The sequence below is a fragment of the Impatiens glandulifera genome, chromosome 3, assembly GCF_907164915.1.
Source record: "Impatiens glandulifera chromosome 3, dImpGla2.1, whole genome shotgun sequence".
NCBI classification, from domain to species: domain Eukaryota; kingdom Viridiplantae; phylum Streptophyta; class Magnoliopsida; order Ericales; family Balsaminaceae; genus Impatiens; species Impatiens glandulifera.
In genome coordinates, this window is record NC_061864.1 from 63,455,533 (window position 1) to 63,527,621 (window position 72,089).

Sequence of the window (72,089 nt, forward strand, 5' to 3'; positions counted from 1 at the left end):
AACTGTGGAAAATTTGGACACACGTCAAAATACTGTTGGGCAAAGAAAAAATTAATAATCTCGAAATCTCAGAAGACACAAAAAAATTAATTATCCAAACTCTACAAAACTCAGAATCTGAAGCATTTAATTCAGATTCAACAAGTACTAATTCTAAACTAGATGTTCTAAATAATGAAAAAATTTCTGAATCAAGCTCAGAAGAGTCTGAATGTGAGGCATGTCGATCAGGATTAAAATGTCCTAAGAAAGAAACTAATAAGCTACATCAAAATCAAAATATTGAAAAATCAGAATTATATAGAATTATATCTCAATTCTCAGATATAAAAGTTAATATTTTAACCTCTAATTATATTATTGAATTTCTAAAAGTCATTAAAGACCAAGAATTAAAAATGAAGGTCATATATCAGTTCAATACTGAAAAAAAATTTCATCCTCTAGAGGAGAAAAGTTAGAAGATAAAGAATTTAAATTATAATAAATCATATACTATGAGTGAAGTGATGAACCAACTTAGAAACAAAGTTTAGAACAAAGATGAGAATATATCTCTCAAAAATCTTTACAAAAAATTAATAATTTGAAAGAAAAAATTAAGATATTAAAAAAAGAATATTCATATTGAGGTTGATGGTCAGGTGCAGGGTGAGGTCAGGTTAAGTTCAGGCTAAGGGTCAAGTTCAAGTTTTGAGGATGGATCGTACTCGCACCCGCACCTCACTATTATATTATTGAATTACTAAAAGTCATTAAAGAACTAGAATTAAGAATGCAGATCATAGATCAGTTCAATACTGAAAAAGAAACTTCATCCTCTAGAGGAGAAAATGTAGAAAATAAAGAATTTAAATTATAATAAATCTTATACTATGAGTGAAGTGATGAACCAACTTAGAAACAAAGTTCAAACAAAGAAGATAATATATCTCTCAAAAATCTTTACAAAGAAATTAATAATCTAAACGAAAAAAATTAAGATATTAAAAAAAGAATATTCATATTGAGGTTGATGGTCAGGTGCAGGGTGAGGTCAGGTTTTGGTCAAGTTCGGGCTAAGGGTAAAGTTCAAGTTTTGGGGATGGATCGTACCCGCACCCGCACCCCCACCCACACCATGCATAGTGATGATTGATTGACCTTCAAACCATGGATAGTGCCAAAAAAAAAGAGGCCAAATCTATTGTCACAGGGCATGTCCCAATGGTTGTCCCCTTGCATCACCAAACAGAATCCGAACTATGTTGCATGCAATATGTTTTAACTTGATTATCTTCTTTAGAGACCACGTCATATCATCATTTATCTTGCACGTCCCTTTTTCATTAATCTTGAATGCACCTATTTCACTCACAATATGAATCCTGTTTTTCCCTGATTGTCCAACAGTGTTTATATGGTAATTTCTTATTTTGTTCAATGCAGTTTTTTATCCCTATGTCTCCTTCCTCATTCGGTCTGCATAGATTTGTCAATTTAACTTTGTTTCCTCCTCTACCATGGTTCCCACATATAAAGTTCTTCATAAGTTGATCAATCTTCCTAATGACCTTCATGATCACCAATTGTTGAGACCAATAGCCATTAACGCCCATAACAACAATTTTAACCAACTCAATCTGGCCAGCAAATGAAAGTTTCTTCGTTATCCATCCCGTAATGGTATTATTCACTTTCTCAATGAGCGACCTTCAATGCACAATCTAATTTTGTTTTGATGTTGGTGGTATTCCAAGATACTTAACCGGTAAGGTGCCCTCCTTGATGTCAATGACTCCAAAGATAGCCTCCTTGACTCCTCCGTAGAAAATACTAGACTTTTATCCTCATTGATTATAAGACTTGTAACACTTGAAAAGAAAGTTAGTGCATCTTTAATAGTGTTTATGGAATCAACGTCTATGAGTGCAACAATAAACAAATCGTCTACAAAACAAACGTTTATGATCCTTCCTCCTCACAGAATGGGTGAAGATGTATGGGCAACTTTTTAAAAAATCTTAAAAATGCTCTCAAAGACCTCCATAATAAGGACATAGAGATATGTAAAGAGGCGATCCCCTTTTCTCACCCCGTTTTCCTCTTTGAAAAAGCATTCGTGAATTTCATTAACACTAACAACAAAATGGGTAATAAAAACTCATTGTATAATCCAATCAATATAAATACGAGAAAAGCCAGAAACAATCATGAAAACGTGGATGGTTTTTCATCTAATGTAGTAAAAAAAAATTATAATATCAATCTTAAAAGTTACTCTAGGAGTAATATTCTTCTTCTCATAACTCTTTAAAAGATTTTGAATGAGATGAATATTATGTGAGATTGACCTATCGGGGATGAATGCAGATTCTCCTAGACTAACAAGCATAGGAATGACATTTTTAAAACGATTTAAAAGAATTTTTGAAATGATTTTGAAATAATTTTCAAAATTTCTTTCAAACCTTAAAAAAATGTTATTCCTAGTCTTGTTAGTTTTGGATAGTCTGCATTTATCCCCGGTAGATTTATTTCACACAATATCATCCTCATACAAAGTATTTTAAAGGGATATGGGAAAAAGAATCTTACTTCTAGAGTGAACTTTTAAAATTGACATTCGAAATTTTTTTGACTTTATTAGATTAAAAATCATCCATGATATCGTGATTGTTTCTAGTTTTCTTCACATTTATATTGATTAGATTATGCAATGCATTTTTTATTATTCATTTTATTGTTAGTGTTAATGGTATTCACGAACGCTTATTCAAAAGGGAAAACGGAGTGATGCAAGGAGATCATCTCTCTTCATACCTCTTTGTCCCCATCATTGAGATTTTTTAGAGCATCTTTAAGAAGTTCCGAAAAAGTCACTCATACATCTACCACCCATTCTGCGAAGAGGAGGAGATCACTAATGTTTGTTTCGCTAACAATTTGTTTACTGTTACACATGCTGATGTAGAATCCATTAAAACTATTAAGGATGCATTAATTATGTTTTCTAGTGTTATAGGTCTATATATCAGTGAGGAAAAATATCTTGCATCTATGGTGGAGTCAAAGTGGAAACAAGGCGGAGATTTTCAATATCATGGGCATATTAAGGAAGGCGCTTCAAGAACTCAATGGGATGGGCTACCAAAAAGTTATCATATGTCAGTCGAATTGAGTTGGTCAAAAAAGTTATTATGGGAATCTTTGGATATTGGTCTCAACTCTTAACAGATAGTGCTCCCGAAGAAGGTCATAAAGGAGTTGGATTAATTAATGAGAAATTTTATATTGGGAAACCAAAGTAGAGGGAAGGAAAAAAAGTAAAGTGGACAGATTTGTGCAAACTGAAGGAAGAGGGGGAATAGGGCAGAAGAATTGCGTCGAGTGGAACAAAGTTATAACATATAGGCATCTTTGGGTGATTGAGAAAAAAAAAAAGATTTGTTATGGGTGAGATGGGTGCATTCGCGGTTCATAAAGAAAGAAACAAGCATATAAACAAACAAAGTCAAAATGAAGATGGTTTGGTCACTTAAGAAGATACTCAAGCTCAAAGACAACACTATGTTGATGTTCAAGATTCGGTTGGGTGATTGCCGAGAAACCCTGTTCTGGCATGATCTTTAGTTTGAAAATCAGTCAATTAAGGAAAATTTTGGAAGAGTTCGAATAAGGAAAGACTGCCTTGTTGCTACGGTTAAAGATATAAGGGACGGGGAATGAAACACACTTCTGAGGCGTATTCTAGAAGGTATAAGAATTCTCAACTTCATTCAAACATTGCATTTTAATGATATTATTGACTCTCGTGATTGGATGGTTGAAAAAAGAGGAAAGTTTAATTCAAACTTAGCTTGGGAGTCTATACGTGAAAGAGGGAACACTGTAAACTAGTTTCATGTTGTATGGTCCTCCAAAGTTATTCAAAGGCTTTTGTTGTCTTCTAATGCTCCTCGTCATGGACTCTAGTGCCGAAGATTAACCCTCAAGAAGCTAATGTCTCCGTCAATAGAAATCTTGCGACAAACTTGAACATATATTTTTGTTACGTCTTCGATTAGTTGATTAATTAGCTTAGATTTAGTTTAAATTAGTAACGAGACTAGATTATGAGCATTTCTTAGGCGATGACTAAGAAAATGAAGATCAAAGACGAAGATCTTGACGAATAGTTCATCATAAAACCCTAATTAGTGTTAGGATAGTTCCTAACATCTATCTATTCTTAAATCTAACTAATAACAGGTCAATCCAGCATATCAAGCAATTAATCCATCTAAACACAATCAAATCAATAGAACAATATATAATAACTTACAGGCCTTACAAATGTATTAGGTTACCTAAAAATAACTAGAGAAATATGCTAAAGCAGTGACAACAAGCGAGGAAGCTTTGATCGACGACACGAACTTCGATATTGTAACATCTTCAAGTCGGGGTAGTGATAAATGGAGACGTTTACAAATTATCTCGCTCTGGATTTCACTAGTGTTAGAAGATGCGATTAGGCAAGAAGGGCTAATTTGTCATTTGAAGCATTTGGGCCATTTTTTTTTGTAAAATGTGAAATTGGGTAACATTAGCAAGCCATTTAGGATGTTCTTTGTCTTTTTGGAAAGCCCAAGATTCGGTATTTGATTTTTTCAAATGGGTGAACGTGCAACAATTTAGAAATGAATTTTTGACCAAATGTTTACGTCCTTTGGCTCGATTGAAAGGGCAACCATTTTGCTCGAGCTCTCTTGATCGACTCAGGTTGAGTCAAAGGCGAGACCAGTTCAGTATGAATCTGGCTACAACTTTATTAACAAATTTAAAGATTAAGATTAAGTGACTTGTAGTTCAATAAGTGTGGATGATTTCAAAGTGACCTTCCTTACTTAAAGGGCTACCTTACGTTATGGGTTGACCCATGTTTACCGAAAAACCACCCAATTATACTCAATTTTGACCTATTTTACTATTGTCATGGAGGTGTTAGATTTATCAAATTTTAAATATTCTTAAAAAATTGCATTTAAATTAACTCTTAATTTGTGAGTTACTTCATAATTTAAGACATTCTATCAATTCTATTAATCACGTATACGTATGATTATCATTATAGACTCTAATTTTTAAAAATTATTTAAGTGTAAAAATAAAGTTGTTACAAAATGTCATATTGAACAAAGTTTGGAAAAAAAATATATTCGTGAGTAAAATATGTGTCTAAGTATGAACAAATAAATACCAAATTTATTAAAGTATAATAATTTAAAATATAAATTATTTTAATATTTTAATTAATTAATTAATTGAGATAGGAGTAATGCAATGGGCTTAGATTATACAAATCCTGAACTTGTAAATTTCAAAATTTTGTCATCAATTACGAATCCAACATCATTCCATGTTTATCAAAAAAAATGAATAAATAATTCAAAACTTATAACATTGTATCTTTAAAATATATATTATAAATATTTCAAAGATAATAAATTTCATTGAGGCTAATCAGTTTTGAGTTTTTTTCAAAGTTATTATTCAAAATTTTCAAAATTTATTTATGTACTTTTTGGTGAAAAAAAATGAATTTTCTACACAGCCTGACATAATCATCCAAAATTTATAAAGGCAAGACCAAAAATTTATTTTGATTTCTATAGTGTATGACAAACAATTTTGAAGCCATAAGAGATTCCTAACATTGGTAATCAGATGATTGATATTACCAATCAAGTCAACAATTTAAACCGAAACAGAGTTATTCATTGTCATATTTTAACAAATATCAATCAAAGCTTCTTCTTAACATTAGGGATTCAATGGTTGTTTCTAGCTAGTGTTTGCAAATACCCAAAATGCATGATAAAGATGATTAATTGGAGTGATAGATCTCCACAAAACTGTGTTATGTCCACTTATAACCTAATTGACAGATAAATCATCATACATTATTGATTTCTTCACGAATTCTTAGCTTAGGCATGACACATTCAACACAGAAATATCCTACTAAGCAAAATACACAGATATAAAATATATATATGAATGCTAGAAGGAAGACTTATTACCTCTTTAATGGATATATCCTTCATTGTTGCTACCGAAGAATAGGAGAGCACGTCCCATGGATTCCTTGCAAACGGCTGAAATAGCTGACCATAGAACTTCCAAGAGCTCAGGAGAGAACGAGATCGGAGAGAGATCTTGAGGATTTCTAATTTGGAGGCGGTTACTGTTTGTAGAAGGGGATCGGAAGTGGAGACTATGGAGGAAGAAGGTAGGGCTTGCGACGGCGACGAGTTCCTTTTGTTTTCTATTAATGAAGATGGAGAAAAAGATAGATCTTCTCCTCTCTTTGCCGCTTACTATAACCTAATGGCGACCAATGAGTGATTTAGGGTTTGGAGAGAAGAGAAGAAATTTGATGAAATGACCATAATAATTACCTGAAAATGAGCATCGAGTGTATCGTCGCGTGACGAACGTGTCGACACCACGAGACGCAACCGTGCCGTCTCATGAGACGAGGTATTTTTGTACGAAAAATAGGAAGTCGTCATTTATGCAAAAACAAAATTGGGTGCCGGCTGCGCAATTAAGGCAATTATTATGGTCATTTCTTCAAATATTTAATTTCCCGAAGAGAAAGGAAAATTTGACGAAATGACCCTAAAAAGAAGAGTAAATGAGCTCGTGACCGGCGTATAATTTAAATACGATGGTAACCCCTTCATATTTTTTTGACGAAATTGTTCATATTTTTTTGACGAAATTGTCCATGTCGCGAAACGCAACCACATGTTGCGAGACACAACCGGATGCCATGTGAAAAGTCTACAATCGAATTGTCGGTTGCGTCTCGCGATTGGATTGCATCTCGCGACAGGAAAAATTTTGTCAAAAAAATATGAAGTGGTCACCAGCACATTTAAATTATGTGCTGGTGACCAGCTCATTTAAATTATGCGTTGATGACCAACTCATGTAATTTCGTCAAATTTCCGAAGAGAAAATATAATTACACCTCATCATTAATATATAATTAAGTTCTCTTAGTAAACTTAGGAATTTATAAATAAACCTTTCATCTTTTATACATTTACTTACAAATACACATGGTGCTAATATCTTTATTTAATAATATCAAGAACATAAAATAAAAAAATTATTTGAACTGGGCTCAAACCTAGTCAGTTTTAAAAAATGTTTCAAATGGGCTCAAACCAAAATATTAACTATTTCATTTTTATATATACAACATTATTCATCCTTTCATTATATTTCTTTTTGCCAAAATAAATAAATTAAATTAATAATAAACGCAAATAAAATAAAACCTAATAGCCAAATTTGAAATTGCGAAATAAAATAATACCCAATACAAATTTGAGTTCGGTTTCAATTTACGAGGTATTAGTTAAATATTTTTTTTAACATTTAGTTAAATAATTTTGTCACAGTATAATATCACAATTTTATTTTATTTTTAAAAACAACTAATATAAATTTTTGAAACATTCATTGCTCACATCCCAATATTTTTTTTAAAAAACAACCGTCAATTTATTAAAAATACTAAAATGAAAAAAAATAACATTATTTTTTTTAATCAAACTATTCATATCTAGACTTGAATTTAAAGAAAGAAAACACATGAATAAAAAAGAAAGCATTCAATTACAATTACATGAATATATAAATACGTCCCAATATTGGGATCATTATTTAGTTTTTATTTGATAAATAAACAATCATTAAACATAAACAATATTGTTTAGCCATAATCCAAATCAACTTAATTAATATATATTCCATGTTTCGAAGCCCTTATTGATCATAGGTTTGGGCGCATCATAGAGATCAGTCTATGATTGAGGGTTCTAGAAGCATCTAGAACTAGAGGCTGGAACTCATCATCATCAATCTCCTCAAAATGTTTATTCACAAATTCTTCCTTCACTTCCTCTAGACATGATGGATTCCACTGTTAATTATTAACTAAAATTATTAATATTAATTTAAGTAACAAGTAGTAAAATATTGAATAACAAGTAAATGATCGGCATGATAGTTATCCAAAAGAAATATACAATTTTTTCTTCTTACCCGAGGCTTGTTATCCTTTTCGATTAACATCGCTCTAGTACCCTGTTTATGTTTAAAAATATGTACATTAGTTCTTGGATAATAGTTTAAATATACTACAACCAATATTATAACCTCTATAATGTCACTTGCAATTTGAGGAAGTCACTAGATAGAGATCTTCCTATCAAATCTGAAATCTAAAAACAAAATGTGCTTCATTAATTCCTTATTATTATGATGACTAAGGAAAATTAATTAAACTTGGATAATGGCTAAGTGTTCTCTTACCAATGGCTTCTTATATGTGGCGTTTAAGTGAAGTAATGTTAATAACTTGTAGTAATATTTTGCTTAAAAACTCCAGTGTCCATAACCTGATTAATCAATTTAAAATTTATGAGAAAAGATGAAAAAAATTCTATAAATATATTTATTCAAAACAATTTCAATATTACATTTATGTTGAATTAATTTATAAAATAAAAATAGTAACTCGTTGAGAGATTAATCATAATTAAACACGTCTATTTGTTAAATTAATTTTTCAACAACAATGTATGATAATGAAGAAAATTCCAATTATGTGATTAGATGCTTAGCTATTCCTACAATTTATATACCTTTTTTAATTAAAAAATGGTTGATTTGATCAAATAGACGAATAGAAGAAGCATCACCAACAAAAATATAGCATAACATAAAATTTGGGTTCCTCCTAATAATGATTTAGCTATAAACTTTACAATAAAATTTGTGATTTCAATTTGGACTCGATCCTCAAATCACACTTGTTCGCCATGTTAAAATCAGGTAGTCATTTCTCGAATATGTGAGTTGCTTCCCATTAAAAATCATTGGCAATCAAAGTAATTTATTGAATTAGAATATACATGTACTTTAATTTTGGGTCTTGGTAGGTTGAATTTAAAAATATATATTTTTATTTATATTAATATTATTTTAAAAAAATTCGAAACACTCACCTATTCAAATTCAATCAAATGTTTTTAATTAATCCAAAGATTTATTTTAAAACTTTCTAATAAACAAGATCCTGATAATATTTATTAAGATTTTTTTTTTAATAAAAGAAAAAAGGATCTTTGACAATGAAAGTTGTTATGGGAGAATTCTTATGAACCTGCTCACTACCTTATCTGAAATTCAATTATAAAATACCATCACATTGAGTGAAATTATTGATTTGTAGGAGTTATAGTTAAGTAATTTTATATATTTTAATTAAGTATATATGTTGTTATATATTGGTTTGTTTTGGATTTTTGGTTCTTGATGCTTATGTTTCTAGCTAATTTTTTTCATTAGTTAATCCGTTTGTGGGACTTAATTATGAGCAAAGTTTATGTGAATGGTTTCATTTATTTATCATCTTTTTAATTCTTTTGAGTTTCATTCTTTTTATACTACTTAATGGCCTGGTTAAAGGTTGACATATTTTGATGGATTATTTTTTAGTGTAAGTTTATCCAAGTTTATTTTGTTTAAGTTGAATTGTATTTGATTTTTCAGGTTGTTTAGGATCTAGCTGGTTTAGGGTTTAGGGTTCATTCAATGACTTATGACAATTAACTACTTTTTTTCTACATTTTCTTTTATCATTAGTTTATTCATTTCATCTTTCAATTTCAATTATTTTAGTTCGTGAATGAATTATTTACTACACTGTAATTGGTTGAAAATGATGTTCCATTCACCTCAGTTACTTGATTTATTTGACACTTACATTTAAAATATAAAGCCTTGGTTTGATTTATGTTTCACCATTTGCTATATTAGTTAATTTAATTGCTACATTGAAAATTTGATTTAATAAATTCTGTTAAAAAAAATAATTGAGAAATTACAAACTTAAATAGAGTTTCAAATATTGATCAGCATAATTAAAGAACTTAAAAGAATACAAAATTATTTTATCAAATATTAAATTCGATCATATTGTATAGACAAATTATATCAAAAAAATATTTTAATAGCAAAATCACTAAAGCTTAAAAAACAAATTTCGTATAAAGAAAACAAAATTATTTTATTTTTTTTGTATTTTAATAATTTCTTGAAATGATGGTGATGAGTAATAGTTTTTAAATAATTTCAAAAACATGTCTATACACAAAATTAGTTTTTAGAATTTTTATCCAAAATTTAACTAACCCAATATATATATATATATATATATTCAACCATTAAATCATTCAATTAATTAACTTAGATACTACACTTCCTTTATTTTATCTTTATAACAATTTCTTATTCATCAAACAAGATATTTAATAAAACTTATTAAAAACTCTCAAATAACCGATATCAAACAAGCTTTTCCTCCATACTTTTTTTTGAAAGCGGCTTAATGCGGTCTCAATTCCTCCATACTTTATTATTAGTATTAGAAGATTTTTTTTTTTATTTTTTTGAAATTTTTTAGAATCCATGACCTCATAAAGACTAGAAATATTCCGCACTAGTTGTCGATAAACTATGAAAGAAGATTTAGTACTTCGAACTTGAGTAGTAATGAAAAAGGAAATGTTACTAATTGATGTTATACATTGACTCCCATGACACCTTTGCTTTAAGCATGATAAAAAAAAAGTTGATCCCCAAAGTCGTAAATTTTTAATTGTTTGCTTTGACTCTAAGACTTTTTTTGTGACACTTATAAAAAGTTTTAAGATCCATCAATTTCAATCTACCCTTTTTTTCAACTCATCAATGTTCAAAATCTTTTCAACATTTTTTTGTAGCATCTTTTATTAATTTTTTTTTTTATATAATAACAATAGTCAAGTAAAAGTATCTACTTACAAGAAATGAAAACTATGAAAAAAAACTCAATCTTATTAGTAGATAATGAATAATTTGAATAAATTCATCGTCATCAAATAACACATGCTCCCCAATTTCACACCCAAAATCAACACCCCATCTAATATTTTAACTAATTACTAGGTCAAATATTATACATTTTCTTTAATTAACTAATATATATTTTTAATTTTATAAGCTACAAGCCTCGACATCAATTTAAACATATATTTTATTTAAATCAAACTCATTATCTTTAAGATTTTAAACACACCCCAGAACGAATCTTTACTTAATTACTGGTATCACCTAGGGTTGCAAATCAGTCAAGCTTCAAGCTCAATTATTTATCTATAAGTTCGGCTCAAAAACTTTGACTAAAATTAAATTTTCAAGTTGTGTTCCAATTTATTATTCTCTTTAACAATTTTCGTATTAAATTATGAGACAAAAAAAATTGTGAATTCAATTCCTACCAAAATACCTTAAAAAATGATTGTAGACATAACAAATAAGAAAATATGTAGTATTTGTCAGCACCAATGAATTATAATTAGCATGGTCTTGTTAAAGTAAAGCTTCTAATCTAGTATGATCAAACTAACAAACAAATATGTAACTTATTTATTTATTTTTATGTAATTTATGTTTTTTACTTTTTTGAATGTATAAATTTAGTACGATCTAACTCAACTTAAAACATTTTATCATTATGATAAAAAAAATATATACGATGAACCAAATTATATAATATAATTAGATAACTAATTATATCATTTTTAATGCATATCTAATTAAGTTTTAAATATTTTACTATACAAAATTTTGTTTAAAATTTGTTCATTGAATTTATAATCTAAATATATAAAATCATTTAAAATATTATAAAATTGTTAATTTATGTTGAAAATATGCACAAATTTCTCTTATATGTGGTATATCAAAATTTTATTTTATTTTTCTAAGTTATACGGTAACAAAGTTTCACATTCATCTTAAAATAATTTTTTTAAAATGTCGATGCATCTACTCTGTTTCATTTTCAAACAGTGATATTACAAACTAAAACGACGACCAGGGCGCATATATATATATATATAACATTTAAATCTGCCCCGCTATCCATAAGAGGCGAAAATGACCCCTCTATTCTCTATTGTACTTTCTCTCTTTCTATCACTCTCACTTTCACTCTTTTGTAATATAATTCAAGTTTGATCAATAAAAGTGTGAACTTCGTTGTGTTTAGTCTTCGGTTCCGGATACGTTTCTATTTCTTCTACGTATTTATTTTATGTTTTCATGTTTAGCCTAATAGGTTAATCTCATTATGTGTTATCATGTCGGCTAACTACCCTACCTAAAAAAATAATTAATAAATAATTATAGTCTATCTTAGAATTTTGAATGGACATCAAGGTTGGATATGAAGTGTCAGACCCTTTTATAAAATAGTACTTTAATTTTGTGTTCCTGATAAGTCTTGTTTGGTCACCGTTTTGGCGTTTTGGACAATGTGAAACTTTAAATTAAAGTTAAGTATTATAATTGGTTGTCAGACATTCCTATATGTTGTAAAAATTCCTTGTCTCTCTTATAATTCTATTTGTGAGCTATAATATAGTCGAATGTTAAGACTTTGTTGTGAATACAAGTATTCGTGTATCCACCGTTGGTGGATTCAGCTGGAAAAGCATCAAGGTTTTGACTTTCGTCTATTCATATTATGTAAAGATCATAAAAATAATGGTATGAGAGCAAGGGGTAGTCATGTTAAGTGATCAACAACACATCATGCTAATCATGAATGTCATGAACATGATCTCAAGAAAAAAATAACATAAAAAATATTAAAAAAGAGGAATATGATATTCCAAAAGACTTGGATCTACTAAATAAGTGGACAATTCCAAAAGTCGAACCTAAATTAATATATCAACTAGGAACATTTGAACAAATGGGTTTAAAACAAGTAATAAAAACTACTGAAGAATCAGTTTCACTAGACAATAGTGATATTATAATTCAATTACTGTCGGATATGGATATAGCATATTATAAACAAACATATAAATTCCTACATATAGGACTAGTACCGATCGCATTTAAACCATTAACATTAGAAGGATTACCAGAAAGCTTTATGGTAACTTTAAGAGATGGTAGAAACCTAAATTGAAACAATCTTTAATGGGAATAATACAATCTAGTTTAGCACAGGGACCAGTTTATTTTAACGTTTTCCCAAACTTACATTTACCTATTTTTAATACTCATATAACTGACTCTCTAACATTAAATGTTAAAACACACAGATATAATTATGCTTCCGGATTGGAAGTAATGTGTTTGTTATAGAATATACTATAAACCCTTATTTACTTTAAATACACTATGTATGAGAGTTGATAAACCCAACAATGGTACAATCTTAATACAGACAACTTTTAATAAATCAAACATTACAAAAATGAGACCTAGCTATTAAATGGGAAGAAATATCATATCCAGACAACTGGAAGATTGAACAAGTTGTACATGTGCAACCACAGGTCCATAATTATAATAATATATTAGATATTTGTTAAAATGATGAGGGAAGTGTCGAAGTAAGATTTGACACAAGCCTAAAATTATCACAACGACATAACTCTTTTAGATCATATATCTCACCATTAGAGTACAAAGTTGAATACCCTTCAAGGGCATCCACCTCTCAAATAAGGGAAACAACGTTTTCGAAAGATTCAACTCCAATTACAGAAAAATTATATATTAATAGGCAAAATATTGTTAGGGAAAATAACACATAAACCCTAAACGAAATAGAACCAACAATGTCAGAAATTGACTTTTCTGTTTAAATGAATAGTATACCCATAATAGATTTCAGTACTGGTTCTCCATCTAGAAAAATAATTTCTAATGAATTCAAAAATCCGGGTTATACCCAATTCAGAAAATGGTTTTTTGAAAGTTTTCGAATTTCAGAAAAACAATAATTTGAGAAAAAAAATTATGAATTGTGCAAACAAAAAAATACTTTAATTCCTTTCACCACATGGTTCATAAGTATTTATGTCAAAAATTATATAGCTGTTATTGAAAGAAATTTTAAGTTAGAAACAAGAAAAACCTAGTTAGGTACATATCCGCCTCAACAATCTTTTTATATTGAAAAAGGAGGGAAAATAATGAATTTCAAACCATACAGAACATTAATTGAAACCGATACACTCTCAATAACTTGTAGACATATTAATCATATGTTTGAAAAACAAAATTACACAAATTTGTTCCTAAATATTCTAGGAGAACAATTACAATCTATCGAAAACAAGATTAAAAAATTAATAAAATCAATAAATGAAATTAAATCAAGAGCGTTAAAAATAACTCCAAAAGAAAGAAAAAAAGCTTCCCCAAGCTTCCAAAAGAAAAAGAAACTTCCCCAAGTTGCTTCCAACCTCCCCCAATAATATCTGATTTCAAACTAAGGCCAATGCAAGAATTTGAAAAAATTCTTGAAGAAAAAAAATAGCAAACTAAGCATCAAAACCCTAGACAAAGAATTACAATGGGATGATAACAAAGACCAGATTAATAAAATTAATAGATGGGCTGACAAACCTATACAAAGTAAATTTGACTATAACAGACCAACACCAATGGATGTTTTACATGAAGAATACACAAATACAATAGATATCAATTATTCAGGTAACAAGATATATGAATGAAATATTGTTGGATATTCAAACAAACAAATTTATTATACAGTACATAGAATGTTAATGTACTCAATTGTTTGTAAAAATAGTAAAAATACTAATAAAACAATAGCAACAATGATTGTTGTTGGGTTTACTAGTCAATTAAAGGGTTGGGTTCAGTGATAATAGTGATACAATTAGAACATTATTACAAAATTTAAGGTGTAAAACACTTTTAGATTTTAGACGGTATAAATATACTTTTTAAAGTAGAGTTATGAAACTTCCAGAATGTAATAATGTAAATTGGAAATTAAAATTTATTGATGGCCTCCCAAGCCTGTTCGCTGAAAGAGTTAGAAAAAATCTAAAAAGGAGTCATACAATAATACAATATGAAACCTACACATATGGTGTATTAATAGGTACATGTATTCAAGAAGGGTTAGCTTTATGTAATGAAATAATGCTAAACCAACAAATTAAAAGACAAGTCTAAACGAAAGACAACTATTAGGCCAATTCTGGCAACAATTTGGTATAGATAACCCAACATCTAACAAAGATAAAAAGGTAAATATAATAAATTCCATAAATATAGGAAACCATTCCAAAAATACTTAGAGATGAAAAAGGAAAGGAGAGAAGAAAAATCTAGAATAAAGTCAAAAACTTTCAAAAATAATAGGAAGTGCCACAACTGTGGAAAATTTGGACACACGTCAAAATACTGTTGGGCAAAGAAAAAATTAATAATCTCGAAATCCCAGAAGACAAAAAAAAATTAATTATCCAAACTCTACAAAACTCAGAATCTGAAGCATTTAATTCAGATTCAACATGTAGTAATTCTAAACTAGATGTTCTAAATAATGAAAAAATTTCTGAATCAAGCTCAGAAGAGTCTGAATGTGAGGCATGTCGATCAGGATTAAAATGTCCTAAGAAAGAAACTAATAAGCTAGATCAAAATCAAAATATTGAAAAATTAGAATTATATAGAATCATATCTCAATTCTCAGATATAAAAGTTAATATTTTAACCTCTAATCATATTATTGAATTACTAAAAGTCATTAAAGACCTAGAATTAAGAATGCAGATCATAGATCAGTTCAATACTGAAAAAGAAACTTCATCCTCTAGAGGAGAAAAGGTAGAAGATAAAGAATTTAAATTATAATAAATCTTATACTATGAGTGAAGTGATGAACCAACTTAGAAACAAAGTTCAGAACAAAGAAGAGAATATATCTCTCAAAAAAAAATCTTTACAAAGAAATTAATAATCTAAACGAAAAAAATTAAGATATTAAAAAAAGAATATTCATATTGAGGTTGATGGTCAGGTGCAGGGTGAGGTCAGGTTTTGGTCAAGTTCAGGCTAAGGGTCAAGTTCAAGTTTTGGGGATGGATCGTACCCGCACCCGCACCCCCACCCACACCATGCATAGTGATGATTGATTGACCTTCAAACCATGGATAGTGCCAAAAAAAGAGAGGCCAGATCTATTGTCACAGGGCATGTCCCAATGGTTGTCTCCTTGCATCACCAAACAGAATCCGAACTATGTTGCCCGCAATATGTTTTAACTTGATTATCTTCTTTAGAGACCACGTCATATCATCATTTATCTTGCACGTCCCTTTTTCATTAATCTTGAATGCACCTATTTCACTCACAATGAATCCTGTTTTTCCGTGATTGTCCAACAGTGTTTATATGGTAATTCCTTATTTTGTTCAATGCAGTTTTTCAGCCCTATGTCTCCTTACTCATTCGGTCTGCATAGATTTGTCAATTTAACTTTGTTTCCTCCTCTACCATGCTTCCCCCATATAAAGTTCCTCATAAGTTGATCAATCTTCCTAATGACCTTCATGATCACCAATTGTTGAGACCAATAGCCAATAACGCCCATAACAACACTTTTAACCAACTCAATCTGGCCAGCAAATGAAAGTTTCTTCGTTATCCATCCCGTAATGGTATTATTCACTTTCTCAATCAGCGGCCTTCAATGCACAATCTAATTTTGTTTTGATGTTGGTGGTATTCCAAGATACTTGACCGGTAAGGTGCCCTCCTTGATGTCAATGACTCCAAAGATAGCCTCCTTGACTCCTCCGTAGAAAAGACTAGACTTTTATCCTCATTGATCATAAGACTTGTAACATTTGAAAAGAAAGTTAGTGCATCTTTAATAGTGTTTATGGAATCAACGTCTATGAGTGCAACAATAAACAGATCGTCTACAAAACAAACGTTTATGATCCTTCCTCCTCACAGAATGGGTGAAGATGTATGGGCAACTTTTTAAAAAATCTTAAAAATGCTCTCAAAGACCTCCATAATAAGGACATAGAGATATGTAAAGAGGCGATCACCTTTTCTCACCCTGTTTTCCTCTTTGAAAAAGCATTCGTGAATTTCATTAACACTAACAACAAAATGGGTAATAGAAACTCATTGTACAATCCAATCAATATAAATACGAGAAAAGCTAGAAACAATCATGAAAACGTGGATGGTTTTTCATCTAATGTAGTAAAAAAAATTATAATATCAATCTTAAAAGTTACTCTAGGAGTAATATTCTTCTTCCCATAACTCTTTAAAAGATTTTGAATGAGATGAATATTATGTGAGATTGACTTATCGGGGATGAATGCAGATTGTCCTAGACTAACAAGCATAGGAATGACATTTTTAAAACTAATTAAAAGAATTTTTGAAATGATTTTGAAATAATTTTCAAAATTTCTTTCAAACCTTAAAAAAATGTTATTCCTAGTCTTGTTAGTTTTGGATAGTCTGCATTTATCCCCGGTAGATTTATTTCAAACAATATCATCCTCATACAAAGTATTTTAAAGGGATATGGGAAAAAGAATCTTACTTCTAGAGTGAACTTTTAAAATTGACATTCGAAAAACTTTTGACTTTATTAGATGAGAAATCATCCATGATATCGTGATTGTTTCTAGTTTCTTCACATTTATATTGATTAGATTATGCAATGCATTTTTATTATTCATTTTATTGTTAGTGTTAATGGTATTCACGAACGCTTATTCAAAAGGGAAAACGGAGTGATGCAAGGAGATCATCTCTCTTCATACCTCTTTGTCCCCATCATTGAGATTTTTGAGAGCATCTTTAAGAAGTTCCGAAAAAGTCACTCATACATCTACCACCCATTCTGCGAAGAGGAGGAGATCAATAATATTTGTTTCGCTAACAATTTATTTACTATTACACATGCTGATGTAGAATCCATTAAAACTATTAAGGATGCATTAATTATGTTTTCTAGTGTTATAGGTCTATATATCAGTGAGGAGAAATATCTTGCATCTATGGTGGAGTCAAAGTGGAAACAAGGCGGAGATTTTCAATATCATGGGCATATTAAGGAAGGCGCTTCAAGAACTCAATGGGATGGGCTACCAAAAAGTTATCATATGTTAGTCGAATTGAGTTGGTCAAAAAAGTTATTATGGGAATCTTTGGATATTGGTCTCAACTCTTAACAGATAGTGCTCCCGAAGAAGGTTATAAAGGAGTTGGATTAATTAATGAGAAATTTTATATTGGGAAACCAAAGTAGCGGAAAGGAAAAAAAGTAAAGTGGACAGATTTGTGCAAACTGAAGGAAGAGGGGGAATAGGGCAGAAGAATTGCGTCGAGTGGAACAAAGTTATAACATATAGGCATCTTTGGGTGATAGAGAAAAAAAAAGATTCGTTATGGGTGAAATGGGTGCATTCGCGGTTCATAAAGAAAGAAACAAGCATATAAACAAACAAAGTCAAAATGAAAATGGTTTGGTCACTTAAGAAGATACTCAAGCTCAAAGACAACACTATGTTGATGTTCAAGATTCGGTTGGGTGATTGTCGAGAAACCCTGTTCTGGCATGATCTTTGGTTTGAAAATCAGTCAATTAAGGAAAATTTTGGAAGAGTTCGAATAAGGAAAGACTGCCTTGTTGCTACGGCTAAAGATATAAGGGACGGGGAATGGAACACACTTCTAAGGCGTATTCTAGAAGGTATAAGAATTCTCAACTTCATTCAAACATTGCATTTTAATGATATTATTGACTATCGTGATTGGATGGTTGAAAAAAGAGGAAAGTTTAATTCAAACTTAGCTTGGGAGTCTATACGTGAAAGAGGGAACACTGTAAACTAGTTTCATGTTGTATGGTCCTCCAAAGTTATTCAAAGACTTTTGTTGTCTTCTAATGCTCCTCGTCATGGACTCTAGTGCCGAAGATTAACCCTCAAGAAGCTAATGTCTCCGTCAATAGAAATCTTGCGACAAACTTGAACATATATTTTTGTTACGTCTTCGATTAGTTGATTAATTAGCTTAGATTTAGTTTAAATTAGTAACGAGACTAGATTATGAGCATTTCTTAGGCGATGACTAAGAAAATGAAGATCAAAGACGAAGATCTTGACGAATAGTTCATCATAAAACCCTAATTAGTGTTAGGATAGTTCCTAACATCTATCTATTCTTAAATCTAACTAATAACAGGTCAATCCAGCATATCAAGCAATTAATCCATCTAAACACAATCAAATCAATAGAACAATATATAATAACTTACAGGCCTTACAAATGTATTAGGTTACCTAAAAATAACTAGAGAAATATGCTAAAGCAGTGACAACAAGCGAGCAAGCTTTGATCGACGACACGAACTTCGATATTGTAACATCTTCAAGTCGGGGTAGTGATAAATGGAGACGTTTACAAATTATCTCGCTCTGGATTTCACTAGTGTTAGAAGATGCGATTAGGCAAGAAGGGCTAATTTGTCATTTGAAGCATTTGGGCCATTTTTTTTTGTAAAATGTGAAATTGGGTAACATTAGCAAGCCATTTAGGATGTTCTTTGTCTTTTTGGAAAGCCCAAGATTCGGTATTTGATTTTTTCAAATGGGTGAACGTGCAACAATTTAGAAATGAATTTTTGACCAAATGTTTACGTCCTTTGGCTCGATTGAAAGGGCAACCATTTTGCTCGAGCTCTCTTGATCGACTCAGGTTGAGTCAAAGGCGAGACCAGTTCAGTATGAATCTGGCTACAACTTTATTAACAAATTTAAAGATTAAGATTAAGTGACTTGTAGTTCAATAAGTGTGGATGATTTCAAAGTGACCTTCCTTACTTAAAGGGCTACCTTACGTTATGGGTTGACCCATGTTTACCGAAAAACCACCCAATAATACTCAATTTTGACCTATTTTACTATTGTCATGGAGGTGTTAGATTTATCAAATTTTAAATATTCTTAAAAAATTGCATTTAAATTAACTCTTAACTTGTGAGTTACTTCTTAATTTAAGACATTCTATCAATTCTATTAATCACGTATACGTATGATTATCATTCTAGACTCTAATTTTTAAAATTATTTAAGTGTAAAAATAAAGTTGTTACAAAATGTCATATTGAACAAAGTTTGGGAAAAAAAATATTCGTGAGTAAAATATGTGTCTAAGTATGAACAAATAAATCCAAAATTTATTAAAGTATAATAATTTAAAATATAAATTATTTTAATATTTTAATTAATTAATTGAGATAGGAGTAATGCAATGGGCTTAGATTATACAAATCCTGAACTTGTAAATTTCAAAATTTTGTCATCAATTACGAATCAAGTCAACAATTTAAACCGAAACAGAGTTATTCATTGTCATATTTTAACAAATATCAATCAAAGCTTCTTCTTAACATTAGGGATTCAATGGTTGTTTCTAGCTAGTGTTTGCAAATACCCAAAATGCATGATAAAGATGATTAATTGGAGTGATAGATCTCCACAAAACTGTGTTATTATATCCACTTATAACCTAATTGACAGATAAATCATCATACATTATTGATTTCTTCACGAATTCTTAGCTTAGGCATGACACATTCAACACAGAAATATCCTACTAAGCAAAATACACAGATATAAAATATATATATATATATGAATGCTAGAAGGAAGACTTACCTCTTTAATGGATATATCATCCTTCATTGTTGCTACCGAAGAATAGGAGAGCACGTCCCATGGATTCCTTGCAAACGGCTGAAATAGCTGACCATAGAACTTCCAAGAGCTCAGGAGAGAACGAGATCGGAGAGAGATCTTGAGGATTTCTAATTTGTAGAAGGGGATCGGAAGTGGAGACTATGGAGGAAGAAGAAGGTAGGGCTTGCGACGGCGACGAGTTCCTTTTGTTTTCGCTTAATGAAGATGGAGAAAAAGATAGATCTTCATCTTTTCTCCTCTCTTTGCCGCTTACTATAACCTAATGGCGACCAATGAGTGATTTAGGGTTTGGAGAGAAGAGAAGAAATTTGATGAAATGACCCTAATAATTACCTGAAAATGAGCATCGAGTGTATCGTCGCGTGACGAACGTGTCGACACGAGACGCAAACGCAACCGTGCGTCATGAGACGAGGTATTTTTGTACGAAAAATATGAAGTCGTCATTTATGCAAAAACAAAATTAGGTGTCGGCTGCGCAAATAAGGCAATTATTATGGTCATTTCTTCAAATATTTAATTTCCCGAAGAGAAAGGAAAATTTGACGAAATGACCCTAAAAAGAGGAGTAAATGAGCTCGTGACCCGCGTATAATTTAAATACGATGGTAACCCCTTCATATTTCTTTTGACGAAATTGTCCATATTTTTTTGACGAAATTGTCCATGTCGCGAAACGCAATCACATGTTGCGAGACACAACCGGATGCCATGTGAAAAGTCTACAATCGAATTGTCGGTTGCGTCTCGCGATTGGATTGCATCTCGCGACAGGGACAATTTTGTCAAAAAAATATGAAGTGGTCACCAACACATTTAAATTATGCGCTGGTCACCAGCTCATTTAAATTATGCGTTGATGACCAACTCATGTAATTTCGTCAAATTTCCGAAGAGAAAATATAATTACACCTCATCATTAATATATAATTAAGTTCTCTTAGTAAACTTAGGAATTTATAAATAAACCTTTCATCTTTTTTACATTTACTTACAAATACACATGGTGCTAATATCTTTATTTAATAATATCAAGAACATAAAATAAAAAAATTATTTGAACTGGGCTCAAACCTAGTCAGTCTTAAAAAATGTTTCAAATGGGCTCAAACCCAAATATTAACTATTTCATTTTTAACATTATTCATACTTTCATTATATTTCTTTTTGCCAAAATAAATAAATTAAATTAATAATAAACGCAAATAAAATAAAACCTAATAGCCAAATTTGAAATTGCGAAATAAAATAATACCCAATACAAATTTGAGTTCGGTTTCAATTTACGAGGTATTAGTTAAATATTTTTTTTAACATTTAGTTAAATAATTTTGTCACAGTATAATATCACAATTTTATTTTATTTTTAAAAAACAACTAATATAAATTTTTGAAACATTCATTGCTCACATCCCAATATTTTTTTTTAAAAACAACCGTCATTTTATTAAAAATACTAAAATGAAAAAAAAATAACATAATTTTTTTTAATCAAACTATTCATATCTAGACTTGAATTTAAAGAAAGAAAACACATGAATAAAAAAGAAAGCATTCAATTACAATTACATGAATATATAAATACGTCCCAATATTGGGATCATTATTTAGTTTTTATTTGATAAATAAACAATCATTAAACATAAACAATATTGTTTAGCCATAATCCAAATCAACTTAATTAATATATATTCCATGTTTCGAAGCCCTTATTGATCATAGGTTTGGGCGCATCATAGAGATCAGTCTATGATTGAGGGTTCTAGAAGCATCTAGAACCAGAGGCTGGAACTCATCATCATCAATTTCCTCAAAATGTTTATTCACAAATTCTTCCTTCACTTCCTCTAGACATGATGGATTCCACTGTTAATTTATTGACTAAAATTATTAATATTAATTTAAGTAACTAGTAGTAAAATATTGAATAACAAGTAAATGGTCGGCATGATAGTTATCCAAAAGAAATATACAATTTTTTCTTCTTACCCGAGGCTTGTTATCCTTTTCGATTAACATCGCTCTAGTACCCTGTTTATATATGTTTAAAAATATGTACATTAGTTCTTGGATAATAGTTTAAATATACTAAAACCAATATTATAACCTCTATAATGTCACTAGAAAATTTTGCTGAGAATATATTGACATTGATATTATAGTCACGAACAAAACATTTTTCGAGTTTTTGCATTCGCCCTTCTCTAATCTGCCACAAATATCAAATGAAATTAATTAATTACTGAATAAAAAATACATTAAATATTTCCAAGATTATGTGATTTGTTGATGACACTAGTAAAAACACATTTAACTTTTACCAATTTGAGGAAGATTTTTAGGTTAGATGGGGAACCATCTTTCATTGATCTTATAGAATGAATAATCAACTTATCTTCATTCTTTATAGAGAGATCCACCTATAACCGAGCATAAATAGTTATATGATAGATTTATTTAACGATATATTAGTGTTAACAAAATATCAAGAGTAAAAATTACCAAAGATGATAATATATTTTCAACCGTTGCCTTGGAAAAGCATTCATTGATCATCTTCAATCTATAGAACAAATAATTATTAACTAATTTCATAACATGTCCAACTAATTATTTACTAATGACATAAATATGAAGTATTAATAATATTTGTATTTATAATAATGGAAAACATGATTAACATTTCTAATTTAGTCATATTGTTTATTCAAGGATTTTAGAAATCGCGTATAACTCGGGATAACATGTCATTTCGGAGAGATTTTGAGACAGTATGAAATGAGAGAAGATGAAGTGCATCAAACCACTAATCAAAACCCAAGATTAAAGATTATTAATGAAAGTATTTATAATCTATTAGCATCACTTTGTAAAGAGTCTATATCGCATGCAATCTCCCAAACTTAGTTAGGCGTCGTGTTCTCATTCATAATCTTAGTCTCCTTCGACTAATACTCTAGAAATAACTAATGTTACACTTGTTAGAATATCAAAAAAAATCAATGATCACTCTATTTTGTTCGAAACTAAAATAGTACAATAGTTTCTTGTGCATAAGATATCGTTGTTAATTGATTACTATTTCAAATAATTATGTTTACAACTATTTAATAAGTAATTAAGAGGAAAGGATTCTCACTTCTTTAGTGAACTATCTTGCTTTAAGGAAGGTGTAATAGCATATTTGTTAATGGTATCATTAACTTTAGAGATGTCCATTATCATTGATAAACCTGCTATCTCCTCCAAATCACTTTTCAAAAGAACAAGATCCTAATAAAATAGAGCATTTCCATTAAAGAAATTTGGTGTAAAACAATATCTTAAAATACAATCAATTAATCAGCTAAATAAATAGTAATACCTTGGAAGGAACAAAATGAGTTGCAAGACCGCATGCAATCATTTCAGCCCCATCTATTCTAGCACCTGTCAATCCCATGTATTCTCCTATGGACAAATTAATACTTTCAAATTTCCCTTTTTAAATTAATAATCTTCAAAACATGGAAATCTAGGTTATTTGGGGTGTTCTAGAATATTATCATTTTTATATAGAACCCTACAAAACCAGGTGAATGATCCAACATTCAATCACTCAAAAAGATATCAACATTGCTATATCAACAAAATACAAAAAAGAGTAAAATAATATTATATGAAAAAACTTATGTACTGGAATATTTTATAATCTTTTACAATTCTTAGACCCATTAATCTTAACACAAATTTAAATAATAATAAACCAAATAAGAATATTGTTTAGACTAATGTTTATAATATTGTGGACCTGAGATGACAACGGGTATATATCCTACTTACTAGGTAATGAAATACCCACTCCTAAACCCCATTTCATTTCACTACTTGATCGCGATAGGTATTTTTATTCAATCATCTTTCTTGATTCGTCGGGTAATCGATCCCCGATGGATATTTATTACCCTATTAAAGTGTGAATTTATATATTTTATTATTTTTTAAATATATTAAATATTAAAAAATTAATATATTTTAAATAAAACATAATATAAAATTATTGTTGAGGAAGAAGTTGCAGAGTAAAATTTAATAACTATGTATAATTTTGTAAAGGTTGAAGAAAAAGTTTAATTTTATAAAAATAATAAATAATTTAAAAATTAGTAATATTAAAATTTAGAAAAACATATGAAAAACATTATTTATTTAAATGTATATGTTTAAGGATGACAATTTGACCACTCAGATAGTCAAGTTTTAAGTTACCTTAAACTGATCTGTGAGTTTCTTTAAACTTTATAATTTTATATAATTATTTTTTGTTGTTCTATTTTTACAAAGTCTTGAAAACTAATAATATTACTTGAAATAATTGATTTTTTTCATAGTTAATTCAATTTCCGCACTGTTTATCAATGCTAATACTCATATACCAAAAAATATTTATCATATAAGGTGGAGAGAAATTTAGATATAATAGATTTCAATTTTCTATAGAAAATCAATATTGTTACTTTTTCGAAAAATTCTAATATGCTAGGGTAATTTTATAATTATTTGGTGATTTTTTTTTTGTTGATAAGAACTAGAACACCAAATTTGATAACAAAACAGTTATAATATCTGTTAAGATTAAGAAATATTCATCCTTTTACAAGTGTTATTCAAAATGATATTTGGATCTCCGATTTCATTAATTTAATATATTTTCGAGCTATTTAATAACTTGAAATTACATTAAATTTATATATATATAAAAAAAAAACTATATAAAGACTATAATTAGTAGCAAAGAACTGGAAACCAAAAATTCTTAATTTTCAACTTCTGAACTTTTAAGTTTTTTAGAAATTTTTATATTTTTGAAATCTTTAGTTATATTTTCTTTTGTTTAAATTCATACTCTTGTAATTATAACAATACGATGAATATACATGATCAATACATAACACCATCTTTACTCAATATTATCTAACTAAACATATATAGGGACTATGACTATTTCATTTTTGATAAGTTATATCCTAATTACTTACCAAAGTAACCTGGGAGCCTGGAGAAGAAATAACCGGCACCCGAATTTGGAGTAAGGCCCATTTTTACCTCTGGCATTGAAAATATCTGTAGAAATTCAAATCACATTTGAGTATTGACACTATTTGAGTATTGAATAAAATATTGTTCGAATTATAGTAAACAAATTACCGTATTTTCGGTAATGATTCTAAATGTTGCAAATGTAGACAGACCTGCGCCTCCTCCCATCACGAATCCATTTACAATGGTTATCTATACGAAAATGTAGAGGAATTGATTAAGTTAAAACAGTTGATTAATAATATTTAAAACCAATTTGTTAAAACAAACGTTTGAAAACAATGTTAATTAAAGAAAAAATGAAGTTTAATTTTACTTATTAAAAATGCATTAATATTGGCTCCTTTTTGTACATGTACTTTTAAAACTAACTCAATTACTTTTTGGTCATTTATTAGTGAAATCTTTAAAAACAATTAAATCTTTACACTTCTATGTCATGTTTTTAATTTATAGAAACATTTATGAATATTAATGATAGAACAATATCATTTTTGCATCTCTATACAATTTATTTAATTTTTTAATCTCCATAATGGCTAATAAATATAATTTGTTTTCTATAGTTAATCATGTCATCAACATTATGATACCGATTGAATTAACAAAACAATTATGACAAGAAATAATTTGAACAAAGCAAAAAGAATATATTGCAATTTGAAGAAGTCGCTATCTTCTTATCAAATATGAAATCTAGAAACAAAATGTGCTTCATTCCTTATTATTATGATGACTAAGGAAAATTAATTAAACTTGGATAATGGCTAATTGTTCTCTTACCAAGGGTTTCTTATATGTGGCGTTTAAGTGAAGTAGTGTTAATAACTTGTAGTAATATTTTGCTTGAAAACTCCAATGTCCATAACCTGATTAATGAATTTAAAATTCATGAGAAAGATGAAAATAATTCTATAAATATATTTAATCAAAACAATTTCAATATTACATTTATGTTGAATTAATTTACAAAATAAAAATATTAACTCGTTAAGAGATTAATCATCATAAAACACCTCTATTTGTTAAATTAATTTCAATAACAACAATGTATGATAATGAAGAAAATTCGAATTATGTGATTAAATGCTTAGCTATTCCTACAACTTATCTATTTTTTAGATAAAAAATGATTGATTGGATCAAATGAACGTAAGAATAAGCATAGCCAACAAAAAATGGTTGGCTTGACTCCATTCTTTTAAGTTTGATGGTAATCTCGAATAATATAGCTAGCATAACATAACATGTGCGTTCTTAATCATGATTTTATTGATTTAGCTATAAACTTCACAATATAATTTGTCATTTCAATTTGGACTCGGGACGAATTTATGTAGGGAATCAGGTGGGGGCTGAAGTCCACCCTTTACAGTAGAAATATGATATTATCTTTAAATTTCTTAAACTTTTTTAATATAATTTATTGTTTTTTTTTATCTAATTATTAAAAAAAATGATGAAACTTTACTTTTATATACTTTTTTTTTTAAAATTTCGCTATTATTTTAAGTCCACCTTAATTTTTTTTCAAGCCCACCCAATTCAAAATTCTGGATTCGTCCCTAATTTAAACGATCATCAGATAATGTAGTCATTATTCGAATAGGTGCGAATTCTTTCCCATTAAAAATCATGGACAATCAAATTACTTTATTGGATTAGAATATACATGTACTTTTGAGTCTGGTAGGTTAGATTTAAAAAATATTTTTTTCATTTATATATATTAATATTATTTAAGTTTTTTTTTTTCAAAACACTAAATCAATCAAATGTTTTCAAATAATTCACAGATTTATTTTAAAAACTTTTACTAAACAAGATCCTGATACTATTTATTAAGATATACTTTTTTTTAATAGAAAAAAGGATCTTTTGACAATAAAAGTTGATATGAGAGAATTCTTACGAACCAAATTCAATTATAAAATACCATCACATTAATTTGTAGGATTTATAGTTAATTAATTGTATATATATTTTAAGTTGCATGTTAATTATATCTGGTTCGTTCCAGATTTTTAGTTCTTGATACTTATGTTTCTAATTAATTTGTTTAGGTAGTTAATTCGTTTGTGAGAGTTGATTATGAGAAAAATTCATGTGAATGGTTTCATTTATTTATCATCTTTTTTAAATTTTTCGAGTTTTATTATTTTTATTAGTTAATGACTTGAGTGATTTAAAACACGACCATTGGATTAATGAAGTTTATATTTAGCATACTTAAATGGCCTGGTTAACGACATATTTTGGTGGATTATTTTTTTGTGTAATTTGGTTTGAGTTTATTTTGTTTAAGTTGGAAGTATATGATTTTTCATGCTGTTTAGGATCTAGCTGTTTTAGTTCGGATTCATTCAATGACTCGTGACAATTAACTACTTTTTTCCATCTTATTTTTCATCATTAGTTTATCGATTTCATCTTTCAATTTCAATTATTTTAGTTCGTGAATGAGTTATTTATATAAAACCAGGTACCTTGTAATTGGTTAAAAATAATGTTTCATTCACCTCAGTTCTTGATTGTGCAAACAAATTTTTGTCCAATGATTTTTGGGGTTTTATTGGGCTCAAGTGGTGCATTAGGATCGGTGATTTTAGTTTGTTACGAATTTTGGTTCTTGTTGATTATAGTTTCAATCAATTTGTAGTTCCAATTGATATGTTTTAGATTCGCTAGACGACAAATTGCCCTCTAACGTGTTTGTTAGTTGACCTCTAGTAGAGTAAACGATAGTATCGATAAATCATTGTTTTTTTTTCAAAAACCACATCATTACCACAACTTTCATTAGAAAAATGTTTATTATTAATTTTGTAGTGGATTTTATCGGTGAAACTTGAAAGAGATATAGAACATTTACCTGCACTTCCAAATTGTAGAAGAGATATAAGATCACCACCAGCTGAAAATGCTTTTCCATTTCCCTGCATTTCATGCATGTTACTTTCATTATGAGTTTGAAAAATATGTTTATTATTGTAGTGCTTCAATATTAAGGGAATTATTTTATCTTTATTTCTATTTAGTTATTATTCTTAAAAAGGATTTCCTCAACCCATTAAAGAGTTGTATGATTGAGGAAAAAGGCAGAAATATTATTATTAGAAATATAAAATCTCTAATAATTATGGAACTCACCTTAATCATCACAAGGTTAACATTTGGATCTTTCTCATATGCAGTTAAATTCTTCAATAATTGTAAAACCTGCAAATTGTTATCAATTTAAGTGAATTTTCTGTTTCACATCTAGCTACCAGACCCAAACTTAAAGACAATTTATGAACAAAGTCAAATCCATGAATAATTATGAAAAAAAATTATTTTTTCAACCATATATTATATTGATGACTCCCACATCATGTTAAGACATTTGTTCTCTTAATCAAATCTCTTTTCAATCATATACCCATCAACTTTTATTTATGTATAGGATATAACAAAATTCAATATAGAAATGTTCAATATTTAATAAATTTTTACACACTTTTCATTTCTCAAATCTCTATCTAAATTTAAAAGAAGCAATCTAACTAAAAATAAGGGAACAATAGCTTTTTTTAATTTCACCACATGCAACAATAAAGTTAAGTAACTATAATTTCATAAGGCGTTTTTGTGATTAAATGATATGACAATTAAGACTAGATAGATAAACACTAGTAAAAAATTAATTATTATGGAGGGCAGAATCTCTCGGAGAAAAGGTCCATACCTTCGGTAAAAGAAATCACCGAGGGCAATAAACGCGTCTCGGTGAAACAACTGTCGGAGAAAATAAAAGCGCGTTTGCGAGGGAAGTGAAAGTCTTTGGAGATAATAGAAGAGTATTTGTGAGGACAGTTCTAATGCCCTCGGAAATAATAAAAGAGTATTTGTGAGAGCAGTTCTAATGCCCTCGGAAATAATAAAAGAGCATTTGTGAGGGCAATTCTAATACTCTCGGAAATTTCTTTAATTTATTAACAAAAACAATAAAATGCTCTCGGGTATACTTTTTTTTTTTAAATAAAATGTTTTAAAACCGAATTTTATCTATTTTATACCAAATAATTTCAGACCTGCTACATACACGAATTAGAAATACTAAATTTGATATACCAAAATCCCAATAATTCAAAAATACAATTATCCAATAAACTTCAATCTTCAATTCATTCAACATTCTAATATCTAATAAACCAAAATACCAATTAACCCAAAAAAACATCATATATCAATTAACGCCGCTAACTGGTTCTGAAATTCTTCCCTTTGTATTTGTGACTTAAGAGCTTGTCTTTCAATTTCAAGTTGCATTTCTATGATGGCTAAAAGAACCTTTGATGTTTAAAAACATCAAAGGTTCTTTTAGCCATGATAGACCTTAAATAAAAAATCTGAAGCAATTATAATTTCATTGGCTAATGTTCACAAGGTTACATAAAACAAAACAAAAAAAATCTTGTTTAAGAGATCAAAAGTATTAGTTTAGATTTTCAAAAAAAAAAAGGAAAAACTTTAAATTGAAGTGATTTGATAAAGATGTAACCAATTATAAAGATGTCATGGTTAAATTTTGAAATGTTTAAACTTTTGACTTTTCTTTTTTGATTGAATGTAAGTTATTAATGAGTTTATAAGTTGCCAATTGACAATTTGTCTAGTTCAATTCACCTTGAGAGAGTTAGTTTTTCAACTGTCAGTTGGGTGATTTCTGTGTCTCATAACTATTTTAGTTATACGATTCTTTTTTGTGACTTAAATTTTTTTCGTAAGGGCGGCTATCATTACCCCATTATTATAATCTCATTGTTATATTATAGCGTTTTGTTTATCAAACATGCTTTTGAATACAACCATTTTTTAATACTCGAGTTACCTGGGGTGAGTCTTGGATCATTTTCGTGAAATGGGAGGAACTATATTTTTATTTAATTTTTTTATGAGTCATTGTAACAAACTAACAAATTTGTCCTATATTGTGGCTATCTTTCTAATTTGTTGACAATGAGTTGGTAACTTTATGATGAAGTGTTTAATTAAAATTTATTTAAAATAAAAATAAAATATCATCTATAATTTTGATTATGATTTTTTATTAATTTTTTAAACTTTAATAATTTCTAATTATGATTTTAATTATGCATATTGATACAAAATATATGATATGTAAAGGAAACTGTGAAATGCATGTATAATTACCATTTCATAACTGATACTGTTTCTTTTGCTAGGTCGGTTTAGTATCACCTTTCGTACCTTAGAATTAATTTCCATGAACAATATCTGCATTAACACAATTCACCAAACTTATAATTATTAATTATTTGGATTGAAATTAACTTTACTTAAACATAATAGAATAGTTTAAGTAGTAAATTATTATGTAAGTTTTCATGTTCATTTTTTACTGAAAAATGAAAAATGTAGAATCAAGCTAGATATTTCAAAAATAAATATTATATATAAATAAACAAGCTCCCTATTTTAAAGAGTAAGATTGATCTTTTATCTTCATAAATCATGACTTTTTTTTAATTATATTTGTAAATAATTATAATACAAATATTTATGATTAAAAACAATTTGAATTAAAAGTATTTCAATGTAAATAAATTTATCTAAGATATGATGTGAATTACGTACCTGATCTAATTCCTTTTCGATTTTCATAGACATTGCTATTTGTTCTCTCTCCTCAAATATGCTCACTTCTTCTCTAAATGTGTTTATATAAGTTATTTTCAAGCCTTGTTTGGCAAGGGTTATTTAATAATTCATTTGGTTATTTTAATAATTCATTATTTTTTCTGAACCTATTTCAGTCATTAATAAGAGTCATTTTAAATTGAAATAAGGACGATGACAATGACGGTGAGTTATAATGCTAGTTTTCAAAATTCATTATTCTCTCGCCTAACTTTTTATTAATTAACTAATCAAAATATTAAATTAAATAATTCTTATTTATTTATTTTTTAACAAATTTTTTTCATAACCTCTTATAACAAAACTTTTTTAAACAAATTTTTTCCATAACCTCCTACAAAACAAGATAAATAAATAATGTAAATTTTACTTCATTGTGTGATAAAATTAACTTGTATGTCATCATCTTTTAAAAATAATATTAGTCTTATAATTATTTGTAATTAGATAATAAACTTTGGACACCTTACCTTCAATTTAAATTCTTTCAAATTTCATATTCTTTACAAAAAAATCCTATATTAAATAAGTGTAAGCCTTATAATTATTTTCCCTTATATTAAATTTAAGACCTTTCTAACGTATGGGTTTAGTTGAAATTCAAACCTATACATTTTTTTGAGTAAGGATCGGCTGTCCCAAGAGACTGTCTCAGAGATTAAAACGATGTTGTTTTTAATAAATAAGACAAATAAGAAATTATATATGTGATATTTCATTTTAATATTCAATTTTCTCTTTTCTTTCTCCACCAACTTCTACTTTTCTCTCATCTGAAACAGCAAGTGAGACCGTCTATTGGATTCGAACTCACATTTTCTTCATTTCCAATGTAATCCTCAGCTCATTTGAATTGTAATTTTAGTGGAATTTTCATACATATAAATTACAATTACAATTCTAATTTTAGTTTTAAAAAATTAGAATTACTTAATTTAAAAATAGAATTAGACCAAATTTGGAATAAATTAATTGACTTGAATTAAAAGAACTTAAGTTCATTGTTTTGGTTTTCTCCTCTTCTTTTTCTTTTTCTTTCTAGATGATACCGATGGTTACCATCTTTTTGTACATTTGGTTTATAATTATATAGTGATCACTTTTATATTTTATAGGCCTTGTTTGATGAAGGAATTATATTTTGTTTAATGGATAAATGTAAAATATTAAATTTTAATATATAATTAAATAATAATTATGACATACATTATTTAATTTTATAATCACATATATACAAATTAAAATTTATTAATACATCTTAATTATTATAATATATAAATATATTATATAATTTTTCATCACTTATATTATAAATTTTATTTTAAAAGAGAATCAAATTATATAAATAAAAATGGATATATTTGTAATTTATTATATGATTATGTATATATTAATATTTATCCATATTCATTGATCTTTATTGAAATGGTTAATAGAGATTGGAATTGCTTTGGTCTTTATTGACCCAATCTAAAATTGTTTGGTCTCTAATTGATCTATAATAACTATAATTATTTTGGTTTATATTAAACCGGTTTACTGTAATTATTATTATTGTTTTTTTTTTACCTTAATGATTCACTTATTTGACTTTTTGACGGATGTTTAAAAAGAAGTGCTGGTGGCACCGTTTTCTTTTTTTTGGACGATTTTGCCCTTGTGGCGAGACGTTCTCAATCGCGAGACGCAACCGACACTCGCGAGACGCAACCGGCAATCGCGAAACGATTTTTTTTTTTTCAAAAAAATAAAATTCACACAGCATCCGGTTGCGTCCCACAACGGGGATAAAATCGTCAAAAAAAAAAAAAAAAAATAGTATCACCAGCACATTTATTTTATACCTGGTTAAGAAGACAAATAAGCTGATCTTTAGGGCATCTCATCCAATTTCCCTTTTTTAACTTGTCCCTATAGATCCTTCCGTAAAGACTAATTTTAAATCTTTGATCAATATAAACTTAATTTTTACTAGTGAACTCTACGATCTTGTGGTAAAGACAAACCTATAAAGGAATATTGTTCCTTTGGTCTTTAATTAATTATTGGTAAGATGGTTGAAAATAACAATTTTCTTAGAAATGACTATGTAAAAAAAGTATTGAAGTAATAAATTAATTTCATAATTAATATAATTCTACATTGTTACATTATATTTTAACAACATTTTTTATACCCTATTTTTTAAATGAGTCTTTGCCATGAAACTTTGTAGTTTTCTCTTTGGTCTGGTAACTGTTAGACTATATTAATCCATCAATGTTTACATTTTTTAAAATAATCGGGTATGAAAATTTGAACTAAACAGTGAACTTAAATAAATAAACAAACAAATCTTGTTTGGTCATTGATAACTCTTTATAAGTAGCCAAGCATTGTGTCCTTGATTAACATAATATCAAATCAATGAGACCCTGAAGTTAGGATTCCTTGTTGGGTAGATATCAATATCAAATTAACATAATTGATTTGATGTTTAGTGGAAAAATCAATAATATGTTGATAATTATAAAGCTAGGTATTCCAATCCCATAAGAAACTAATTAACTCTCTTGCCAACAAATATATTGAATTTTTTTTCAATGGTTTCTAGTTTCAGTTGATAAATTGAGCAATATATTCACTAATATATTCTTTTTTGCAGAAAGGGCAAAACCCAGTTCAAAACAAGTATACGATGAGTGGTTAAAAGTTTGTAAATTCACAAGGAAAAATAAAAAATAAACAACACTAGAGGAACAACAAGAACAATTTAAGGTACACATGCATAATATAGACACAAACATTGATATTCATTGTTGCATGATCTGGCTGCTTTTATAGTCGCAATTAATCTAGCTAGAAACGATAAATTTTCGCTATTAAAATAATGAGTTTGAGCAACGTAAAAAATAAGTACAATTTACCCAAAAAATATTTAAAATGATAAATGTTGACTAACAAGTAAATGTTTCAAGTTGTAGGAATGAATTGTTGAGCTACACACCCTCAATTGACGAACTTGCTACCAAAATTGTAGCGAAGACATGTTTCGAGCCAACCCAACTGATTTTAGCCCCTAACTCGATCTGACAAACTCACTTCCCATTCAATCGAGTTAAAGGAGGCCAACTTATGTCAAAATTCTTTAATTTTAAATGGCATGACATCCCACGCTCATCCATTTGAAATAAAAATTAAGACCAAAGTTGCGAGTTTTCCAAAAATCCCACATGACTAAAATGGCCAAAGACGCGGCAGAATTTCGCATTTGACCAAAAAGTCCACAATGCTTGAAATGACCAAATTGACCCTCATGCCTTGATATAAATTAGGAATTTCTTGTCGTAAAATAATACAGACCCCGAGCTACCAATAACCGCTTCCTAAGAAAGATAAGAAGCTTTAAACTTCCAAAAGCTTCCACGATCCCTTGAGAAGCTTCTCTACTACTTTGCTTGATTTTCTACCAATTATAAGTTCAATTTAGAAGTTCGTTAGGCTTCTCAAACTCTATTTGATCTTCAAAGCCAATTATCAGTTAATTTGATTTGATACTTCTTTGGACAATTTTTTTTAAAAAAAATGCCTAACTTATAATTAGTGTGTTATATTAAGCCTAACTTGATAATTTGAAATTATCCGGTTAGTAGTTCGGCTAAATCACCATTAATGTCTATAAGCTTGGATTCCGTGACAAAAACAAAAAACAAATTCCCAACTACATTCTCATTTAATTCTCATTTAATGTGGACTATAATTATTTATCTTATAATATGTCATCTCTCATTGCACTTTAAGATTTTTTTTTTTTTGTTTGAAGTACTTGTTTGATAGTAAAAAAGATGTTTAACCAAAAATTAACGGAAGAGTCATTGGTGACCTTTCTAAAAGTTGAAGGGGCGATTTGTTTGAAAAATTAATTTGAGGGCTAAAAGTGTGCGATCGGAGTAATTAGAGAGTCACCCATGTAATTTGCCATATATATAATGATACTTAATTTCTAAAGTGTCTGAATTGTCGATCGATAATTATGGTTAATTTGGATATATATGTGAGAGTAAATTAAAAATGTTATCATATTTAATCATAATTTTTTTTTCGATTTTTATATCATTACTTGTGCGGACTACGTGCTAACTTATGTAAAATCATTTATTTAGAGATTCATTGTCTTAACACTTGTGTCAAATCAATAATTATGATTTGCATCAACATATAATAGAACTTTATAAAGTATATTCTTGATAAAATATTTAATGTAAGTATTCAATCTTAAAAGTATAATAATCATTAATTTTTCACAAAAAGTTGCACATAACAAACAAATTTAATTAAACCTTTAAAAGTGATTATATATATAATTAGTATTATTTTCAGTGAATATTAAAATAAACTATCACATAATATTTTTTTTTCATGCACTTTTCTGTCCCAATCTTACATTACAAAGATCTCTACCTAAATTTGTCTAAATAAATATAATCAAATGATTTATATGTTTAATTTTGTGCTTTTATTCTATATTTTTATAAATATCATAACTTTTTAATAGGAAAAAAACAAAAGAAAAAAATGATTCTCTATATAAAGTCAATATAATATGATATCTTCATCGCGGTGGTAAAAAAACTAATCAGATATAGACATTCTTAAGAAAAGTTGAAAATAATGTGTATTCGATATAATTAAAATATGAACTATATTGTACAATCGTATGTCTATTTATAGTCAAAATCCTTAATACTTATTATACATCTCTAAAGTTTATGACGTTTTCCACGCATCTATAATGAAGTAATTACACTACAAATTTATCACGTTTTCCAATACAAATGACATGAAAATGACTATACATTTAAAAAACTTATCACATTTTTTAACACATTTGACACAAAAATAACTGCACACTACAAAACTTGTCATATCATATTCGACACGAAAATGACTATACATTACAAATTTATCACGCTTTTCAACATATAAAATTTGCTTTTTAAAATATAAAATTTGTAATGTGTAATCATTTTCATGTATGTAATGTTGAGAAGAGTAATAAGTTAACACAAAAATAACTACACTACAAAATTTATCACATATCTCCACATATAAAATTTTATGGTATATAGTCATTGTTTTATCTTTAGTGTTAAAAAGTGTGATAAACTTTGTAATATGAAGTCATTTGATATAAGATGTATTAGAATTTTGATTATAATTAAGCATATAGTTGTACAATATAATTTACTATATCATAACATTTTAATTATTTCAATACACACATATCTCCAAGTTTCTAATTAAGCTAGATTATTAATCTTATTTGTCATTAATTATATTATTTTAATTTTATATTTAGTTATTGTGGAAAATATAATTTCCATTTTTAATCTAATATAATGTATTTTTTTAATTCATATTTTGTAACTGATCATTATTGTTTTTAGTTTTTTCTAACTTTGTGTTTAATTTTAATGAAATTGATTTGTTATTTTTTTAATTTTTTATCAAAATATTAATATAAATTTGTTCATTATTATGTAAAAAATATTAATAAAAAATATAGAATAAAAAATACAAAATTAAACATATAAATAACAGATAAATGATCATACATTATTTATTTCTTCACGATTTCTTAGCTTAGACATGACACATTTAAATATCCTACCAAGCAAAATACACATATTTAAAATATGAATCAAGACAACCAAACAAACATAATTGCAATAATGCAATGAAATGAAATGAATGCTATAGAAAGAAGACTTACCTCTTTAATGTATATCTTCTTCATTGTTGTTATAACCGGAGCATAGAAATAGTTGACATAGAACTTCCAATAGCTCAGGAAAACCAGATCAGAGAGAGCTTGAAGATTTCTAATTTGGAGGCGGTTACTGTCGAAAATGGAAACTATGGACGAAGAAGGTAGGGCTTGTGACGGCGACAGAGACAGAGACGAGTCTGTTCCTTTTGTTTTCGCTTAACGAAGATGGAGAAGAAGAGTTCAAATAAATGAATGAGAATAGAAATAAAATTAATAGAGGACGGGAATAAGAACGGATATGGTGATTAAAAGTGTATGTTTGATTACAACTATATAATTATTAGAGAGAAATTATTACTGTTATTTTGTTAAAACATTATATTAAATAGTGAATTAAACACATTTAAGTTAAATATAATTTTTAATTATGGTATAACTTTTTTAATAATAATTTTTATTAAAATATTTTATTTTAATTTCTTTTAATATTTTTTAAATAATTCTTTATATAACTATTATTAATTTTCTTTTATTTTTAAGTTTTTATATTTTATATTTTATTTAATTTATTATAATTTTATTATTAATATATAATATTTAAAATTAATTATATAAAAATGACTATATTATTATTAATTATTGTAATTATTATTAAAAAATATTTTATTAATTATATTTTATTTTAAATAATTCCTTAATATTATTTAAATAATAGAAATAATATTTTTTTAATAAATAAACTATAAATTTTATTATTATTTTAATTATAAAAATATATATATAATATAATTATAATTATGAAATTGGAAGTGGACAGATTCTTTGTTCTTGAATAAAAGAAACCACTTAACAAACAGGTAATGCCTTTATATATAGTGAATGTATAATTAAGTCCTTAATAACTTATAAATTCTAAACAAACCTTTCATCTTTTATACATTTAATTAATTCAATCAAGATTTTTTCTAAGGTTGACACGTGGACTTAGATACACATGGGCCAATATGTTTATTTAATAATATAGGATTTGAGCTTGAACCCATATATCAAATAAATAAATTTTATTATTTGAACTGGGCCCATATGTCTAGTCTTTAAAAATGTTTCAAATTGGCTTAAACCCAAACATTATATATATACACAATAACTCATCCTTTCATTATATTTCATTTTGCCAACATCAACAAATATAATAAATAAATTAAAAAAAATAATAATAAAGGCAAATAAAATAAAACTCAACCTCCAAATCTGAAATAAAATAATACAATATACATATACAGTCTGAGTTCGGTTTCAATTTATGATCAAAATGGGTGAAAACCACTACTACATTTTATATGTTTAATTTGTTATCTTTTTTTTTAACTTAACAGCAACAAGAATTAGATATTCTCACCCTAAGGTTATGAGTTCGAACTCGTTAGGTGACAAGTTTTACATCTTGTTAAATGGTTAAGTGTATTTGAGTACTATATCTTTAATTTATTGTCCCATTTTTTTTATATATATTTAATTCATTACACAAATTTGATCACATGTGATGTCCAATTATATGTTACATTGTATGATTGTTGCAATCTAAGTAAATTTATTTGGAGAGTTTTAATCATTTAATTTATTTATTTGAATTTATTCAAGATGCATATTAGGATAGAACATGGGTATATGAGGGTTTTTAAGTCATGAACCTCCTTCCTATAAAGGAAAACTACCAAATTAAAGCACAATTGACCGGATCCCGAAGATGCCGCTCTTTATGTTTGTGTTGAATTTGAAATTACACTCATTTGAATTTAAAACATAATTGAATTTGAAATATTATAATCTTAAAATATTATATTTATATATCATTTAAAATTAAATTTTAAATTATTATTTAAATTTTAAATTATCAAGTAAGTAATTTATTATATTTATTTAAATTATATTTTATATTAAATTTAGAATAAAATATTATATTTAAGATTATAAGATTAATTTAAAATTATTGTTTTTATTTAAGGTCTAATAATAATAAAAATAATATATATATATATATATATATATATATAAATTAAGAGATTTTTGGATCCTAATTTATCACCTAATGAAATACTAAGATATAGTTTGACGGAAAACCACTCATTTTGAACTCAACACATTTGTTAACTTCATTATTCTTCTATTTGAAACAAAAGATGAGATAAGATGTCTAACTTTGTAAGATTAACACGGAAAACCGGAACATACACCGAATAAACATAAAAAAATCTCGATGGTGTTTAAAGTTCCTATGAGTAGGTTGAACCATGTAAAGCGTGTCATTAGTGAAAAACAATTGTGATAGGACAAAAATATATCTTCTTCACCCACAACTCACTCCACGGATGAGTCCCGAGTTTTTTACGAAAATCATCATTTTTTAGAGAGTTTTCATAACAATGATGAACAAAAAAGAGAGAATAGATCACCATGTCTGATCCTTTTAGAGCTCTCGAAAAATCTCTAAGAACTTTCATTAACAATGAAAGAAACTTAACCGTCGAGAATCCAACCAATTGATTTCACACTTATTCATATTTTGTCCATTACATCAAACAAAAACTTTCAAATTACATGATCATAAACTTTTTCGACGTCTAACTTGACAAAAGTATATTTTTCATCTCTTGAATTAGTTGATTCAATGCACTCATTGCATATTAATATGGCATCATAGATTTAACAACATTTGATGAACGTCATATAATTACTAGATATGACTGTCTCTAAAACCCTTATCAACCTGTTGGCAAACATTTTTATAAAAAACGAAACAAAACTAATAGGCATAAAGTTCTCCACATTAATAGTTCTTAGAGTTTTACGAATGAGACATATCAAAGTAGAGTCCAACTCTTATCAAATAATGAAAATCGATAAAAATAATCAATTTATTCCATAATTTCAGTTTTAAGGAAATGACACGCCTTCTTAAAACAAAAGTAAACTCATCGCATTTATGGGCTTTATCACTTTCACACCTTTAATGGTCTTCTCAACCTCCTTCAACGTAAAACGAGCATCCAACATATCTTTTTGCATTGTACTAATTGAATCAAAATTTATATAATTCAATTTAGGTTTGACTTTAAATGGTTCCTTAAACAAACCCTTATAGAATTTGATAATACTTGTAAAGATTCCAGGTTCACTATCATAAACTCCTGCTCGATCGAAATCAAATTAATCACATTATTTTCTTGCTTGAGCGTTAGAGTTCTAATGTAAAACTTGGTGTTTCTATCTCCGACTGTTAACCATGTACTCTACTTCGCTAACGTGCCCTAATTTATTTCTCTTTACACATATCGAGTAACTTGTTAACAATGTGAATCCAAGAACTATTCTCCTTAGTGGAGAGTTCACGAATTTCCTCATCCTGTCATTGAAATTAATTTTATTACACAAGTTATTGATTTTAACACAAAATAAAGCACAATCTCTCATGAACAAATTTTTGAGAAACTTACGTATATTTGTTTAGTTCAGAAAAATTAAAAATATATTATTAAATTGAAAAATAAAATTAAAAAAATAAAACAAAAAAAATATTTAAACTATAAAAGAAATTTAAAATTATATTTAACTTATTTATTATTATAAAAAAAATAAAAATAAAACACTATATATTTAAAAGAAAAATTTTAATTCTCTCAAAATTTAAAGAAAAAAAAATCAATTAACAGGTATATTTATATTTAATTATATATATATTATAATATTTGTCCAATTATTTATTATAATTATATTATGATTTTTATTTTTTAAATAGAATAATTGTATTTAATATTTTTTTAAATGTTAAATCTTTCTAAATTTGGTTATTAACCATTAAAATCAATAATATATATAATATTTTTATTTTTATAAATAGAAAAATAAGTTTTATAATAATTTTAATATTATTTTTTAATTAAATTTGTATGAGTAGAAATAGGTATTAGTATCAAAACTAATTTAATATTATTTTATAATTTTTTTAATTATTTTTTCATGATGTATAAGTTGGTAATTAATATTATGTGTAGTAACAAATATTAAAATAAAATGTAATTATATATATAATATTAATGATATTTAATATTTAAAATAATAATTAATTATTTCGTGCAATAATTTAATATAAATATTAAAAAATATATTTTTAATGACTTAATTTATAAAAATTTAAATAAGTGTTGTAGGATAATATGTATTTTTTTCTTAAAACTTTGTTTTCATTCTTTAGAAGATATTCATAGTTTAAAAGAGACTATATATTATTAGAATTTCTTTAATTGTAAATTATAAAATTTATATGATGGAGTAATAGTTATATTTATGAGAAGATAATGACGTTTTAGTTGGTGCAAACTGCAAAGTGTCCGAATTAGGTAGAAAGTTGGTAATTATTAACTTATTAGAGTAAGATTATTATTTGCAATGATTTTGTTTAGTTTATAAAGAACAGTGATTCAAGTTAGTTAGGTACAAAATGTTCAAAAATGAATAAAATATTAGAAATTTATATAAATTTATATCAGGAAATAGATTTTATATAATAATAAGTTAGTTTCTGCAAATTACACACAAATAAGGATAAGAGTTTGATAATTACATTTTTTTTTTTTGAAATAAAATTATTACATTTTGCCCTTATTACCAATTTAAAGTTGTGTAATTTCGAGTTTTTGTATTTAGTGTATACCTTATTATTCCATTAATTTTGTGATTTTTTTTTTTATGGTATACACATTTCTCTTTATTGAAGAACTGTTTTTTTTTTCAAATGTTAAGTTATATAATTTTAATTTATTTATATCCATGAATATAGTTTTGCAAAACTAATTATAACATTTAATTTATTTGATTCAATATTCAAATATCTATTTCACATTATCCTATTTCGTTTTTTTTTTCAAAATGCTTAGTTTATATTTAAGGAATGATAATAATTTATTAAAAAAATGATATTGATATATTATATAAAATTTACTATCTTTTATTAAAAAATAACTGTCTTATATATGACGAACTATATTTCAACATATCTAGACAAGTCAAGTTGTTGACAAAATTTGTTCATAATATATATATATATATATATATATATATATATATATATATATATATATATATATATATATATATATATAGTCACATTCACTTCATTGACTTCATGTTAGTTTAGATTAATATTATATTATTTTATAAACATTGATATTTATGCAGTTTTAATTAATTATTTATGTATTTTGTTTATATTTATAAAGTTGAGTGTTTAAGATACTCTATCAAAATTGTTTTTGTGATGTATTGTAGTTTTTATTCACAAGCGTGGCCCACGGATTCAACCTAGTTTCTTATAATGATTTATTATTATAGTTAAACTTAATGATTCGATTTATCATTTGTATTAATCATTTAAAAGTAAAATTATATATATATATATATATATATATATATATATATATATATATATATATATATATATATATATATATATATATATATATATATATATATATATATATATATATATATATATATTTATTAACTTTAAATAAAATCTGAAAAAGTTGAAAAAATTAATAGAAAGGGGTAAATGTTATAGTTAAACCATGATTATGGCATGTTTAATAGTGTGTAGAAATTGTTCAAATTTAAAGAAGGTAAATAATAAGCAAAATCGAAGATAAATATGATATTCTAAACTGGGGTATAAGTAAAATCGAATTCGGTCGGTGATCTGTATAATAAAATTCAACTATTTAAGCGACCGGTGGTATATATACGTGTTTTTTTATATATTTATAAATATATGTTTTTTAGTCTGGTGGTAAATGATAATATTATAGTTTATTTTATTTTTAAAGTTCAAATCTTGGCACAATCTTGTATATTTGATGATCTCTTTTTTCTTTTTTTAAACTCATTTTTATTTAATTTATATTTTCTTTTAAGTTAAATATTTATTTTATTATCTAACTTATTATATGACTCAATTATAGTTTTTTAATTCCATAGTTTATTATATTATATATATTTATTATTTTTCTTTAGTTTATTATATTATATATATTAGTTATTTTTTAATAATTAAACTGATAAATCGACCGAATCAATTTTATAACCGACCGTCAACAGACGGATGGAGATTTTGAAAAACCGACCCCAACGGTTATGAAAAAATTTCGGTGAAAAAATCGACCGAACCGAATTGCTCACACTCTTATTCTGAACTAATGTAACTAACTTCCCTATTATTTTTTTAAATATATAAATTAAAAATAAAATAATTAAAATATATTTTCCTTAAAATTTATGATGATTAGATCATTTAAATGTTAAAATTAACCAACAAAAACATTTACATAAACCATATCATCAACATAAATTATCACAACACACTAACATATCCCACAACAAAACACATATTCACACAACAAAATCATATGTAAACAATCGAAAACACTTAAAAGCATCTTCATCCATTCCTAACCATCATCAAACTACCTACTAAAGTATTAATCTTTACATGATCCCCCAATCTTCTTCTCTCTTGGATCTCATCCTTCTAGTTAATTCTTAAAAAAAATGTACCACTCTTATTCATTACACGCATCTCTAGTTCAGCACACCACAACCAAAACCATCTATCCTACACAATTACCACACTTCCCTGTCCACCAAAAAGCCCTTCATATGTAGACAATACACATTACAAAAATAATCTAAAACCCATATACATGCATTTCCTTTTTCCCACCTAAACCTCAACTACTTGTATCATGCAATATTGTCTACTTATCAAAATTATTAACAAAAACAACAACTTATTACATCATAAAATAAACTATAACAAAAGGTATATATTCTATTACAATTTTAATATCGATTTTAACGCCAACGGACTTGTTTTGATTTGGTTTTATCTTACTTGTGATTATGATGTGATACTCTTTTCTTTGTAGTTTTTTTTTGTTCAACCTCAACTTGAATTGTATTGATTGTCTATATTGGTGTATGGTACTTTTAATCTTCATGGGACCAGAATTTAGTAAGAGATGTATCTCACTTTCAAAAATTAATTGTGATGTTTTATAATTAATTAGCACTATTAATTACATTGAGGGAGTGTCATAATGTCATAGAAAAAGAAAAGAAAGATAGAAAAGAATGAATAGGTAATTGTGAGTTTGCTAGGCTTGTCTGACTTGCAGCCTGCATATAAATATGATAATAAAACTTAGATGTTATTTGAGTTTGCATGTGTATTTTATGATATTCTTGCAATTCAAGTGTTTTTTTTTATTGAGAACCGATCTTAAAAATTTAATAGGGTAAATCTAGTAGTCCAATCATTTTGTCATATGAACTATAAATGAGTTTGAGTGAAAACATCGCAATGTGTTTTTCACAGTTATTCGGTGATATTTAGTCAATGTACATAAAGTAGCAACTTCGGTTAACCTCGGTGAGATAGGTCAATGTTTACATAAATTATAAATTTGGTTAACCTCAAAAGTCAACTATAGATGGTTGATTAAAGATTGGAGGGCACTAATAATACTCCCATAAATATTGAAATCAGGTTAATATCACCATCATAACAAGAAAGGTCAGAACTTGTTGCCACCATAGTGTTGAGTTATTTGCCTTGATTAATGATACATGTTAGTATGAATAAAAATCTCATCAACACATTTAGTTTGTCATTTAACAAGACATCTTTTTATTGGATTAAGGACTGGACATCTCAAAATTTAATTTTTACTGGTTAAAGTTTCTACAAAGTTTTAATTTAATTTTCTTTTTTAATAAAATATTTGTGTTCTTTTGCTTATTTTTTTTTTATAGTGAAACTTAGATAGATATATCTTGATTTTAATCAAATATTTTATTATAGTGAAACTTGATTTGTACGAATTTTTTATGATTTTACTCATCGAGATTATCAATGTCAAATGTTACGTGTAATTGTATCTATCTATTTAAGCTTGTGTTTATTGTTTCTCAAAAATCAATTAAGTCATTCTCATTCTCCTTTTCTATTCTCCATTTTGTTGCTTTCTTTTTTCATGTCATTATTACTTTTTATTCCTTAGCATTGGCTTTGTTTCTACTTTTTTTTTTTTTTTTATCTCATTATTTAGATTTTCAATCACTTTCTTCTATAGAAATGACACATTTCAATAATAATATTTTTCTTATCAACCCTCAAAAATAATTTTAAGTAAAATAAACCTGCTTGATAAATTGGTAGAATTTTTCATATACTAATGCCAAATTTTAATTTGCATATTCTTCTTCCCTATTTCCATATATATGCTCTTTGGCATGTTTCACCAAATCCTCAAATATTTTTCTATTTTCTTAATTAGCATACATTTTTTTTTTAAATTTCCATTTTCTAATTGATTTTCAGCATCCCAAATTATTATAAAATTATTTTCATTGTCATGGTTTTTAGAAACTTTTTTTTTCTTGTTATTTCAAACAAAATTTTAGCAATCCAAATTTTCAAAAATTCTTTCCATTTTGATTAAAATTTTATTTGGTAGATACATTGATTATTTGGATTAAAGGACAAAACTACCCTTATATTTAATTATCTTAATGGTTAAAAATAAGAAAGCAATGTGTTTTAGTAATTTTTTAATGAATCAATTGAATAATTTAAATGTAGAATAATAATTTGAATGAACAAATTATTTAAAATTTTAGATTATTTGAATAATTAAAATCAAATCATCCCTTAGATAAAAACAAATAAATATTTGTAGTGTTCATATTGAACTGTTATTTGAACCTTAGAAAACGCTCAGGGGGAGTTTTTGTTTGACTTTTTGAAGAAAAAATTATTATTTAGATGAAAAATATGTTATTTGAATTTTTAATTAGTTGATTTTATATAATTTGTATTTAAAATAAAAAATTATAAAAATAAAATAATCAAGATACAAAAGTTTAAAATAAGTAAAAGTAAATATTGTATATTTTTTATATTTTAATTAATAAATTAAGTAGTTAAAATTTTAAAAATATGAAAGATGCCAAAATTTTTGGTAATAAATCAAATAAAATTTAATATTAAATGACAGTTAATAGCCAAGATTATACTTATGGAAAATCTATTATATATACCTATAATCTTTATATACATAATCTAGGAAGATTTTATTTTTCTCTACTAAAAATGAGTATTAAGACATAATAATGTCCAAAAACTAATATTTTCAAATAATTCAAATTCAAATCTTAAAAAACAAAAACAACTAGTTTACTTATAATTTAAATAACAGACATAATATTATAATATAAACTATTATTGCCAAGTAAGCTCCAAGTGTGCCTTCCCCTATATTGTACCGTTTAAATTTGAATTCAAAAATTGTATGTTAAATGTACAGACTGTCACGTAAATTAAAACACAGCCTAATAAATTCGCAATCTTTAATGTAGATTCGCGCTTAGTGATTTGTCGTTCTTTTTCTTTTTGAATTTTAGCTGTGACGGAAAAGATAAAATTCAAAAAGTGGGGACCATCTTTGTCCGCTCCTAAACGGATACCGGAGCCAATTAACGGTCAGGATCAATTTTCAATTCAAATATTGCTTCTTGCCCGCCCAAATACTCTTATAAACAAATGTTAAATACCAACGGAAATCTCTCTCTCTCTCAATATCTCTCTCTTTTTCTTTTTCTCTTTCTTGCTTACCCTTTTTATTCAAACAAAATCCCATTTCTTGAAATCGTTTTCTTTGTTTTCTTGCAAGAATCTCATTAGGGTTTTGTAGATTTTGTTTTTTGAAGATATAATGTCGATGCATAGTCGTCGATCATCATCTATTACAGTACCTTCTTCTTCCTCCCTGTCAAAGCGACAGGCATCTTCATCGGACAATCCAGGAAAAATCCCCTCCGCCGCTAATCAAGATATGGCTAAGAAGCAGCGGGCCGCTTTAGCAGATATGACGAATCAGAGGAATGCTAGTAGGAATGGCGGACGAACCTTTTCTGGGTCTTCTGTTACGGTAAATCATCTTATCTTGAATGTTAATTAGTTAGGGTTTAGGGTTTCGAAATCCATGACTTGGGTAGTGATTTGATTGTTGTTTTATGTTTGATTGCAGGCTGTCTGTCCGATTAAAACGGCTAATTCGAAGAAGATAATCTCATCTTCTTCAGCAAAATTGGGAAATGTAGAGAGAAAACCAACTTTAGCTGTTTCAGTTACTAGAAACAGTACACCTTTTACTAGAAGTGGTGATGAATTAGTAGTTCCATTGAAATCTGTTAACATGGATATTTCTCCTTCTCACTCTGAAGGATCGGTTTCTTTAGATGAAACCATGTCTACTTGTGATTCTTTAAAGAGTCCTGATATTGAGTATCTTGATAATGATAGTCATGATTCATCTTTAATTGATTCCATTGAGAGAAAGACATGCAACAAACTTCACATCTCAGATGATATGGAGATTTCAGGTTTAATTTCTTATTCCTTTTTGCTATCTTTGAATGGAATTTGAGTTATGTTCAATTTTGATTTATTGGTCTTCTCTTAATGTTGCAGGAAATCAATATAAGAAAGAAGATGATGACAAAGTTGCAGATATTGATAATGATTTCATTGATCCACAACTATGTGCAACATTGGCCTGTGACATTTACAAACACTTGAGAGCATCTGAGATGAAGAAGAGGCCCACAACTGATTTCATGGAGAAAGTTCAGAAGGATGTTAATGCCAGTATGAGAGGCATTCTCATTGATTGGCTCATTGAGGTAAAACAACATTCAATTTCAAATAAGTGTTTTCTTTTCTGTTCTATCATAGTCAAATAAGCTAAACAGGAAAAGTATTGACAAATTGTTCAGGTTTCAGAAGAATACAGACTAGTCCCTGATACACTATATCTCACTATCAACTACATAGACAGATACCTTTCTGGAAATGTGATGGATAGACACCGATTACAATTATTGGGTGTTTCGTGCATGATGATTGCAGCGTAAGACTTGTATTATCATCATTTTGATTCTGAATTTTCTTTATGTTATTTACTAGAACTGAAAATCTGATTTGATTTATGTGAACAGTAAATATGAAGAGATTAGTGCTCCACAAGTTGAAGAATTCTGTTACATAACTGATAACACATATTTCAAAGACGAGGTTCTTCAGATGGAATCATCTGTTTTAAATTACCTCAAGTTTGAAATGACAGCACCAACAATCAAATGTTTTCTGAGGTATAATTCGAATCAACAACAATTTAAAAAAAATCTCTGGGTTTTTGGAATGAAGTTAACTGACTTTGTTTTTGAAAATAAATGCAGGAGATTTGTTAGGGTTTCTTTGAGTGTTGATGAGGCAGCTTCTATGCAGTTTGAATGCTTGGCAAACTACTTAGCAGAGTTGTCTCTTATTGAATACAATATGCTTTGTTATGCTCCATCACTTATTGCTGCTTCAGCAATCTTCTTGGCTAGATATATGTTTAACCCATCTAAGAGACCATGGGTATTTGCTTATTCCTCCATTTTTTCCATTTATTTTAAGGATAGTTCAAAAAACATCATAATCATTGGATTGTTGTTGATATGCAGAATACTACTTTGAGGCATTATACACTGTATCAGCCTATTGATTTGCATGAGTGTGTGAAGGCGCTTCATAGGCTTTGTAATGGAAGCAACAGTTCCTCATTGCCTGCAGTTAGGGAGAAGTATAGCCAGCATAAGGTAGATTATGATTGATTGAATGAATGATGAAATTAGTCATTAATTGTGGAGCTTTTTTTCTAACAATGTGTATTTTGTTTATGATGATCAGTACAAATTTGTTGCGAAGAAATATTGCCCTCCATCCATTCCAGAAGAGTATTTCCAGAATGTTAAAGTACTCAATAGCAGCTGAGGGGATTAAAATGTTGATCTGAAATGATGAATCTTCAACAATCCATTTGTTGGCTACATTCATTGTAGGATTAAGAAGAAATGGATGAATGGTCAATTGTGTATTGTGAAAGAGAGAGTCTCCTAATTGTGTATTGGGGGCAAATGTGATCTTTTTAAATGACATTACTTCTTATTCCTTCTTCTTCTTCTTCATCTTCTTCACTTAACTTTTGTTGACTTTTTAGAGTGCTTGAACTTGTTGTACATACTTGTATTTTCTATTGAATTTTTCTCATTTTGAAGTTTGAAGTCTAAAATAGTTCCTAAAATCATGTATTTGATTAGCTACTAAGATTTCTAAAACATATGGAAACATGGAGAGGCTTAGAGCTCTAGAATGGTTAAGAAGATTAGGGAGTCTATTCTCATAGTCTTGTGTTTATGCTTGAAATGTCTTTATAAAAATGATGAATTTTCTAAACATATATGATAATTAATTTACAATTAATTATAATCTCTACTTATAATAATTGGAATAATATTTACAGTTGCAAATGATCTGTATGTTAACTTATTCTTATTTGTTTTCAAGAAGTGTAATTGTTTATCAAATGAATGTGAAAATGAGATTTCAAATGTTCAATCAAATAATATTTTTCTAGAAGTGTAAATGACCCGTTTACAAACTATCCTCGTTGTATTTTAATTATGATTAATTATATTATTGGAATCCACTGCCCAACACTAACTTTGAAATTTAAAATATTTTTAAATACTATTTTATATTAGGTAAACTTAATTATTTTATTATAAAAATAAATATAATAAAATATTTTGATTTTTTTTTTTTAAATATTTGAATGAGATAAATAATTTAAATATGTATTTTATTTATAATTGTTCAAATTAAAAATAATTTATTTTTAAATGATAAATTTATTTTGATGTTCTAATAAAGTTAAAAATTCTAATTTATATATAAATTTATTTTTAAATGATAAATTTATTGATGTTCTAATAATATTTTATGTGTTTTAAAAGATTTAAGAACAAAGCCAAGAGAGTGAAAGCAAAATTAATTTCAAAAAAACCCTTCAGGTTAAAATATAAAATAAAAATTCGCAATCGGGTGTAGCTGAAATTCGGGAGAATGACTGCAGTAGGAACCACGACCTTTGGATAGGCGTTGGATCCTAGAAGTCGCGCGCGTCGCTCGCTACAGCGAAAGGAGCGCGCATCCGCAAAGCAAGGAACCAGCTAACGCGCACGTTAGCCCCGTTAGTTGAAACATGACGGAACGAGGACAAAACACAAACAGAGCGTCATGTGCCCGTCTTTTTGCCCAGAATGACATCGTTTCGACCCTAGATCGTCGTCTTTATTGCGACGATGGGAGGATAAGAACAACAACCATCTTTGATTTTTCATAGATCGAACTCTATCGTTTCTTGATGATTTGACTCCATTCAAAAAGTAAAATGACCACCCTACTTCAGTGATCATTTCCCCAACATTTATGATCGTTATTACAACCTACAATGACAACTAAACGAAAGAACAACCAAAACATCATTATGGGTGTTTGACTGATTAAAGCCCACTTGGCTGATCAACCGATTTTGGGAGACTAAAAAAAGTAGGACCGTGTGTTAAGCACATAACCTGTAAACACATTTAACCATTTAACTAGGCGCATAATTTGCAGTCTGACGAGTTCGAACCTAAGACCTCAGAGAGGCTGGGATATCTACATCTTGTTGTCGTTAGGATAGAAGTGGGGGTTTCAAGAGACTATAAATAACCTCCCTTAATGAATCTGAAGGCAAGAGATCACCTCGCAAACCCTCAATTGGAAAATTTCAAAAATCCGCTATTGAAGCTCAAGCTTTATAAATTTTATGAATTTATGTATAAGGCCTTAAAGTTCGGATCTAGACATCCCAAAAACATCATTGAGCTTTAAAGAGTGTTCTCCAATCCTCTAATTAAATAGTCTAATTTGATATTGAAATTTGTATATTTTAGTTTTCATAAGTTTTATACTGCATGGTTGTTGGATTTCTTAATTGGAAAACGATCATAGGATCATTTCCAAGCTTTTTATTGAAGCTAGGATCGATCAATCGAACTAAAAATCGAGTTTTCTGTTCTTGAACTAATCTTAAGGAACAACAACCCATAAAACTTCCCAACATGCTTCTATTGATGTTGGAAACCTATTTGGATAATGTTTGATCAATACCGATCATGTTTGATCAATATCAAAATTTTCATAAAAAATGAAAATTTCAAGTTCTTGAATTGGTCCAAATAAAAAGTCAGTGTTCATGTTTTGGTACCAATTAATCATATGTATAAAGAAGTTATTAACAAGCTCCTTACACTTCATTAAAGCCTAAAAACCAAAAACTAAGAACCCAATTTTTGGTCTTCAAAATATTTTGATGAAAATGAATATCATTCAGGTTGAATGATACCTTAGGATAATGTTCATAATGCTCTTGAGAGCTTTGTGAAGCTACCCATGCCCCTAGATCAAAGAATCCAAGCCAAATTACAAAACCTATCGTTTTAATATTCCTGAGGATCAATAAGTTCAGTTAAGACAGAGAGGTCCCACCGAAAAATTTCAGCCAAGACCGAGATGTTTGATCGAGAAATTCTGGACAGGACTAAGAGGTTCGACTGAGAAATTTCAGTTTGGACCAAAAAAATTCATCCAAGACTGAGAGGTCCGACTGAGAAATTCTGGACAGGACCGAGAAATTTCATCCATGACTAAGAGGTCCGATCGAGAATTTTCAACATTTTACCAAGAATTTTCGAACCTAAGACCGAGGAAGTCCGATATAGAGTTTTAGTCTTATGACCGGGAGACTTTAGCACCTGACCGAGAATTTTGACCTTGATCAAGGGACTCTTGACCCCAAGATCGAGGGTTTTAGTCTCAACCAATAAAAAACGCACCCAGGACCGGTCCTAGGGTCTATTTGGTTGCATTTTCTAATTTCCAATCTTTTTTTTTTGTAATTTTGGGACTTTAAACCATTTTCTAAAAAAATAAAAAAATGATTTTAAATTATTTTTGGAATATTTTCCATAAAAATATTTTGATAAGAGCTCGTTTGAGGTTTATTTCTAAACCATAATGCTTTTAAATACTGATGTTCTTCAGGTCAATTCCTCCTTAGTCATCAACATCAACAACAAGTACCATCATATAAATATTGTTGTTACAATTTTAAATACGTAAAAACGTGTGCATGTCTAATACTTGAATAATTTGTTAAAATAAAATGTTATACAACTAATTATCAAAAGTCAAGATTTTATAAAGTACATACCGTTTTTGGTACGAAAGATGTAGCGCGAAAGCTATTTTCTAAGTATCACCAATCATCGAACTAAACGAAACTCTAGTGAAAATACATTTATACATATACTTTTTTTTATTAATTTCAAAAAAAATTAACGATTCTATTTCAAATAAATAATCTTTTGAATTAATTATTTTTAATTAATTTAATATAAATTTTTAAAAATCTAATTTTAATTTGATTATTTAAAATATCAAGAATTATTTAAATTTGAACTCAAATTAATTATTTTTATAATTAATTTTAAAACGTTTCAAGAATTGTTTTAAAATAATTATTTTATTTAAAAAAAATTATTAATACGCAAACCGATATTAAAAATTTTGAAAGCTCGAACTTTCCCAAGTTAAGGATTTTTCGGAGTTACAATTATTAAAATATATAATAATTAATTTTTTTATTTATAATAATTATTTTTATATTACTAAATAAATATTAATAAAAACATGTAAATAATAATTTAGAATAAAATATTTTAACATAATGATTAATAGTTCTAAATTTTTATTTATAATAAATTATTAAAATATATATTAATATTTTATGAACTTATTATAATAATAATAAATCATTACACTAAAACCATATCAAATTGTTAAAATTTATTTAAATAAATTTATGAATTTTAAAATATCATTATATATTTTAATAATATATTGTAAATACAAATTTAAAAAATATTTTATTCTAAATCATTATTATTAAATGTTTTTATTAATATTTATTTAGTAAATATTAAAATAATTATTCAAAATAAAAGTCATGAATCTATCGAACTATCAACAAACATAAGCAACACGAATGACTATCAACAAACATAAGCAACACATCCGTGATAGTTTCTATAACTGCGTTGGCTGCATCATTTTTATCATCATTATTTTTCTTAGGTACTTTGTAGTTCCTCTTTAAGTGACCCTACTTACCACAATTTCAGCAATCGAATATCCTCTCAGACTTGGATTGGCTCATCCTGCTCCTCGACATAGATCTGGGGCTCTTACCTCGGTTGGAGTTTCTATCATTACCTCTATCCCTATTTTTAACATTCAAAGTAAACCTTTGAATGTTTCACCAGAATTAATTTTACGAACCTCTTTAGTAAAAATACGATCTATATATATTCAATAAATTTTAGTTTAGCATTTCCAACTGAATTACTAATCGCTGCCCTCATAGGTTCTTAGCTATTTGGTAGAGATGATAAAAAAATTAGGACACTAACTTCATCCCAAAATCAATATCAACAGATAACGGGTTGATTCACAATTGTATTGAATTCATTTAAATGAATAGTGGCAGAAGTACCATCAATCATTTTTAAGTAAAAGAGTCTTTTCATTAGATGTACCTTATTGTTAGTAGATGATTTCTCATACATATCAGAAAGAGTTTTCATCAGACCCATATTGGTCTTCTCCTTTGCTACATTGTGAGCAACCATCTTGGTTAACGTCAATCAAACAACTCCAAAAACATATCTATCAAGGAGTTTCCATTCAGCGTCATCCATCTTCTCTAGTTTCTCACTCAAAGGAACATGAAGCTTTTTTCCGTAGAGGTAATCTTCAATCTGAATCTTCCCGAACGCATAATTTGTTCCATTAAATCTTCCAATCCCATGTCCTTACTGTTCTCGTCTTCCATCGTTTAAAATTCTTCAATCTAGCCTAACATCTTTAATACCAGTTGTTAGGATTTGGATTCCCCAAATCTGACCTGCTTGAAACAATCTATAAAAACGCAAGAAAAAAGAAGAACACAAGAAGATACAGATTTATAGTGGTTCACTAAAATGAGCTACGTCCACTTCATCCGCCACTAGATTTCACTATGAAAAAGAAGAATAAATACAAAGTTTTTGTCTTACACTATATCTCTCTAGAATTCTTTTTTTTTCAATATAAACCCTTAATAATAATATATTTAGGGTAAACATTTAGGTAATTAAACCTAAACAACTTTTGGTCAGGCCCAAACCCAAATGTAAACCCAATAAACTATAATTAACTATTGTAGAGTTTATTATACGTATATGCTTCATAACTCAACATAAATTATCCTTGAGGTTAGTCGAAGCTCCTCATCCCTTTAGATCATAGAATGGAAGCTTAAACCAAAATACCAATGTGCACATGGCCGAGGATCCCCGTATCTGACCAAATACCAATGTGCACATGGCCGAGGAGACCGATCTATGAGTTGACCGAGTGCCCTTCCCGTTGAATTTGGGTGAAACTCGTATATCCGACCTAGTTCGCGACCTGAACACCTGACTAAGAGCTTGTTTTTTTGTCCTTTTAATTTTTAATTGTTTTGCAATTAAGGGGATTAAAACTACTTTTTAAAAAATTAATAAAAATAGAAAATAACTTCAAAATATTTTAAAAATATTTTCATAAAATAAATATTTTGATAAGAGTCTGCTTGATTTTATTTTTAAATTCTAATGCGTTAAACTGATATTTTTCAGATAGTTTTCTCAATAAAAATCGACATCAATCGCAAATACTAGCATTTGAATATTATTTTATAATTTTAAATGCAAGAAAAACGTATACATATCTATGACTTGAAAAATAATTTTTTAAATAAAATATAATAAAACAAAATTTTCGAAAGCCAATATTTTACAAAGTATATAGCGATTTTAACAGGTACGAAGGATATAGTACAAAATCCATTTCCCGAATATCACCAAATATTGAAGACAATCGAATCTCTAGTAATATTATGTTTATATACATATACAAACATTTTAATGATTTTAAACTAAAAATTAATTGGCGACCCATTTATTAAATAAATAAATTTTAAATTAATTTAAAATACGGATTTTTTTAATCAATTTATGATTTGATTATTTTTAATTTAAAGTATGATTTAAAATTGATCATAAAAATTAATTATTGTTATAAATAATTTTAAAATATCAAAACACATTTTGTATAATTTTTTTTAAATAATATTATATTAAAAGATTTTCGACGCGCAACCGAGATTGAAATTTTTTGAATCACGAGTTTTTTAGGAAAAAGAATCCCCAGAGATTATAATTTTCTAGTGACTTTGATGGGGAATTAAATTGTTTAACTCAAATAAAATAAAATATTAACTATTATAGAAGGTCGTTTTATTACGTTTTCAAATGAAAAGACAAATCTAAAAAATGTATATCACCTGACAAATGTATAGACATTCTTCCTAATAAATGTCTGAATCTATAAAGGGTATACAACCTAATTATTTTAAGAAGTATACGATAGGATATCGGCATTCTACATGTTATGTGCGAAGATTGTCGATGAAGAACGACAATTTGTTATCAATCAAACGGTTTTGCGAGAGTTTGACCTATAATATTTGGGATCGACCTTTTTCTTTGAAAATGAGTCGTTCGATAAGACATAGATATTACAAAACTAATTATGTTAAAAATATATTTTATCAATTATTTTAATAATATTTACGATATTCACAACTAAAACAATAAATATACACAAAATGTTGCAAATAGTCCTGCAAAATTACAACGTATTGTAAAACAATAATTCTAACAACATTGGTAGCAAACAAAATATATAGTTAAAATATTTTTTTTTTTAACTCATTAACAATGGATAATATAAATTTGTATTTTTAATGGATGGCAGTAGGCAGTTTTCAAAAAAAAAGTAAAAAAAAAAAAATATATATATATATATATATATTTATATATATATATATATATATAATGTTCTGCATTGTTTTTTATATTAACAAACCAACATTTTGTAATTATGTTTGTAATTCAAATTGCAACTCAATTATTCTAATATATAACAAATCCATATTCATCATAAACTTTAATATCTCATAAAATTAGTATAGCAAATATTTTAGGTGTCAATAACTTATTTTAATTTTATAATTTTACATAAATAAAATATAATTGTATTTATAATTTTTTTTAACGTTATCACTTATTAAAATAAATAAATGAATTTATTTAATTAATTTTGTAACGGTAACTATTTTGTTTTAATTATTATTTATTATTTCTTAAATTTATTTATTTTAAATTATATATATATAATACTAATATTAACTCATCTTTATTCTCAATGATTTACAAGCTTCGTTAGTAACTTGTTGGATGACATATTTATGTTTTTTTATTATTTCCAGGTTTTGTGGTTTTGTTTTATTTGTTTTTTTATTTTCTCTTATTTTATTTTATTTTTTAATTTTCTGTTAAACAATTATCATACAATATAGTAGTCTGAGAGTTTTGAAAAACATATAACTAAAATTCTTTAAAGTCAAATATTATAATTTAAAATAAATTTTAATTTTACAAATAATCAACCAATGTAATTAAATTCTCTATTTTAACTACATTTCAGTATTTTCTAAAAATCCAACTAGTGTAATTATTTTAAGGCTCTATCATAGATTTGAAATAATTTTAATATTTTTTAATAATAAAAATAAGTTATAATGAATAAATATATAATGAAAAAATATATGTTTTCTAAAAAGAATATATCTTAATTAAATATTTTGATTACTGATCTGGAATTCAAATAATATAATGGATGAAATGTAAGTTGAAATTTGTGGGTTATTTAATTTATTTATTTTAAATAATTCAAAACTAGAAAGGCCCAAGTTCCATCACCAACAAAGCTATTCGGTACAGGATCCTGGTTATTTAATTATTATTCCATTAATTTTCTTATTATCACAACATTAATTTTTTTTAATAAAATTTTCATTAATATATATTTAAAATTTAATCTTATTATTAATATATTAATCTTTATTTTAATTCACTCGGCCTTGTTTATCATAATTCACATATAAGTTAAAAGATAATAAAATTGATCAAAATGGTATGGGTCTTAATTGATCTGGCCCATCTAGAAAGAGCTTCTGAAATAACACTAATAATAAAGCCCATCATTAAAATCTTGGGCTTTGTTTGGTGTAGTTCAAAATATAAATAAGAGTAATTTAATATAATATTTTAGTTAAGAATGTAAATAAATAAAATAATATAAGGGATGGTTGAAGAGATATTAATTTATACAGATTTTGATGATCTTCCAATTAAATTTTTGTAGTAAAAAAATATATGATGTAAAGTTTTTAAGATTAATTTTAAATAATTTATTATTCAATATAATATTATTTGAAATATAATATATATATATATTATTTTTTATCAAATAACTCTATTTTTACTTGATGTGATGTTGTTTAGATTTAGTATAATAACAAATTCTCACAGTTTTTTATTTTTTTTAATAATTAAAATATTAAAAGAAATAACACTATTTTGTATAAATTTAAATACTAAATATTTTTTTTAATAATTTATCTAAAATAATTTATTATTTTATCAAACAAAATTTTAAATTTATAATCTCAATTTTATTCAAAATCCTCAAATCAAACTACCTCTTAAGATGAAGGGTGAATGAGTATCTCTTTAACTTATCTAGTTTGATAGCAAAAATAAAATAAAACTATTTTTACTGATTTTTTATACATCTATATATCCTTAATTTTTTTCCTCCGACAAAATCTGACAATAATAATTATATTTGGCATGTTGTTAAATAATTGACGTTTTTATATAAATTTAAATTAAAAAATATTTATTTTTTAACTTAAAGCTTGTTTGTTAGGAATTATTTGAATAATTTTGAGAAAAAAAATAATGAATTATAATAATTTTGAAGAGTTAAAATAATTTTTTTTATAAAAAGACTTATAGAGCGTATTAATATGTATAAATAAAATAATAATTTTAAATAAAAATATTTTATTATTTTGATTAATGAATTAAATAATCTAATGATAAAAAAAAGTTAATAAAATAATGTTTAAATTTTTTTAATTTATTTAAAACAAAATCTTCCATATTTTGAATTAATTTGTTTCATAATCAAATATCATTCCCTTCTTATTAATCCAATAACTTTATTCATTAATTTAATTACAATAATATATTTTATTTTAAAAACTTAAATTTATTTTATGACTATATATATCAATATCTTTAAAATACTTTTAATTTAAAAATATTACTTTATCAAATTTATTGTATATCAACAATATTTAAATAAATTAATTTTATTTATATAATTGCAATCGTAATTTATATATAAATAGGACTTGCAATGGTTTGCATATTTTACTTTATATTTTGTAAGTAAAATTACATCATACTTATCTCACATTTCAATTTATTTAAACTCAAAAACATCATTGTTTAGTTTTTTGTTGTTGATTCTTTATGTATTATATATATATATATATATATATATATATATATATATATATATATATTTATATATATTAAGATAACTAATATTTAACAAAAATAATTCTAAAATATTTTTTAATTACTTTAAAATAAACATGTATTAAAGATTAATTAGTTTAATTCAACTTATAAACTTAAATAAATTGTAAGTTGTTTAACGAAAAACTATCGCGATTAAATAAAATAGAACATGAATATTTAAAATGTAAAGTCAATAATTATAAAACAAAAAATTTATAAGTAGAAGCCTGTCAAATATTTTTTTTTGTCAAATATTTTTTTTTCTCGTTTTATACATACTGGTTTTTATTTGAACTGCAAATATAACGAGACAATCTTAACTCAACAACGCTACAATTCTTGTATAATATGTGAGTTATTTATCCTAAAATTCAAAGATGTGGGCACAAAATGCTACTAGCTCTATTCTTATGTAGTGCCGACCCCGAATATTGGGTTGTCCGAAAAAGAACGTGAAAAAAAAAAGTTGCTGTCTAATTTTAGTTAAAATAAGTTTTTAATTTCAACGCATAACCAAATAAATATTTTTAGTATATATTAATTAAATAAATAAAAATAAAAATAGCAGATTTTGGGGGCATTGTCCAATGATATGTTGTTGAAGAAGGATAAGCATGGGATGACGCAAGGATAGGAAATCCCATGTGTGAAAATAAAATAAAAATAATAGTGTTGTTTTGGCGGCTTGAGTCGTGTGTCGGTCAGTGGTCCGCCAAAATGGACCGGTCTAAGCTTTTTAAATCCCGGTCCACCACTAAACCGATTCCCCGTGTTGGGTCCAATTCTTATTAGATTACAACCTTTTGTATTTTTCCTGTATTTTTAGTCTTCTCACGTGAAAGTTAAAAACATCCCACGCCTACCACTTATCATTTTTTTAATTGTTATTTTTTTATCTTAATTTTTAAAACTATTTATACTCCATAAACGAATTAAAATATTTTTTCATAAAAAATATTACATAAATGATGCTATAGGTGATTTTTTAAAATTTAATAGCTTAAGAATAAAAAAAATTAGTTGAAATTAGAATTAGAGAATAATGAAGATAATTTGAAAAAAATTTAAAAACTTAACTTAATACCAAAAATAATTACAAAAATAATATACTTAAAGAAATTAAAATAAAGACAGAATAAATGCTATTTATCTGTAAAATTATTATACTACCAAGTTAAAATAAATGAATATATAAAAATTTAGTAAATAATAAATTATAAGATATTCGAAAATATGTCGAAATTGAACGAGTTTTAAAAAATTTCATTTATTTATTTTTGTCATTTTACTTGTAATTGTTTGGATTTTTGTTTTTAGTTTAGAAAGTTAATACAATCATCAATAGTGATAATTCACAATTCAGTTTAAAGTGTTTAGTGGCACAATATCGACCCTGAACTATATTATATATAAAAAATCTTAGTATCTAAATATATTATATAAAAAAAAAATATCTTATATCGACCATATATAATGACTTAAATTATTTATGTTTATAAAATAAATAAATAAAATCTTTTATTAAGCCTAAAAATTAATATTAATAAGATTTATAGGAATTTTTAAAATATTTGGGGCGCATTCGGTAAGTTTGACTTAACCTTAGCCTTAGGCATTCTCGACTTAATCTAGGGAGGAAATGAAAATTGAACTAGTAATTTATTATTATTATATTTTTTATTTGTTTTTGAAAAAAAATATATTTTTTTAATTTTTTTTAATAGATGTGAAAAGAGTTGAAGTTAGGAAAATAAAGTCAAATATTCTTGTCTTTTCAAATATTAAGAAGAGAATGTCATGTGAAAATGATTGGACTTTGGAAAGTAATGTTAATGTTATGTGATTTTATATAGTCAAATATTAATTCGTTTGCACGTATTTTGTTCTAATTGGTATTAGGAGAGATGTGTTTGAGACGTGTGATCATCTTGGTGAAAATGAAAGGAGACTTGTTTGTAAATAATAGAGTTCTTCTAATTAATAGTCAAACAAGACGAATTTATAACTAATATTTTGTTTTTTATTATTTTAATCACAAATATAATCTTAAAATTAATTTTAGAAGAGTCCAAATAAAAATGTTGGAGCTCTATAATTCAATTTAAAAGAAGTTGGTAACACAAATAACAATTTGAATCCAATTATATGATATATATATATATATATATATATATATATATATATATATATATATATATATATATATATATATATATATATATATATATATATATATATATATATATATATATATAGTATTTATTTTTATTGAATAATTTGATCTATGGATTTAAAATATTCTAAACTAAAAATACATTAAATGTGATGTTAATTTATATTATGGTTGAGGATTCTCAAATCTTATTATTTTAATCCATATATATTAATATGTTTATCTAGTACTTTATATTGATTAAAAATTTATAAATTTAAAATTATTTTATAGGTTATCTTCATAAAATGAATATTTAAACTATTAAATTATAATTTTAATTTTTTCAACTACTTATTTTGATTTTGTTCTTTTTTTCACGATTTGTTTTTTATTATTAAATGACTTAAACATTATTTTGAAATAAATAAAACAATATAGATAAAATTACTCCTTAACATGATTCTCGTGCAAATTAGAGTTTTTTAATTCAATTTTGTTAAGATTATTTTGCAACAAAATATTAAGGAAAATTATTTCATGATTTAAGTAGATTAATTAGAATTCAAAAACTAATATTAAATTAAGCTTATTTGTTACAAAAAAAAAAAAAATCATTTTGTCAAAAATTAAAACCAATCATGTTTGTTAGGAAAAGTTTGATCATATTTTTAAAATTTTATATACAATTTTATCTTAAAATGAAATTTTCAATTAAAAAATTTAACTTAATTCAATTCACATATATATTTAAAATGAAAAAATAAATCACTCTCTATTTTGACAAATATTAAAAGTGAATGTAATCGTGACAATATATTAATTTTTAAATATTATTTATAATCAAATTTAGTAGTAAGATGAATATTTGAACTCAAAATCCAAAATTTTAGTCTAAATAAAATATAGGTTTTAAATATAAAGTTTAAATGTGTTTGACTTTTTCTTGGTATATATGATAGATCATTGTGTTTTATTTTTAAATGTTAGTATTAAATATTTTCTTAATGCAACATTTAATAATAAACAAAATATATCTCAAGTTTTAACATGTGATTATTTGAATATTATTTATTATGAAATCTTCATCATTTTTTTTTAATTTTTATTATTTGTTTTTTTTTAAATGTTTAATATGTGAATACTCAAGCTCCTAATCATGAAAACTTATCACTAGATACGAGTCTCATATTAAATTTTGATGAGTTAAGATAAAATTAATTGTTTTGTTACACGGTATGGGAATGATTGTTCAAGTTAATGAGGGTTTATTCATGTGTTGCATTTTTTTCATATTCAATTGTGTCCAAATTTAACAAAACTTCATAAAATACACTCTTTTTAAAAAATTATTCTAGTATATATAAGTTATAATGAAAAAATTCAACCAAGTGGATATCGTTAAGGACCACTTCTGAAGGGCCATTTTAATTGTTTAGTTTTTCCGTTGGGAATCACTCGAATTGAGTTGAGTCCCTACTTTGTGTATAATTGCGAAATGAGTGGTTGAACTTGCGATATTTATAATACAAATTTAAAAATAAATGCTATTGTAGATCATGGTGGATATTAATTGAGTTATTCATTCTATATGCCTAAACTTTTCTCAGTTTTTTTGAGATTGGATGAGAAAAGAATTGTTTGACATCTCTATCCTTATCTATAAGGTGGCAGAAGATATATAAGAATTTTTTAAAAAATAATAAAGCAAAGCATCACAAGAATAAAAGATGCATTTAATTAATCTATTCTCATTTATCCATATCCCAAAATAACTGAATTTAATCAACAAAAAAGAAACACAAATATAAAATATTGGTTTCATTTTGAAACACATGTTAATTAAACCTATTACATTTTTTTGTGATCGGTATTTGTAAACATGGAAAATCTCCTCATTCTGCAGCTTAGCGGATGACACGTGGCAATACGGGATTTAGGTGACTCGAAGTTCGATGAATATTAATATTGGTTTACATGGTAGACATATTTTTAAAATAAATATTTATTTTTAAAAAAATTAACAATACCTGACAACTTTTGAAGTTAATTATATAAGAATAATTAGTTTTATTCAAATTTTAATAATTTGGGAATTTATTGTAATTAAACAACAATTTGATTTGAAATCCAATTTAAAACAAAACATAATTAATTTAAGAAAAATTTATTTATTTGAAAATAGAATTGTCAAATAATTTAAAAAAAATTAATAAAATGGTGCATAAACGTACTTTATACTAGAGTTTTTGTAAGGGATCCGTTATTTGATTACACTCGGGAAATGTCTTTCGCGCTATGTCCTCTACGCCCATTGAAAATAGTATTTTTTTTTAAAGTCTGGCTATCAAAAGATTTATTTATAACATTTATTTCATTTAATTAGTAGTCCGGAGGTACTAAACAAGGATATGTTTAGATTACATAAATAATTGTACAAAATTATTTAGAAGTGCATACATGCGATTGCGGTTATTTAAGATTGAGTACAAAACCTGATTAGAATTTATAAATAAATTCCAAACGTAGCCTTAGTCAAAATATTTGTTTGAGAAATATCCCAAAAATATTTTGAAATCATTTTCTGACCTTTGAGAATTATTTGAAAATAGATTGCCAAAATTAAAAAAAATAATTTTGGATTTTGAAAAGTGGAATCAAACAGGCCTTAGAACCAGAGTCTTAGGGCTTGGGTCCATTTTTACCGGTCTGGGTCCAGATGGACTCGGTTTAGACCAAGGGTGCTCTAGATCGGGTCCGAGATACTCGGTTAGAGGACTGAAGTGTTCGGTCCTGGGGTTCGGGGGGCTCTGTCCTGAAATCAGATTGTTCAGTCCTAGGTCTAGGAGTCTCGGCCCCAAATCTGGATTTCCTGGTCGTGGGTCCTAGGAGTCTCGGTCCTAGGTCAAACCTCCTGACCATAGGTGAAAATCCTCGGTCGGATTTCTTGGTCCTTGCTCAAGAACACTGGTCTTAAAGCTTGGTCCTAACTCAAGAACACCGGTCCTTGGTCTCGGTCCTAGATCAAGAATTATCGGTCCTGCTTCTCGTTCCTCGGTCCAAAAGGTCCGAGTGTTCTTCATTTAGTATGAAGATTGTATGTCTGTATCTTTTGATATAGATATGAAAACATGATCTGTAAATTGTTAACAACTCATATGGATGTAGTGATCATAACCCCTAATCCTAGAATTGATCAATCGAACCCTAAGACAATTGATTTTTCCAAACAATTTCTAGGGCAAAATTTGGGATATTTTGAATTAGATCATCTCATGCCCCATTTATTGTTCCAACAGCTTCGAAATGATGTTTACAATTGAACACGATCAAAACAAGAACATCAAGTGAGCTTTGTAACAAATTTTCAAACTGAAATTTAAACTTTATTTTTTTTAATTTCAAATCGATCATACCTGATTGGTGGGATGTATGTAATATCATTTGAAAATCATCCTAACATGTTTATAACATGTTAGGTAACTATTTGAATCAAAATTCAAGCTCAAAATCTCAAAAACACGAATTTCAAATTTTCTAGATTTCAAATCAAATTTGGATTTTTTTTATTGGGGTTGAATTGATGAAATTTGTTTCAACAGAAAGCTTGGAAATCATCTAGGGGTGAATTTCGACTATAGGAATAACAAAATTGAACCCTAAATAAGATCAACCCGATCGAACTTGATTTTTTTTATATTTTGAATCCTATTTTGAATTACAATAGGCCTGGAAGCTTACTATTGATTGTAGAACACTACAATGATCTTTAAGAAGCTTTTCAGAACTCTGGATCGAAGCTTGGAACGCTTGTGTGATTTCTTCAAAAATTAGTCATTGGAGCTACTTCAAAGATCTTCAATTAGGCTATAATTAGTGGATTTTGTTTGATGAATTGGAAGAAGAACACATATGGAGTATTTATACTCATTCTAAGTCGGTTTCGAAGTTGAATTCGTGTTGAATTTAGCTTATGAAATTCTTCTTCTTCGTTTTTGTCCTCGTCAACCTAGTTCTAAGGTAGCTTTTGACTTCTCATCCTAGGGGAATTGAAGGCGAGAGAGAGACATGCACGTTGGTGAAAAAATTGAGGGATAAGGTTGAGAAACAAAGAAGATAGCTTTTGGAAGGATCGATGGCGTCGAGTGCAATCCTCCGGCGTTTACCTTGTATCATCGGAAAAGACGAACAAAACGACGTCCTTTTGTTTAAATGAACGCGTTGTTGGTGTTCTGTCCATCGCTAAACATTATGTCTAGCGTTTGGTCTAACGGGGTTATCGTCCCGTTAGTTGATTCGGTGTGGACCTGGGCGCGTGTTTCCTTGATTTCAACCGGATGCGTGGCTCGCTTCTTCCTGAGCGCTGGATGCAAATTCTTGATCTGATGGATATAAATCTTGTTGCAGCCTATTCCCTTATTTTCGACCACACTAGATTATCAGTTTTTTATATTTTAATAAAAATGTTATCAAATTTTAACCATTTTTTTTATTTTTCTTCATTAAATTAATACACAAAAATATTTTTGACAACATAATAAAAATTATGTTTATTTATTTTATTTTTGAGTATTTATTTAATTGTTTTAAGCCATAAATTATACATAATTTATGTTTAAAATCATAATTAAATTATTTAAATCCAAAAAACGGATTAATTTGGTTAAAATAAATACAATATTTTAATCTCAAATTATTTTTGAACTTTTAATTAATTCATTTACTTAGGGTTTAATTATCATAATAATTAACCATAATTTAATTTTAGTTTCTCTTTTGATTATTTTGAATTAAAAATTTAAAATATTTTTGTAAAATTACCATTAGTTGGGTTATGTCAAAATTTCACGGAGGATACTCGCTATAATGACTTATTGAAATAGGGTATTCTTAAATATAATAATTATATTGTTTATTGATGTATGTAAAAATTGATTTAAATATTCTAATTAAAAAAAAATTTAAAGATAATTTAATAATATATTAGTTGCGACATCAAGAATTAATAATAAAAAAAAAGTCTAATTTAATAATAACAAATTAAAAAAATATTATATATAAAAAGTTATAACTATTGACCGTTGTTGATGGTGTGTATAATTTATAATTTGAATTTTGAAACTTAAAGCTTTTAAAATATGATCAAGCAAAAGAATTGTTTTGAGAAAAAAATTCAACAAGGTTGAATAAATGCCATGTGAGTTGTGACATTTCATTATTCAAAACAATACAATTTATTGAATAGTAGAGTTGTAGGACTTTGTGATGTAGTAATCATTTACTTATACTTGTAAATTATATAAATTGTCAATTAAAATATTATACAATATTTTTTAAATTATTTATATACATTATACTAAATTGAATTATTTAAATAATCTCAAATAAATTATAATTTTATTTATCCTCTTATCAATTAATATATCAAATAAAATATATTTTATTTTAAAACTATTTTTCATTATATATTTTCTTTTAATTATTCAAATAACCTTTTTTATAACAAATCCCAACAACAAATATTATTGCAATAACACCAACTCCAATAATATAATACAATGAATATTGGATTTTTTTTAGGATTTATTTAGTAAAACATATCTATTATATTATTATCATTTTAATAATTAAATTACTTAATTTATCAATTAATATTTCAAATTACATCTACTTATTTCTATTAAATTTTAAATAAAAATATATATTCTAATAATTAATGATAAAAAAGTCTAGGTTTTTATATATCATATAATTAAAAAAAAAAACTCATTAGAATCCCACAAAAACACATTAATGATCAAACAAGTCCAAATTAACTTTTACACACACAAAAAAACTCATATATCACATTTTTTTTACAATATCATAATCCATTTATTAATTAAAATATCATTATTTTACTTTTATAAAAAAAATAAATTTTAAATATAAAAAGACATGTAATAATTTAACAAATTAAAACTCTAAAAAGCTTATTTTTAATCAAACAATATTATTCAAAAAAAAATCAATAAAAACTCCTAAATAACTATCATCAAACCAATCATTTTATGTAATTTTACATATAAAATCATCATAAAGGTCATGGTTAACAGATTACCACATATTAAACGACTTATCTCAAAAAAATAATGTAGATTTATTAAATGGAGACAAATTTTAGATAATGTGTTCATTGCATAAGAAATCATGCATATGTTCAAAAAGAGAAAGAAAAAGAAAAAAAAAAAATGAATTTACTCTTAAATTTGATATGACAAAAAGTACACTATATAGATTGGAGTGAGACTTGATTTGCCAAACCATGATTAAAATATAATTTTTTTTTTATAAATGGAGCAACATGATTATGGAATGCGCATATCATCGGACTCATATCAAAGAGAGAGCCTTGCCAACAATTACTCACATTATAAGCATTCAATAGGGAGATCCACTTTCTCTATATCTTTTTGCTTTTGCTACCGAAGGTGTGAGGAAATTAATTGTTAAATTAATTGTTTTTAGTGATATTACAAGGATCAAATTGGGAGAAGTGGACCAAAATCTTAAATCTTCTACTTGCCTTCTATTTGGGCAAGCTAATAGAAGGGAGACTACAAAAATCATAGATGTTCTCATCAAGTCAGATCATTAATCTTAATAAATCGTGCATCACCTTTAGTTAAAATACACATCTAATAGTCCAACAAAATCTCTAGATTAATAAACATTTCTCTTAGGCCACATGCATGAGTTTATCTTAGTATCCCGCTTGAATTGGGAGATAAAAAATGGTTAATAATTTATTAAGAAAAAATGAAGGATATGTTCACGGGTGGAGAGCCAAACTTTTATGACAAGCGAGAAAGGAAGTTCTAATTAAAATCATTTTATAATCAATTTCGAATTATGTTATGATTTTTTTTTCAACTTCTTGATTTTAATCCTTAAAAAAATCACTTCACTAATAAATCATTTTTGGTGAAAAACAAATTTTGAAAACAAAAAAATCCATTGGGTTAAATGGGAAAACATGATAAAAGAAATAGGAGGTATGAGATTCAAAGATTGTAAAAGCATGAATAAAGCTATGTCGACCAAACAATCAAGACTCTATGTAGATAAAAACTTCTAAGGCTATATACTTTTCAAACTCGCCATTCTGAGATGTTAGAGACAAATCTAATTCATCATGAATTTCGAAGAGTATTATCTGGGGCAAAGATCTCCTAGATTATAATATGGGATGACAAATTCTATCGGATAAGACACCCAAGATTTGAGAATATAAATAGATTTTATTAGGTACCAAACAAAACAACACAAGTAATTTTCCTCAAACTCATGTAAATAAAATTTGACTTGATGATGGAATAAACTAGAATATTGGAATTCTTGCACAAATTTTCAATAATAATATAATGTCAAAAATCTTGTGAATCCCTTTAACAAGTGTAGAGGAAGATGATATTAAAGTTTGACATTTAATGATGGATGTTAAAAGGTTAATTTTGGTTATCTAGCTGAGACTCATATTAAGCATGATAATAATTTGCAAAATGATTTTAATATTTTTAGGAAAAATTGGAACTTTAAGTGTCTGCTAAAAATAAAATATATGTGGAGAGTCTTTAACGAAGTAGTGACAATAAAAATGATTTTTTCAAAAAAGAATATAATCACTAACATTATGAATAATTAATGTAAAAAGTCACATGAAACAACTAAACGTGGTCTTCTAGATTGTAATTTTGTCAAAAGTATTTGATATAATCAAATATTCAAATTAAGTATTCTAACAATAATGATAATTCTTTGTAGGATTAAATACTCTCAAATTTGAAAATATTGAAATGAGTGAGGATGATCCGTTGGAAAAAATTATGTGGATATGCTGGAGATATGGAAAGCAAGAAATAGTCTTATATTCAGAAATTAAAATATGGACGAGAACATATTATTACAACTGCCGCACAAGAATTCCGAACATATGGTTAGACTAACTTAAATGAAAGCCAAAAAAGCAAGTGAGTTGAAAAAACACAAAAATATATTCACCAAAATCAAATCATTGCATATGTGGATGCGACCATCATACAAAAAAAATGTTATGTTGAAGTGATATTGTGCATGCTAACCGGAGAAATTATTACAGGAGGGACAAAATCTTTTAAAGGTGTTGATATCACACTTGCTGAAATGGAGGCTTTAAGACAAACAACGAAAATGACGGAGGAATTACATCTCAATGATGTTATCATATTTTCTAACTATCAATTGGCTATTAGAAATTTTAAAACGTCAAAGTTGAACACATATTGAAATGCGAGATCGATAAAAATAGACAATCTTAAATGTCTAGAAATATTTTAAAATAGCTTGAGCTAAGAGAGAATTCAATTTTACCACGCGCTGGATTGCAAATGAAATGTAAAGAAATCGATTCCTCGATGATTTCGAAAGAACTTAACCTTCAACAAATTCAAAACGTACTTTTCACTAAACATACACATTTTGATGAATTTGAGTGAGTTGTTGACGAATCAAATTTCTGACAATCGAACTGAATTAAAATAACTCGACGGATGAAATTGAAGGAAAATGAAAAAAAAAAAATCGGAAACAATATATATATATAAAGTAATTTAGAGTTTTATTGAGCTATTTTATTTCTCATCTATATTATCTATTCTTTAAGGTTTGTTTGTTTTAAAAATTTTGATATTTTTTTTTTGTTGGTCTTCTTTAACAACGCTAAACTATTATTTTATTTTTTTTAAATGCAATATATATTAATTTTGAAAAAAAACTAACATCAGACAAGCCCAAGATGTAAAAATAATCTCGAACAAGCTTTTATTTTAGAAAAAAAGTTATATGAAACCTGAATTTTAATAAAAATGTGATATTTTTTCTAAATAAACAAAATACTAGATCACACGAGCCCGCAGCAGTATTTATTGAACGTGACACGACGCGACGAATGGAATGCTCCAGAAATTATCAATAAAATAATAATAAAAAAAAACAAACAGGGCAGAGACGGACAACCAAAATGGACCAGTTGTTGGGCCCACCCATAAACACCTTTTGGGCAGCCTCGTTGACTATAATATGACCGTTGAATGTGGAGAAAGAGGGATTAACTGTACGGCTATGATGGGGCGTAGGGGTTAGGCACGAATTTCTTTTCTTTTCTTTTTCATCATTGAATTATTAGTCTTTATATTCCCCCAATTGTTGCATTTCAAGTCAAACACACTCCTACCTAATAAAATATATTCCTAATCAATAATAATCATATTATTTTTTTTTTGATTTTGATAGATAAATTATACGTAATTAAAGTATCATAAAATATTTGCAACCTTTAAAAACTTTTTTTATTATTATTTTAAAAAAGTTCATGTATATTAAAAACGGAAAAAAAATCGTTTAAAAACCAAAACAAAGAATAACATAAAAATAACAAATAAAAAATAAAAAAATACTTAAAAAGTTATCGAGCTCGTAAATTATCGAAAAGAAGGATTAACTTTCCGACAGACTCTACTGATTTTCCTGAACGAATCTAAAAAAACATAATAATAATAATAGTAATATGAATGATACGCATCAGACGACTACGATCATTGAAAATTCAACGATTTCTCTCAAACCAGATAGTCCACTAAAGAATAATTGAGACGGTAACCCAAATATATAGGTCTACCATATCAGTCAATACAAACTTTCCAGCAACTACCTAAAGACTCGATTATTATTATTATTTATTAGGCTCGAACTTTGAATTTTGCCGTATAAGGCTTGAACTATCAAAATTTTAGCCATGGTAGGCTTTTTCCAAATAAACAAAACGTATATATGTCATCTTATTATAACGTATTATTTTTATTTTTCTAATTTATTTGTTAAGTTTTTAAATAAAATAATATTAAGAGACATTTTGGACGTATTATTTTTTAAATCGAGTATTATTATCGGGATTTCCACGTTCTAATTTGTCGAAATTGGTTTAAATGACTAAAACATGTATAATATAAGAAAAAATTTGAGAAAATTGGAATAAAGATATATTTTTTATATTATTTAAAAAAAATCATAACGATATAGATGAAAATATTTGTGTTTTAAATTGAGTATTATGTTTAGATATACGCGTTCAAAACTATTGAATCCGATTTTAATGTTTGTAAAATGTGTAATGTTCAAAAATAATTGAAAAAAAGAAAAAAAGAGAATTCTATTTTATTTTTAATATGTGATAAATTAATTCAAGAGGAAAAAAATACTATGTTAATGTAAAAAGACAAGCATTTATTGATTTTTTATAAAAAAATTGTGTTAGTTAGAGCTAATATGACACAATTTATAATTCGAGTTTAATTTAATAAAAACAACTAGTTTATGTTGAATAAACTTAAATTAATAAGTTTTTTGGTTTTTGATATTTAATATTCGTAGAGTAATAATAATGATTTAGGGGTGAGTGGGATAACTAAGAGATTTGGGTGGAAGACCTATTCAATATTCACAATAATTTACTTTGTCATTTGAAGAGTTAAGCATATGAAAAGTCTATGCTTTCTTATAAACACTTGTAAGAATCTATTTGAGATGAATAAGAATGAATATATTTTACCCTCTTGTTAACAACAAATTGGTATTAGAGCTATTGTGTGTAAAGTGATCGTGGGAGAATTTTCTAGTCTCAAAAGAGAACGCCGCGGTGTGCGCTGTCCGAGAGAGAAAGAAAAGCGATCGAGGGCTTTGTGAGGTGGGTGTTGAGTGTAACTTGAGAGAAATGACATGTCTAACCAATGTCATTCTGCTACCCATGACAAAAGGCATCAACTACAACATCTAGAAGGTGTAGATGAAGGCCCTTTTTGGCTCCCAAGATAACTGGGATGTGGTCGAGACTGGGTATAAGGAACCAGCGAACACAGACGGGTATTCAAATGTCCAGTTGAACGCGTTAAAGGTCTTTCGAGCTAAAGACAAGGCGACTCTATATCTATTATACCGATCTGTCGACGAATATGGTTATGAGAAGATAGTTGACGCAAAATCTTCCAAAGTGGCATGGGATACACTCGAAATAGAAAATAAAGGAGATGAATGGGGGAAGCAAGTC

At 26.9% G+C, this 72,089-nt stretch overlaps 2 protein-coding genes across 2 annotated transcripts; one reads left to right on the top strand and one right to left on the bottom strand.

Annotated features, from left to right (window-relative positions):
* Nucleotides 1-22,382: 22,382 nt before the first annotated feature.
* On the bottom strand, nt 22,383-40,263 carry LOC124930614 (3-hydroxyisobutyryl-CoA hydrolase 1-like). Its single transcript, XM_047470943.1, has 14 exons — nt 40,203-40,263; nt 37,201-37,412; nt 28,896-28,964; nt 28,618-28,681; nt 26,529-26,614; nt 25,854-25,937; nt 25,685-25,769; nt 24,031-24,116; nt 23,806-23,939; nt 23,169-23,229; nt 22,988-23,086; nt 22,774-22,875; nt 22,656-22,697; nt 22,383-22,532 (listed from the first exon to the last, which is right to left on the bottom strand). Exons 1-14 carry the CDS (start codon nt 40,261-40,263, stop codon nt 22,383-22,385), a joined length of 1,335 nt encoding a protein of 444 aa, XP_047326899.1.
* Nucleotides 40,264-46,871: 6,608 nt separating this feature from the next.
* LOC124931719 (cyclin-A1-4) lies at nt 46,872-49,375 on the top strand. Its single transcript, XM_047472247.1, has 8 exons — nt 46,872-47,237; nt 47,337-47,691; nt 47,780-47,991; nt 48,085-48,218; nt 48,307-48,459; nt 48,547-48,730; nt 48,817-48,951; nt 49,043-49,375. The coding sequence occupies exons 1-8, from the start codon at nt 47,022-47,024 to the stop codon at nt 49,124-49,126; spliced, it is 1,473 nt and encodes a 490-aa protein (XP_047328203.1). The 5' UTR covers nt 46,872-47,021; the 3' UTR covers nt 49,127-49,375.
* Nucleotides 49,376-72,089: the final 22,714 nt, after the last annotated feature.

Excerpts from the sequence above, each read along its gene's own strand:
- LOC124930614 (XM_047470943.1), bottom strand. The coding sequence starts at position 40,263 with ATGCAAAAAGATATGTTGGATGCTCGTTTTACGTTGAAGGAGGTTGAG. Across the intron at positions 24,117-25,684 it reads CAGGCTCCCAGGTTACTTTG|GAGAATACATGGGATTGACA; the intron begins GTAAGTAATTAG and ends ATTTGTCCATAG. Across the intron at positions 23,087-23,168 it reads AAAATATATTATCATCTTTG|GTGGATCTCTCTATAAAGAA; the intron begins GTAATTTTTACT and ends GCTCGGTTATAG.
- LOC124931719 (XM_047472247.1), top strand. The coding sequence starts at position 47,022 with ATGTCGATGCATAGTCGTCGATCATCATCTATTACAGTACCTTCTTCT. Across the intron at positions 47,992-48,084 it reads TCATTGATTGGCTCATTGAG|GTTTCAGAAGAATACAGACT; the intron begins GTAAAACAACAT and ends CAAATTGTTCAG. Across the intron at positions 48,952-49,042 it reads AGAAGTATAGCCAGCATAAG|TACAAATTTGTTGCGAAGAA; the intron begins GTAGATTATGAT and ends TATGATGATCAG.